We start from the raw sequence: 60,551 nt of genomic DNA, 5'->3' as shown, positions 1-60,551 counted from the left end.
GGGAGGAGTGAGGAATGACGGTCTATTAATAGGTGTGTTTGAGATGCCGTTGCGGCTCGCCTGGATGATCGGCGAGAGTAGCCGGCGCAACGGGGGCGGAGAAAAAAAGTCTGAAGCCAATCCGACCCTCCACATGCAGAGAACAACGAGACTGGCCTCAGATCACGCAGCGTCTCGTTCAGATATCGCGTTCATTTAAAGTTTATCCTAAATAAAAGTCATTCACCTCCTGCTCTGTTTCCTTTACTCCAGAGACATCATTCTTCATCAGAGGAAACTTTCCCATTCGTTTGTTTGTTCAAGTTTGTGAGATAAAACACGTCCTTTTAAATCATTAGTTTGTTCTGAAAAGAATCAAACATGAGCTCTATTTTAGGGGCGATGCATAACTTTAATAGTTTCAGTCATAGTTTATTTGTTCAGATCTAAAGAGGAGAAAGGAGGGGGCGAGGAGCACGTTTCTGATCACACAGACTCGTATCCAATCACCTGAGCGTGAGCCACGGACAGGTGGGAGTTTTCCCATCATGCACGCGGCCGTGGAGCCGCTGCAGTTGCCTCTGGAGAGATGCAGCGGCTGATCAAGTCGGCTGCTCTCGTTGGGGTCTCACGATCTTTCCGTGCCCCACGTGCCCGTGACATCAGAGCCCGTCTGGAGCAAGTCGGACAGAAATCTAACCGGCATGCACCGTGCGTCTGCAGTCGGCTGTCAAAACTGCGTCCGTCTGGCTCATCTCAAACACACCTAGTAATATGTCTGTGGAACCACTGCTCTGAATCATCTTGGGGGTCTGGATAATTTAGGCAAGGGTGAGGGAGGTGTGAGGAGGATTAGGAAAAGGTCCAAAGAAAAAGTTTTTTTGTGAATATTTTGATGCATGTGTGAAATTGGGGGCACTCTTGACTCCTGATGGAGCCACATCTCAAGGAGAACATCCACAATAAAAGAAAGAAATAAGATTAGTATTTAAATATGCAACTTCACATTTGATATTTACCTGATTGCAACTTGAATCGTGACGAACCGACACCGTTTTGTGCAGTTGTCCTTTTAAAATGATAAAACATAAGAAATAATCATAAATATAAACATATAAACAATAAACATAATACAATTCAGCAACTGTTATTGCTATTACAGAACGTATTTTGAAAGGTTTTTAATAATTCATTTTTCCAGAACGCCACATGATGGAAACTGGTTATGTGTAGTCGCCATTTTGGTTCTTCTCTGTGGTTCGTGTAGACGGAAAAGACGGATCCTTCTTAGAGCCAATATGGCGTCTTTTCCCTTTAAACCATCACCCAATCAGATCCAAAGAAAAGTACCCGCCATCCAATCAGCGCGCGGTTTGTGGGCGGAACCTTAAGTGCGGGCGGGTCTGTTTTGGCTGTTGTGATTTCGTGGGAGTTGTCGGTCCGATTTGTTGAAGGTTTTCTCCGTTTATTCGCACCGCGTAGCGCGCCTCCACGCCGCTGCCATGCCCGGGATAGAGAAGCTGCCGATAGAGGAGACCCTGGAGGACAGCCCGCAGGTGAGCCAGCCGCAGCGAGCCCGCGAAAGACTTGCCCGTTGGTTAGGCTAGCTAACTGTCAGCTAGCTGTCTTTGTAGCTGCCACGGTGCTAACAGCTAATCGGCTCTCCCTACTAGCTATGTGGCAACTTGATCTCTGCACTGTAGCCCTAAACATCACCCAGATTATCCCGTGATTATGTGAAAATATGCGGATTAAACCTCTTAAGCATCAGGTGCTCAAACACAACAACAACAACTGCTAGCCAGGGAGAGTTCCTTAGCATCTTGTTAGCACCTCCCCCTCCACTGAAGCTAACTGTTTTGGAGTCAGCTGTAAACTGATCCAGATGTGATCAAACTGAATGTCATTCGGGATTAAAGCTGTCAGGTGTTTTTATGGGCTCGACCAGCTGCTGTGACGTCTCTCAGTGAGCGTGGCTTTGAGAGAAGGGTTCACGTATTACTCACTGAGGGGATCGCCCTGTCGTCACGTCCGAGGCACTGATGGGCAACGCGAATGTATTAAATGGATGTGAATGATGTGGTGAGTCACAAACAGAGCATTGCATCTGTGAAAGATCTATGATTTAAATAAACAGCTCTTCAAGCTCAGTAAAAAAAAAACAGCTGTTTGCCCACCAGTCACCAAAACATCCGGTGAAAATCGCGGAAGTAAACAACAGCGATTCTCATCATAAGTAATCAATCAATCAATCAATCAACCTTTTATTTGTATAGCGCTTTACAACAGCACCCGCTGAACCAAAGTGCTTTCCATAAGTGCAATATAATAAAAACAATTTTAGCATAAAATATTTAAGAAAATACATATACATTACACATGTGCAATTAGCAGTCAAAAGCGGCTTTAAACAAGTGTGTTTTCAGCCTCGCTTTAAACAGTGTCAGGTCAGTGATGGCTCGTAACTCAACAGGCAGAGAGTTCCAGAGCCTCGGACCAGCCACTGAGAAGGAACGATCACCCACTGCTTACTTTAGGTCCTGGACCTCCAGCAGGTCCTGCAGACCACAGCCTCTACTAGGCTGATGTGCAACAAGCAGGTCACATAAATAAGAAGGTGCAAGTCCATACAGTGCTTTAAAAACAAACATTAACAGTTTAAAATTAACCCTCGCATGTACTGGGAGCCAGTGTAAGGAGTGCAGCACTGGAGTGATGTGACTGGACCGGCGAGTGTTGGTGAGCAGCCGAGCTGCAGCGTTTTGCACCAATTGCAGCCGGTTTAAAGTGCACTTGTTCACACCCACATAAAGTGCATTGCAATAGTCAATACGGGAGCTAATAACAGCGTGCACAGCCTTCTCTAAGTCATCCTGACCGAGGAAAGGTTTAACCTTGGCCAGGAGACGGAGCTGAAAAAAGCTTGTCCGGACAACAATGTTGATCTGCTTGTCGAATCTCAGATGGTCGTCAAACTGAACCCCTAAATTTCTCACCACTGTTTGAGAGAAAGGGGCGAGGGTTCCCAGGTCCAACACAGAGTCCATAAATTTGGGTCCAAACAAAATACACTCACTTTTACTCTGGTTAAGATGCAAAAAGTTCTGTGTGAGCCATTCCTTGATGTCAGCCAGGGCATTGTGGATGGACTGTAGCGCTGCTGTGCTGTTTGGCAAGATGGGCAGATAGACCTGTATATCATCCGCATAAAAATGAAACGACAAGTTGTGTTTTAAAATGACAGCGCTCAGTGGCAGCATATACAGCGAAAACAACTGTGGACCAAGGATGGAGCCTTGAGGTACACCAGTGGTCAGAAGGACAGTGGAGGATGTCAGATCATTCATCATGACCCTGAAGCTCCTGTCAGTCACGTATGAGTGAAACCACTGCAGCAAAGTCCCCCGCAGACCGATGTCACTGAGACGAGTGATGAGGAAGTAAGAGTTCCCTCACTTTAAGATAGTCAAATTGAGCAGAATTGAAACGTTATGACCCCCATTTGACCTTCGTGTGATCCTTCAATTTTGCACCCTTTCAAGGCCCTGATGTCAAAAAATGTTCACTCCGAAAATGAGCCATAAAATAACCATATTTTTTTCTGCTTCTTTTTACAAAAATCTTCGGTGGCTTTTGGGTCATTTTGATGGTTCTAAAGTAAAAAAATACGAGATGAAAATGCTATTTCAGTAGGCTGCATGGTGTTGTGGGACCAATAAACTGGACTGGTCCCACAACACCAACGCCCTGTACAAGAAGGGCCAAAGTCGCTCTCTCAGTGGCAGACTGAGACACCCTCAGTGCAGGACGGAGCGCTACCGCAAAGCCTTCATCCCCACTGCTGTCAGACTGTGCAATAAGACTGTGAAGTAACGTGCAATAATCTCTGGATCAGCTGCACTTTATTCACTCTGAGTGATCTTCTTGAACGCCGACTGTAACAAGTGAATTCCTCCTTTGTGAGATCAATAAAGGATCATCTTATCTTATCTTATAACATCAACTAGTGTCAATGTACAGCAGATTTACTACATTGGGAGGAGTAAAGTATTTTTCACTTTTTGATAAAACTACTCTTTGAAGTTGAACATTTACTCAAGCTCATGCAATTAATAAAAAGCTATGCATGCGGATGCTAACGGGTAAAAACAAACTGTCCACCACATTTTAAGGAGAACTTCTTCTTTCCTTTGCTCGTGATTCACTGAGACGTCCATTTGATTGACTCTATGAAAGCGTCAGCACGGTTCTTCCTTCCTCCTGACAGCTTCCTGTATTGCACTCATATAACAATCTCACAAGCTTCAAATTACCGTCATCACAGTCAGACGGGAGATTTAGTCCAATGCCTCTGACACAAGGCCGACAATCAGAGAGAGAGACAAGATGTATCTCCACATACACTCACACATACACTCCTGATTATATCAACAGGCAGCGTCTCATAGCAGGTTTATGTATCATAACAACTTCTCTGTGTCGTCAGACTCGTTCTCTGCTGGGCGTTTTCGAAGAGGACACTGCAGCCATCTCCAACTACTGCTCTCAGCTTTACCAGGCCATGCAGAGGATCTATGACGCGCAGGTGCTCTTACCCTTTCTTTGTTAGAGCTTCTTATAGACTTTGGCTCAGACTATGTGAGCGCAGGAGATCCTTATTCGATTACACGGCCATTCAGAACCTTTCCAAACAAGAAGACTGTGCATTTGGGATCATTATCGGCCCCGTAGCAGATTTCCAGAGGGACATATCGTAGCTAGAAGCAGTTAGCGGCAGTGTGTTTCCATTTATTTGCATAATTTACAACCTGCAAACTGTGAAAGCGGAGTTTTCCATCACCGCAGCGCCTGCACATCGGTTTGTGGGTTACATAATGATGAATAACATAGTGCCATAACGTGATATGGCACTTTAGGGCACTGGCCCCAGCCAGTCCCGCAAAATCGGGACCAAAACCGGTCCCGCAAAAATGTGACAAAAATGTGACAAAAATGTGACAAAAATGTGACAAAAATTCAACAGAAATTCAACAAAAATGTGACAAAAATTTGACAAAAATTCAACAAAAAAATGACAAAAAATCAACAATAATGTGACAAAAATGTGACGAAAATGTGACAAAAATGTGACGAAAATGTGACAAAAATTCAACAAAAATTCAACAAAAATTCAACAAAAATTCAACAAAAAAATAACAAAAAAATTACAAAAAATAACAAAATTCAACCAAAATTCAACCAAAATTCAACCAAAATGTGACAAAAAATTCAACAAAAATGTGACAAAAATTCAACAAAAAAATAACAAAAAAATTACAAAAAATAACAAAATTCAACCAAAATTCAACCAAAATTCAACCAAAATGTGACAAAAAATTCAACAAAAATGTGACAAAAATTTAACAAAAAATCAACAAAAAATCAACTAAAATTCAACAAAAATGTGGCAAAAATTCAACTAAAATATGACAAAAATTCAACAAAAAAATGACAAAAATTCAACAAAAATTCAACAAAAATTCAACAAAAATTCTACAAAAATTCAACAAAAATATTACAAAAATTCAACAAAAATATGACAAAAATTCAACAAAAATTCAACAAAAATTCAACAAAAATTCAACAAAAATAACGTGATATGAGCTGCTTGATCATTGCTTTTCTTCACAACGCCCATGTTATGATACACTGCATGAGGCTAAAAGGACTTTGCTTTACAAATGCTTTTCTTTTTCCAGAATGAGTTGAGCGCAGCGACTCACCTGACGTCCAGGCTGCTCAAAGAGTACGACAAACAGGTGAGTGCACTTTAAAGCTGAAAAGATCAACGTCTGCCGCAGAATCGTGAGGTACTCTGTGATTCCCAGCCTCGATTCTGGTCTCACTAACAAACTGTGTCGTCTGCAGCGCTTTCCTCTGGGGGGCGATGACGAGGTGATGAGCTCCACGCTGCAGCAGTTCGCTAAAGTCATAGACGAGGTAAAGAGGACGCCCAGCAGCTAGTTCTGTTCTGTCTGTGGAGGTCAGGGGCGGACCGGCCATGTGTCCATTCTGGAAGAGCACAGAGGGGCCACCGGTCCCGCCTCAACCGAGCTTTACCCAAATCTAAAAGCTAAAAAGAAAAGCATCAAAATAGCGAGAAAAGGAGGATGAAAACGTGAGAAAAACACGGACAAAAAAACACAACAAAAAATGAAAGAAAAAATGATTAAAAATGTGACAAAAATGTGACAAAAATGTGACGAAAATGTGACAAAAACAAACAAAAAATTCAACAAAAATGTGACAAAAATGTGACAAAAACAAACAAAAAATTCAACAAAAATGTGACAAAAATGTGACAAAAACTAAAAAAATTCAACAAAAATTCAACAAAAATTCAACAAAAATGTGACAAAAACAAACAAAAAATTCAACAAAAATGTGACGAAAATGTGACAAAAACTAAAAAAATTCAACAAAAATTCAACAAAAATTCAACAAAAATTCAACAAAAATTCAACCAAAAAATGACGACAAAGCAATGAAAAAGCAACTAAAACATGACAAAAATGCAGCGACAACGTGACAAAAAGTTACCGTCACTTTTCTAGATTTGAGCTTTCAAATGAGGCGTTACAGTGTTGCTCTCCAGTCAAGAAGCTTTTAGATTTGGGTAAAGCCGAACTGGAGAAAATGCTCTCGGTTAAGGCGGGGGGTCAGAGGTTAACACATGTCTTTGTGGAAGTGTCACAGTTACACTAATTTGGACCAGGCTGACCAGAGTCCAGGGCTGTTTTTCAGTCCCAGTCCGGCCCTGGTTGAGGTTCATTTCTCTCTTAAAGCATTGCATTGTTCCCTTATATGATACAATTAACACTTTATTACTTATTACTTATGTACTCTATGTGTGGGAAAGTGCGCTATTCCATCGTATTTATATATTAGTTTTAACTTTGTATAATTCACGAGCTGCTGCTTCTCAAGAACATTTTCATCCTCAGCCTAAGCTGGTTTTTGGATTTATTTCCAGTTGAGCTCGTGCCACGCTGTGTTGTCGACTCAACTGGCAGACGCCATGATGTTCCCCATATCTCAGTTCAAAGAGCGAGATCTTAAGGGTAAGAAACTAAAATATTTAAACTGTTCTGTTAATGTGAGGCTTTGTGTAACTGAAGTGCTGCTTTTATCTGCTTTGCTTTTACAGAAATTCTCACCTTGAAGGAGGTTTTCCAGATTTCTAGTGACGGTGAGTCAGAGTTTACTGTCGAAAGTTTTAACTGGAAGCTATGATTAAAACCTCTTAACCCCCACCTGAACCGAGCACATTTTCTCCTGTTCAGCTTTACCCAAATCTAAAAGCTCATTGACTGGAGCTTTTCCTCGTGTTGTCGTCACTGTTTTGACGTATTTTTGTATTTTTTTGTGACGTTTTTGTAGCTTTTCTTACGCTTTTTGTGACCGTTTTGTTTCTTAGTCATGTTTTTGTGACTTTTGTAATCTTTGTGGTTTTTGTTTTTCATCCTTGTTTATGTCTCATTTTCTTCGCTATTTTTACGCCTTTTTTCAAGAAGCTTTTAGATTTGGGTAAGACTGAACGATTATTTTTCCCCATATTGATCGATCTCGATTTTCAATTCTATTATTTTTGTTTAAAAGAAAAAACAATAAATGTGGCCTTTCCTGCACTGCAAAAAGTGCCCTCCTAAAAACAAGGAAAAAAACTTAAAATTAAACGTTTTGTTTTGTTTTAAGGAAAAAATTCTGCCAATGGGGTCAGCATTTTTTTCTTGCTAAGAATTCTTATTTCTAGAATATTTTTCTCATCATAAAACAAGAAAGAAACACTAAATTTAAGCAAATAAATAGCTGGAATTAAGCAAAATGTCCTCAGAAAATGGAATAATTTAATTCCATTTAATAATTTAATTTCTTTTTTAGTGAAAAATTGAGGTATTTGACTTAAATGTTGCTTGATTTAAGTCAAATGTTGTTAATAAATACTAATATTTAAGGAAAGTATTGCCCGGAGACCCGTCTCCATGAAGTGGAGCCAGGCTGATGGTCAGAATCACCTGCTGGAGGATTCACCTATTGTACATGTTTTTAGTGGCAGACACGGGGAGAACATGCTCCACACAGAAAGGCCCCGTCCTGGTGGGAATCGAACCCGGGACCTTCGAGCTGTGAAGCTGGGGCTCTAACCGCTGTGCCACCGAGCCGCCCACTTTAAAGAATGGAATGTTTTATCTCTCTGTGAGAAGCAGTTCTTACATTAAGAGTTGTTGATCTGAGTTTGTCTTAAAATAAGAAAAGATATTCTTTGTCTAAAACTGAAGAAGATTCAAAACGTTTTTCTTTCTTGTTACAAAAAAAAATGTCATGTTTTTAGCAAATTTATCTGAACAAGAAATGGCCAGATTTTATTTCCTAAAATAAGATTTTTTTTCTCAAGAAAACTTTGCTCAGTGAGACAAAAATAAGAACTTATTTCTTAAAGTAAGACATTTTTTACTTGCTTAGAATCCACTTTTTGCAGTGTGGATGAGCATGTAAACAGATGCTGCGGCAAAACTGAAAACTGCAGCAACTCGGCAGTAAAAACAAACTCCGCACTTGGAGCATCACAGATCATCCCCTCACAACAAAACACTTCACATCTGCAAAGGAGACGCACAAAATTGGAACGTTTGAAGAATGTCAGAAGCAGAAAACGAGCGCATGTTTTGTTAGAAGTTCAACAAATCCACACGGTCCAAATCGCACTCGCTCGTTTTCCTCTTAAACTCTTCATCCCGTCCTGGTCCTCGGAGGCTCCTCGTGGGTTTCTGTTTTGCTCTTTCGACAAGTTAGCGCCTACAATCACCAGGTCCTCTCCTCTGGCCGCCGCATGTGCCGTCCCGTCCCGTCCTGTGCCGTCCTGTGCCGTCCTGTGCCGTCCTGTGCCGTCCTGTGCCGTCCTGTGCCGTCCTGTGCTTCCGAGTGTTTCCCTGGGATTGACCTGACAGGCGCTGCAGCATTGCGACGTGCATGTTTTTTCCCAGAATGCGACAGGACCGGCCAATTCTCCTTGATTAAAACGCACCACGTGATTATTGTGACTGAAAATCCGATTAATTGCCCAGCCCTACGTTTGCGTTTTGTTACGCTTCTGTCAGGTTGTGTGACTTTTTCTGTAATATTTGTGTTTTTTGTTAAGTTTTTGTTGCGTTTTCATCCTTTGTTTACATCTCATCTTTGTAAGAACCTTTTTTCCAGAAGCTTTTAGATTTGGGTTTTACTGAACGGGAGAAAACGTGTTCAGGTGGGGGTTAAGAGGTTAAAGGCTCTGTTCCCGATGATTGAATATGAAGTGGTTTGTGAATTAAGACAAAGCATTTTCATTTCTCGCGTGCAGGACCGTGAGCTTTCAGGCTAGTTTTAATTAGCATTACAGTGACAGTGACCCTGAGGAGTCCCTGATAAGTACTTATGAATCCTTCCCTGTCAGTAATAGGCATGTGAGTAATGTGTTTGTGTTTGTTTTCAGACCATGACGTGGCCATAAACCGATACAGCCGCTTGTCTAAGAGAAGAGACAACGACAAGGTAAACAACCAAACTCAAATGAATCACAATTGTGTAAATAATTTGTGGCTGCCTGATGAAATAAACCCAAATGCAGCGAAGCCGTGGTACAGTGTTGACCTGTTTCGCCCGTGCTGCGTTCAGGCGCGCGCCGAGGCTGTGGAGGACGTGTACACGGCTCGTAAGAAGCAGCACCAGACCATGATGCACTACTTCTGCTCCTTAAACACGCTGCAGTACAAGAAGAAGACGGCTCTGCTCGAACCTCTGCTGGGATACATGCAGGCGCAGGTAACGCCACGCCGCCCTGAGGAGAATCACTGACCCGTTTATAAAAGGGATTTTAAAGGAACAGGCCGGTGTTTTTCCACACTGAGATATGTTCTTACCTGAGCTGTGACGAGTTCTTTAGGACCTGTCTGATCTTCAGTCACGTAAACACAGCGCAGACGGCGTTAGCATTTAGCCTCTCCCTCTCTCCTCTATAGCTCCAAAACAGGTCAAGATAGAAGCTACCAAGCTCTTCCACGTTTCCCCTATTTAAATATGGTTACGTGAAGTGTTCCTCTACAAAGTATAATTACACACAATTAAACAATGTGGATTTTCTAAGCGGATAAAAGGGGGAACTATATTGTAAGGCGTAATAATACCAGGAGTAATTTGGCATCCGCGCAGTAAAGTGAAGATTACTGCACGGATTTCGAACTTGTGTTTTTTGTCATTTTTTTGGTGTTTTTTGTCATTTTTTTCTGTTATTTTTGTCATTTTTTGTCAGTTTTTGTAATTTTGTTGTAAATTTTGTGTCATTTTTTGTCATTTTTTTTGTACATTTTTTGTCTTTTTAGTCGTTTTAGTAAATTTTTTGTAAATTTTTTGTCATTTTTTGTCATTTTTTTGTAGTTTTTTGTTGTAATTTTTTTGTCATTTTTGTTGTCATTTTTTTGTCATTTTTTTTGTAAATTTTTTGTCTTTTTTTGTCATTATTTTTTTGTTATTTTTTTGTTATTTTTTTGTCATTTTTTTGTCATTATTTTTTTGTTATTTTTTTGTTATTTTTTTGTTATTTTTTTGTCATTTTTTTGTCACTTTTTGTCATTTTTTTGTTATTTTTTTGTCATTATTTTTTGTCATTTTTTTGTCATTATTTTTTTGTTATTTTTTTGTTATTTTTTTGTCATTTTTTTGTCACTTTTTGTCATTTTTTTGTTATTTTTTTGTTATTTTTTTGTCATTATTTTTAGTCATTTTTTAGTCATTTTTTGGTAAATGTTTTTGGTAAATTTTTTGTCTTTTTTGTCATTTTTTTGTCATTTTTTGTCATTTTTTTGTTAATTTTTTGTCTTTTTTTGTAATTTTTTGTCTTTTTTTGTCATTTTTTTGTTAATTTTTTGTAATTTTTTTGTCATTTTTTTGTCACTTTTTGTCATTTTTTTGTTAATTTTTTTGTCATTTTTTTGTCATTTTTTTGTCATTTTTTTGTCATTTTTTTGTCATTTTTTGTCATTTTTTTGTTAATTTTTTGTAATTTTTTTGTAATTTTTTTGTAATTTTTTTGTAATTTTTTTGTAATTTTTTCTATTTTTTGTCAATTTTTGTCATTTTTTGTCATTTTTTTGTCTTTTTTTTGTCTTTTTTGTCTTTTTTTGTCATTTTTTGGGGTTTTTTTGTCTTTTTTTTGTTAATTTTTTTGTCATTTTTTGTGTCTTTTTTGTCATTTTTTTGTCTTTTTTTGTCAGAACATATCTCAGTATGGAAAAACACTGGCCTGTTCCTTTAAGACTTTTATTTCTTTGTGAGTTAAAGAACCACAGAGATCGGTCCCTTTAAGTCGTTTCCGCCTGGATCGGGTCTCGCTCCTTTGAAAACCCAGATTTTCTCCTTTTGAGTGAAACCGGTTCCTCTTCTCTCGCCGCTCTTTGATTTCACCGTTTTATGAAACTTGAGCCGCTTCTTTGTGTCGTTGCAGATCAGTTTCTTCAAACTGGGCTCAGAGAATCTCACTCAGCAATGGGAGGACTTCCTGGGAACTATCGGGGCCAGTGTCCAAAAGTAAGAAATCAAACACCCGTATGTCACTTTCTGCTGCTCAGTTGAGGATCTCTCACTGTTTGACGCTGGCAGCTATTGGTGTTTCCTTATTTAGACTGCTCCACTCCTCAGGGGGCCGGGGGGTCACTGCGCCCCCTGCTGGAGAAGGCGCTGTTAAGAATGCACAGGAAATAGAGCTGTGAAACTTCTTACTATCTACTCCTTTTCCCCCCAAACAGAAGCAGAAGAGACAGATTTTTCAGACAGTGGCCAATGTGGGGATTTTTTTAGCTAGTTTTCCCCTTTAACATCTTCGTTTTCATGTCAGAGTAAATGACCCTGCACTATTATGCCACAGGTTTCCTGGAAGTAGCTCTAACATTGTACTGCAAATCCCCCCATGTATTCATTCACAAATACTGACATATTTTATATCCACATGTCCTGAGTGCCCGAGATGAAGCTGTAATGCAAATATTAGTCCAAAATTAGGTTTTTGTTCCACTTATGCAACAAAATATCAACTTTAGTTGCTCCTGCAGACTCCAAACCTTACAGTCTAGGACTATACAATATTTTGAAGGTTTTTGGGGATTTTGTTATATCTAATTCCCAGCCTGATTTATTCAGCTTTGAACCTGTAATAGATCCAAAATCCCCACGGAAAAAAAATTCACTGATGTGTCAACAAAATAAAACCATACATTTAAATCTAGGGCTGCTCGATTATTGAAAAAATAATAATCACGATTATTTTTGTCATAATTGAAATCACGATTATTCAAACGATTATTTGTTGCCTTTAAAAAAATCCATCAAAAAAATGACAAAAATCCATCAAAAAAATGAAAAAAATCCATCAAAAAAAGACAAAAATCCAGCAAACAAGTGACAAAAATTCATCAAAAAAAAGACAAAAATCCATCAAAAAAATGACAAAAATCCAGCAAAAATAGTGACAAAAATCCATCAAAAAAGTGACAAAAATCCAGCAAAAAAAGTGACAAAAATCCATTAAAAAATGACAAAAATCCATCAAAAAAAGTGACAAAAATCCATTAAAAAATGACAAAAATCCAGCAAAAAAAGTGACAAAAATCCAGCAAAAAAGTGACAAAAATCCATCAAAAAAGTGACAAAAATCCATCAAAAAAAAAATGACAAAAATCCAGCAAAAAAGTGACAAAAATCCAGCAAAAAAAAGACAAAAATCCAGCAAAAAAGACAAAAATCCAGCAAAAATAGTGACAAAAATCCAGCAAAAATAGTGACAAAAATCCATCAAAAAAGTGACAAAAATCCATCAAACAACTGACAAAATTCCGTCAAAGAAATGACAAAAATCCATCAAAAAAGGACAAAAATCCATCAGAAAAAAAGACAAAAATCCATCAAAAAAGTGACAAAAATCCAGCAAAAAAATGACAAAAATCCATCAAAAAAGTGACAAAAATCCATCAAAAAAAGGACAAAAATCCAGCAGAAAAAAGACAAAAATCCAGCAAAAAAGTGCACAGCCCTATTTAAATCTGGGCCTGTCCATTATTTAGATTTTGTCGCTGAAACTATTTTTATGCAGGTTTGAGTAATCTTGTTATGGAGGTCTTTTACTCGCACCTTTTTGCTGTTTGTTAGAGATTGTTGAGTAATAGATTCCAATCCAGACGTCTCCTCCACGTTTTAAAGTCCATAAACCATCACTGGACAACTCCTGAGCATCTATACATAGATGGATAGAGCCCAATAATCATACACACTAATGTATTTTCTATATAATGTGATTCATATTATTTTAGTATATGATGAAAGAAGAACAAAAACATGAGCACAGCCTCTCCCTGTAATAAACTCTAACAAAGCCGTAAAAACGCCTGACTTTCTCCGTGTGAAACCTCCGCAGCGTTCGCAGAGAGATGGAGGAGGAGGTGGGGCAGATGCAACAGACCATTCAGGACATGGAGAGGTCATGTGACCCTCTGTATGCACCGTGTGACCCCGACCCCGCCCACTCACCCTTGTGCCGCAACCTGACCAGGAAACAGGGCTACCTCTACATTCGCAAGTAACTACTTTCAGACGCTTTTACCTCTGTCACTGCGATCATGTCCAATTCTTTATGTTCTTCTAGTTTATTTTCTGCTCTAGTTTGATTATTTGTATCTTTGCCCCCTTTTAAAGCAGTACTAAGTAACTCTTTTCACTCAAACTTGGCTGTAAATACTGTTTAAGTGGCGCTAGCCCGCAGTTAGCTTTGCCCGTTAGCCTGTTAGCCTCTTCTTCTTCTTCTAGTCTATGCCTTTTGTGGGAATAGGCAATAATGTGGACATTCAGACACAGCCCGTTGTGTTTTCTCTGGACATGTTTCGAATGTTTTCTCGTAATTGAAGTATTTCTCATAAAACCTTTGTACGTTTCCTAAGTGGATCAGAGCCTCTGTGGTTGACTCTCCTCGCTCTCTCCTTGTGCCTCAGTAAAACGGGGCTGGTGTCGTCCTCGTGGGAGCGTCAGTATTTCTTCACTCAGGGGGGTAACCTGATGCAGCAGGGCCGGGGCGAGGTGGCGGGGGGGCTGGTCATGGACCTGGACAACTGCTCCGTGATGGCGGTGGACTCGGACGACCGGAGGTTCTGCTTCCAGGTCACGGCCTTCGACGGGAAGAGGTGAGGAGTGTTATACTGAGTTTAGCCTGAGTTCGCCTTTAGTCGTCACTTAGTGGAAGGAAATACAGGTTTATTCTGTACATTACATTACTACAAAGGCCCCAAAGTAAGAAGTGCATTTGGCCGTGTGCTTTGTATGTTTCGAAAGCCTCGCAGACTCCAGAACAGTAGGTGGCGCTGTGCAGATGTTCTGTCCATGCCATTGTCTCGCAACATAGAAGGTTTGTCCCTACTGTGTTGCCGTACGAGCAGTGAATTCTTGGCCCCTTCCGAAACCAGCAGATTGGTGAGAGGTCTAAAGCCATGACAAGAAGCCTCCGAATTGGTCTGTCAGTTAGGATGGAGTTAGGGAAAGGGGCCTCAATGCTAACTAGCATAGCCACTTTAGCATAGGGACCTCTGGTGCTAACTAACCGGTGATTAGGAGCAGCGTTCATTTCGTCGACTAAAATATTGAGTCTTAATTTTAGTCAAAGTGATATTTTTGTGACTAAAATTGGACTAAAACTAAATTAAAAGTTTCTCATGAGACTAAAACTGTTACTAAAATGTCCAGATATTTGAGTCGACTAAAATCAGACTAAATAAAAATGAAAAGGAGAGACTAAAATCATCCAAACTTGTATTGAGCGTCTGAAAGAGCCTCAGATCATGTTTAAAGGATCAGCTCTGAGCTTTGTTCATGTGGAGCAGAAACATGAAGCAGAGGAACAACATTAAACATGATTAGAATCAATATTATCAATGCAAAGTCCACTAAATTCGTCTTACATTTAGTCGACTAAATTTACTTGCAAGTTTAGTCGACTAAAACTAGACTAAAATTGAATTACATTTTCGTCAAAAGACTAAAACTAAATTTAAATATGTTGTTAACACTGATTAGGAGCTATGTGCCATCCCATAAGCCTCTCCGGCAATCCCCCCACCCCCCTCGCCCCCACCCTGGAGTGATTCATGCGCAACCTGTTGATTGACAGGCGCACATTCAATAATAAAAAATATGGAATAAGATTCTGCACAAGCCAAACTTATACAAGTGACTAAATACATGTCGTCATCACAGCGCTGTAGTTTTATGAAACAGCTGATTATTAATAAGGCTAAAGGGAGATGTGAAGGCTCATATGGATTATTCTTTTTTTTTCTCCTTAAATCATATATATTTGTGTTTCCAGAGCGGTGACGTTGCAGGCTGAGAGCAGAAAGGACTGTGAGGAGGTGAAGTATTTTACGTACTGCCACTTTCAGCACCACTTTCTCGAGACGCTCTGTAACCAGGAGGAGCACAATAAGAAACAATAAAGTTCAGGTTTTCTCTTCACTTGTTGTTGAATGTTCGCTCTGTTGCAGTGGATCTCCACCATCAACAACATCTCCAGGAGGATTTACCTGAGCGAGAACGCGGAGGTCGGTGGCCGTGGCTTTTCTCTCACTGATCAATCTTCATTATTGTATTTTGTGTTTCTACAAATGTTTCAAGACTGAGTTTTTGTATAAACCTAAACTTAAACGATGAATCTATAATTGCCATCTTTAACAGACACACGGGTTTACAGCTGAAGGTGAGAGTGTTTGAGTTGTGTTTGTTTTGTTGAAGGAGCTGGCGGCGCGAGTGAATCAAACGGCTCTGGAGGCTGTGACGCCGTCGCCGTCGTTTCAGCAGAGACACGAGAGCATGAGGCCCAGGTAACACCGCCATGGGAGAGGAAGGGCTCTAAATAAGATACAACATGACTGCTATAGCTAATTTAACCTCTTAATCTCCACCGGAACCAAGCACGTTTTCTCCAGTTTGGCTTTACTCAAATGTAAAAGCTTCTTGAAAAAAAGCGTCAAAATGGCGACAAAAACCAGGATGAAAAGGCAAAGACAACAAAAAAAAATAAACAAGCAACTCAACAAAAAAGTTACCAAAAAAAGTGATGAAAATGTGAAAAAGCATAAAAAAGCAATGGAAAAACAACAACAAAAGACAAAAATATTACATGAAAACGGAACAGGTTTTGTAGGTCTTAGCTTTCAAATGAGGCGTTACACTGGGGCACTGTAGGCCCCCCTGTAGAACCTCTGGCCCCCAGGAGGATTTTGAAACACATTATTATGCAAATAAGAGATCAAATACCTATTAAAGTTCTGTAAAAATGTCAGTATTTTTTAATTTTCCAGGCAGAACATCCCAAACCGTCACATACAGGTGAAACTCGTTCAAAAGTTCATTTATTTCTGTAGTTCAACTTGAAATGTGAAACTAATGTGTGATATAGACTCATTAGCTGCAAAGTGACACATGTCAAGCCTTTGTTTGTTATAATTTTGATGATTATATTCTAATTTTCTTATTTGGGTTTTTTTACAAGCTGAGCCATAATAATCAAAATGAAAACAAATAAAGGCGACATTTCTCACTTTGCACATAATGAGTCCATCATATATTAGTTTCACAGTTCAAGCTGAATAACAGAAATGAATGCACCTGAGCTTCACCTGTAGAAGGTAAAAAACAAAGTAACTCCACAATGCTGCTGTAGGCTGTAAGCTCCAGTCGAGAAGCTTTTAGATTTGGGTAAAGCCGAAATGGAGAAAATGTGCTCAGTTAAGTTATGAATACATGTCTTAAATGTGGGCACTTGTCCCTTAGTGCCTTAATTCAAAGAGAAGTTTGTTTTTTTCACTCAAATTGTGTCAAAACAAGTGCACACAATATTTAATCAGGAACGAAGAAAAGAAAGAACTAAATCTGTATAATCACGACTAAAACAAAAAAAACAGTTTCAGGCTGTGTACAAAGATTGTCTGAATCTCAGTCGGACGGACGGCGGTGCAGATGTTTGCGTTCCTCTGGCGCTGCAGATGTTCCTCTGACGTTGTTCTTGTCCCGCAGTAAGGGCCGCTCCGCTCGGGCCAGCAGCATCAGCTCCGTGGGGTCCGAGCCTTCGCCGGCGCTGTCCGTGCTCTCGCTGGACGCTCTGGTCGCCCCGGAGACGCCCATCCAGTTCGACATCATCTCCCCGGTAACGGAGGAGAGCGAGGGACCACAGAAGACCTCGGCCCAGACCGGGGGCAGGAGGTCCAACCCGTTTGGAGAGTCTGCGGACGCGGCGGAGGACGGCGAAGGTACTGATGGTAGCGTCTGCCCCGTTTTTGTGTCGTGTTTTTGTTGTATTTTTCTAGTTTTTTGTGTGTTTTGTTGGTGTTTTTTTGTTTGTTTTTTTGTTGTGTTTTTATCATGTTTATTTTTTGGGTTTTTTTTTTTTTTTTTTTTGTTTTTTGTGTGTTTTTGTTGTTTTATGTCTTGTGTTTTCTGTGTTATTTTGTGACATTTCTGAAGTGTTTTTGTAGTTTTTTTGTGTTTTTTGTGTTTTTGTAGTTTTTTTTCTCAGTTTTGTGTTTTTGTAGTTTTTTCTCAGGTTTTTTGTGTTTTTGTAGTTTTTTCTCAGGTTTTTTGTGTTTTTGTAGTTTTTTCTCAGTTTTTTGTGTTTTTGTAGTTTTTTCTCAGTTTGTTGTGGTTTTGTAGTTTTTTCTCAGTTTTTTGTGGTTTTGTAGTTTTTTTCTCAGTTTTTTGTGTTTTTGTAGTTTTTTTCTCAGTTTTTTGTGTTTTTGTTTTTTTCTCAGGTTTTTTGTGGTTTTGTAGTTTTTCTCTTTTTTTTAATTTGTGTTTTTGTAGTTTTTTCTCAGTTTTTTGTGGTTTTGTAGTTTTTTCTCAGTTTTTTGTGTGTTTGTAGTTTTTTCTCAGTTTTTTGTGTTTTTGTAGTTTTTTTCTCAGTTTTTTTGCGTTTTGTAGTTTTTTTCTCAGTTTTTTGCGTTTTTGTAGTTTTTTTCTCAGTTTTTTGCGTTTTTGTAGTTTTTTTCTCAGTTTTTTGTGTTTTTGTAGTTTTTTTCTCAGTTTTTTGCGTTTTTGTAGTTTTTTTCTCAGTTTTTTGTGTTTTTGTAGTTTTTTTCTGTTTTTTTGCGTTTTTGTAGTTTTTTTTTCAGTTTTTTGTGGTTTTGTAGTTTTTTCTCAGTTTTTTGTGGTTTTGTAGTTTTTTCTCAGTTTTTTGTGTGTTTGTAGTTTTTTGTGTTTTTGTAGTTTTTTCTCAGGTTTTTTGTGTTTTTGTAGTTTTTTCTCAGGTTTTTTGTGTTTTTGTAGTTTTTTCTCAGTTTTTTGTGTTTTTGTAGTTTTTTCTCAGTTTGTTGTGGTTTTGTAGTTTTTTCTCAGTTTTTTGTGGTTTTGTAGTTTTTTTCTCAGTTTTTTGTGTTTTTGTAGTTTTTTTCTCAGTTTTTTGTGTTTTTGTTTTTTTCTCAGGTTTTTTGTGGTTTTGTAGTTTTTTCTCAGTTTTTTGTGGTTTTGTAGTTTTTTCTCAGTTTTTTGTGTGTTTGTAGTTTTTTCTCAGTTTTTTGTGTTTTTGTAGTTTTTTTCTCAGTTTTTTTGCGTTTTGTAGTTTTTTTCTCAGTTTTTTGCGTTTTTGTAGTTTTTTTCTCAGTTTTTTGCGTTTTTGTAGTTTTTTTCTCAGTTTTTTGTGTTTTTGTAGTTTTTTTCTCAGTTTTTTGCGTTTTTGTAGTTTTTTTCTCAGTTTTTTGTGTTTTTGTAGTTTTTTCTCAGTTTTTTTGCGTTTTTGTAGTTTTTTTTTCAGTTTTTTGTGGTTTTGTAGTTTTTTCTCAGTTTTTTGTGGTTTTGTAGTTTTTTCTCAGTTTTTTGTGTGTTTGTAGTTTTTTGTGTTTTTGTAGTTTTTTTCTCAGTTTTTTTGCGATTTTGTAGTTTTTTTCTCAGGTTTTTTGTGTTTTTTGTAGTTTTTTTCTCATTTTTTTGCGTTTTTGTAGTTTTTTCCTCAGTTTTTTGTGTTTTTGTAGTTTTTTCCTCAGTTTTTTGTGGTTTTGTAGTTTTTTCTCAGTTTTGTGTGTTTTTTTGTCGTTTTTGTGTCATGTTTTTTTCGCTCTTTTGATGCTTTTTTGTTGCGTTTTATCCTCGTTTTCGACGCCATTTTGACGTTTTTTGCCCCTGAGAAGCTTTTAGATTTGGGTAAAGCCAAACTGCTCGGGTCAGCAAGCAAAAAAACAAGCACATTTCCTCCAGTCATTCTCTAGATATCCAGGCATTACCCAAATCTAAAAGTTTCCTGATAAAAGTGACAAAAACTAGACTTGAATGATGAAAAAGCAACAAAAATGCACCATCATGGACTTTCAAAACCCAGGAAGTCCAGATTGGAGCTCTACAGCAGCAGTAGAAGAAGAAACCAAAATGAACAAGCGGCTGTGGTCTAACATCTCCCCCCCGTGTGTCCCTCCTGTGTCCGTCCAGACTCCATCCTGCACCAGCTCTTCATCGTTCGCTTCCTGGGCTCCATGGAGGTGAAGACGGACTCTGTGGACGTGATCTCCGAGACCATGAGGCAGATCCTCGCCGCCCGAGCCATTCACAACATCTTCAGGATGACGGAGTCTCACCTGCTGGTCACCTGCGACTGCCTCAAGTACGGCCTGATCTCAGACTCCAGGAGACAAGATCATAACATAATAACAGCACTAATGCTCCTCTCTCTGTTTCAGACTCATCGACCCACAAACGCAAGTGACTCGGCTCAGGGTGAGTTCAGTTCACTTCAAATATATCTGCAGTACATTTACATTAAAGAGGGGGTGTTCTGCTTTAAAGAGGGGGTGTTCTGCTTTTGTCAGTCCCACAGCACCAGTCTATATCACACTACAATGATGACAAACCTTCTGTTGGTCTGTAAATGCAGTAAATTAGAATAACTGCCTTGTATAAAATGTCTCTCTCAAAATGGCTGTAGTGAATGTCTTGAAATAGGCCTCTGTCTCTTTAAGAACCTCTGAGCCTTTAGACACGCCCCCTCCACACGCTGTCTGTGGCATCAGTGGGGAGGGGGTTCTGCTGAGGAGCAGTGGTCGGTTACTCGGCTGGTGACCAAAGCTCGGAGGAGTCTCCAGGAGGTGGGGGCGTTCCTAGGAGGACTCAGGCAAACCTATCCCTAAAATGGCCGCCATCAGCCAAAAACTCAACCAAAATGTGGCAAAAATTCAACAAAAAAATGACAAAAACATGACAAAAATTCAACAAAAAAATGACAAAAATTCAACATAAAAATGACAAAAAATGACAAAAATTCAACAAAAATGTGACGAAAATTCAACAAAAATTCAACAAAAAATGACAAAAATGTGACAAAAATGTGACAAAAATTCAACAAAAATTCAACAAAAATTCAACAAAAATGTGACAAAAATTCAACAAAAATGTGACGAAAATTCAACAAAAATTCAACAAAAAATGACAAAAATTCAACAAAAATGTGACGAAAACCTATCCCTAAAATGGCCGCCATCAGAGTTTTTACAGATTACTCAGAAATACGTGAATGTGCCAAGGCAACACTTCAGCCATGTTTTTAATGAGGGAGGGACAGAATAACAGGATGGAAAGCTGGGAAAAGTGCTCGGTTCAGGTGGGAGTTAAGGGGTTAACGATAAAACTATTAACCTCGTAACCCCCACCATAACCGAGCACACTTTCTCCAGTTTGGCTTTACCCCAATCCAAAAGCTTCTTGAAAAAAGCGTTAAGATGGCAACGGAAACACAATATAAAAGCAGTGAATAAAAAACAAAAACCTGCCATAAAAGAGACAATGTGACAAAAATGACACTCTCCAAGTTATCTCTGTGAATGTTTCTGCTGAAAGCCTTGACCTCTGACCTCCCGAAGCCTCGTGTCCCCTCAGTTCCCGCTGTCGTCGGTGCTGCAGTGTCAGCCTCATCAGGACAACAAGCGTCTGTTCGGCTTCGTGCTGCAGACGAGCCGAGACCCTCGCTCCATCTGCTACATCTTTGAGTCCAACAACGACGGAGAAAAGGTGAGGAGATACTGCTGTTTATACTTACTAAGAATACTTCTGTTACTGTGGTACTTACCGCTTCCCCAGATCAGCGACAGCATCGGCCTGGCCAAGCAGATCGCCTTCCACTCGGAGATGGTGAGAGCTGCTGCAGATACGCTTAGGAAAGTCAGAGGAATAAAGAAAGGGTTTTAATTCACGTGTTTGTTTTGTGCTGGTCCAGGATCGACAGGCGGTGGAGAAGAGGAAGGAGGAGGACAAGGCCAAAGAGAAGCAGCAGGAGGAGCTCAGCAAACAGAGGCAAATCGAGAAGGTACTTTTACTGTGATCTGAGACTTAAAGCCACACTGCGGAACTTTCCAGAGCAACTCCCGGGTTTATCCAGGGGGCGGCGAGTCACGTTTAATACTAGACAAACGTCTGAATAGTAGATTTTTTAAGATTTGCAAACATTCTATCAAACCGTGGACCATTGGGAAAGTCAAAAGCAAATATGGAAACAACTTTTTAGCAAAGAAAACAAAAAGAAAAGAAGAAATGTTGATTTAATGCCAGTTCTTTTTTATTTTTTTCAAGTTCATTTTAATGATTGCTACAGCCATTCCCAAACTCTGGGACATCACTGCCCCCTCATCAATTGGAAAATCCCTCCGTGCCTCCTATTATGAATAAGAAATAAGCATCAGTGCATATGGAAACCAAAAAAATGGTCTTAAAGCAGTGCAGTTTAACAAATATACATTTCCTTTCAAACTCTTGTAGAAAGGCTTTGGTGGCCCCCTTGCAGTGCCTCACTTTGGGAACCACTGAATTGCTTGATGCTTTCTGTACTGGCGAATTACCAGATCATACCAACGATATAAAGCACTTTACAGTTTGGCTAAAGTGTCGCAAAAAACAGAAACCAGATCAATAGGGTTGCGTTCATGTTCTAGAACACGGGTCACGGATTAAACTTCACCAAGGTACGAAATGCAAGAAAATGGTCGAGCAAAGGTCTGGAACATACGGCAGGGGGAGGCAACGTCAGGCCCGGAGACCAAAACCGGCCCTCCATCATCAAACTCTGGAACTCGAGATGATGTTGAGAAATATTATGACCCAAATCATAGGTCAAATGCCTGTTAAAGTGCTCTAGAAATGTGAAAAATACTGTCAATTCCTTATAAAGTCTTAGCAGAGCAGCTTTTAGGCCATAATCCTAAAAGACTACTCTAAGAATACTAAGAAATGACTTAAATCTACTTGAAATAAGAGATTAAATCTAAAGATTGAGTGGATTCGGTTTGGCCTTAAAGCAGATATAATCTATTCTTGCCAGTGGAACAAGCACAAGTTTTTTCTTAATTCAGATTATTTTGTATAATTTCAAGAGAAAAATAAATATTTTTTACAGAAAATTTAATTTGTTTGATTTCCAGTGGGATTTCTGTTTGTTCCATTGGCATTGGAGTTTTTATCTGATCTTAGATTAGTTCAAACCGACTCAAATTTAACATAAAAAACCCTTTATTCAAGCGATTTTAAGTCATTTATCTAATTTACGATGCACATTTTTCCAGTGTATATGATGTAAACACTGGCACATGTAGAAAGTGATGCTTTACTTCAATGGCTTCAATTGGAGGGTTCGGCCCTTGGTCTTTTGACGATGAAGAAAACCGGCTCCACCGAGAAAACGTGCCTCCCCCTGACATACTTTTACATGAGCCCTTATTAAATCTCTTCACTTGGATTTGATCATAATTAACTGAATCCTGATATTGAAATATGTGACTATATGTCCATTGTGAGATCATTAAAGGCCATCTTATCTTATCTTATTGTTTTTTGCTCTAAAAATAAGGTTTTGCTCCTAAATAGCAGAATGCATAGGCTTTGTTAAACACATAATATCTGACAGTGATGTGTTTCTCCTCACACTGAACCCTGCTTAGTCCAGGTTTAGTCCAGGCTTTCTTTGGGTTTAGTCCTGGTTAAGTCTTGGTTAAGTTCTGTTTCAGACCTGCTGCCGATCGGGAAACAGCCGTGCTAGTTTGTGCGTGCATGTTTTATTAGGGCGTCCTCTGCTTTTATTTTTAGCGAGCCGTGTTTCAGTCTTTCCAAAGCTGTTTCTAAATAAACATTGAAAGTATCATGGAGGTAAGATGTCGGACTTTCTCTTTGTGTTGATCTGGGCTGTGGTTTCCCGCTCTGCAGTCAGAGAGAGAGCGCGCAGCCGGATTCAGGGTCGGGTCCAAAGTTCGGGTCAGTGGGACAGTTTTTGAAAGAAATCCCCAAACAAACCAAATGCAGGGAGTCAATCTGATCATTATTTGTGAGGAATTGGGTCGTGCGGACGGGGAAGACGTTGAACTTTGTGTCAGTTTTTGTTTCATGCGGATACGCCCCGGAATTACAGAAACATTAACCAGAAACATCAGCATTTTTACGGTTGCCAGAGTTACCGATGAAGAGTCTGCAGCTCGCCTCTTCCATTTTGAACTCTAGGCTGTTTTGAATGTTTCCCCTTCAGGACCTGGAGGAGCAGAGTCGTCTCATCGCCGCCTCCAGCCGCTCCGCGACCACGCCCTCCTCCGCGGACGGACACTTCCTGGTTCTGAACAGCGGCCAGTCGGAGAACGGCGAGGGCGCTGAGGGGGAGGAGCCTAAACAAGAGTCCGACGCGTGAGCGAACGATGACCGGAAACGACGGCACAGACTTTTATCTAAAGACGCCGCTTTTTTTTAAAAACCTTCAGACGAGAAACTTCTGTCGAGATCGAGCCACTAAGCCCCGCCTCCAGTGCCTAAAAATAAGGACGTAGGAAGACGAGCTGAAGCGACGTCATCCTCCATCGATAAACACTTCCTACCGTCGCCATTATCGGGTAAAATGACACCAAACCAGGACGACATGATTAACCTGGATTTGGATGATCCGGGGCCGCAGTCGGGTCAGGTCTAGTTTCTTCTTCTTCTACAGAATCCAGATCTCAACCACGCTGAGAATCTTTGCCACGTGCTGGAGAAAGCTTTAGGAAGTGGTCACGCTCTCCCATCATTAAAGGGACTAGATGGTCTTTTACCCGTGACTGCCACCTCAGGGTCTTACGTGTAACTGCAGTCTCACATGCCAGTAGTGCTCGCAGACGTGATTTCAGCTGAGGGAGGAAAAGTTACCCGTGTTTTCCGGATTATAAAAGTATAAAACGCACGAGCCAGAAAATATCCTCTAGCGTACGGTGCTAGCGTAGCACATGGTTAGCGACATGAAGCATGAACAACGAACTAAACAGGCGTCTGGTGCAGATAACTGTAGCATAAAGAACAAACCAAACTCTCCATCTCGCTCCAAATCACGAAATCCATTGAAATCTTCATCCTCGGTGTCACTTCTAGGGCCTGGAACCGTTTGTTTTCGACACCACTACTTTAAAGATATACTGCGTTTCGGTACCGGTGCCTTAACGGTACTTTTTTCAATACCTATGTTATTTCAATTAAAGGAAGTATTTCCACACTGAGATATGTTCTTACCTGAGCTGTGACGAGTTCTTTAGGACCTGTCTGATCTTCAGTCACGTAAACACAGCGCAGACGGCGTTAGCATTTAGCCTCTCCCTCTCTCCTCTATAGCTCCAAAACAGGTCAAGATAGAAGCTACCAAGCTCTTCCACGTTTCCCCTATTTAAATATGGTTACGTGAAGTGTTCCACTACAAAGGATAATTACACAAAATTAAACAATGTGGATTTTCTAAGCGGATAAAAGGGGGGACTATATTGTAAGGCGTAATAATACCAGGAGTAGTTTGGCATCCGCGCAGTAATCTTCACTTTACTGTGCGGATGCCACGTGACTGAAGGCACGGGAGAAGATCAGACAGGTCCTAAAGAACTCGTCACAGCTCAGGTAAGAACATATCTTAGTGTGGAAAAATGGTGGCCTGTTCCTTTAAGATAAAATAATATGTATAAAAAAGTATGGTTCAGGAGCTGCGCCGCTGACCAGCCTCTCCCGGCAGCACCTTTTTCCAGCTCTCGTTCCTCCGGTCGTGGCCGTCGAGTTTTCAGCCCGAGATTAGTTTGTTTGTTTTCTTCATCGCGGTTTAAAAAGTAACCGCCTCTTTTCGCATATATTTGAATAAATTAGTCGTGCCGGGAGTATAAGACACACCCCCTGTTTGAGCGTCATGTCCATGTAGACAAAATACTAATATGTTTAGGCCACGATGCACGACAGGCTGTGCAAAGTGAGGGGGGCGATGTGGTGTTAAAGCTCATTCTAAACATTAGGGCATTGCTGGAGCAGGTGGGGGGTGGAAAATACAGATTATTTACTTTTTTAAACTCCGTCTAGTCCCTTTAATGCAAGATCTGAGTGAGAAATTAAAGCAACACTGTCTAGAAATAAATCTCATGACATCACAGAAGCTGCTGAAACAGTCGAAGCAATTCCTCTTTTTCTGGCAAAGTATGAGGAGAAGAAACGGACTGAACGCTCTGAAGCTTCGTTTTAAGTTCAGTTCGTAAAAAGCAGCAACATTTCTGAACAAACTCCAGCTGTTTTCCTGTTTTAAACATACAGTTCAATAATTGCCACATGTTTTCGGTGCCAACACAGTTTTGGAGGGAAACACTTTACCAACGATTGTAGCGTTAAACAACGAAGCCAAGTTACCGAGTTTTCACACCAAGTACCAGCTTAAAGGGATGTTTCAGGATTGGTAGAAGTGATTCGCCTCAGGTGCTCTGTGGAGCGGGGCAGGCTAGCTGATACCATAGACACGCACTAGCCTAGCACTAGCCTAGCGCCACGAAACTCTTCAAACAGCAGCACTCTGGATTGGTTAGTGCTAGATCGTCTGCTCCGGAGGGACGGTCTGCTGTGAGTTTGTATAGATCTATGAGTTGGTTTGTCTAAAAATACAAATAATCCTAATCCTAACCCTAATCCTTAAGGTTAACCCCTTAACTCCCACCTGAACCGAGCACATTTTCTCCAGTTTGGCTTTACCCCAGTCCAAAAGCTTCTGGAAAAAAGTGATGGGGAAAAAAAAAAACAATGATGGAAATGTGACAAAAAGGTGGGAAAACATTGACAAAAAAGTGATGAAAAATGTATGAAAAAGTGGCAAAAATGTCACAAAAATGCCACAATAAATTGACGAAAAAATTGACGAAAAAACGACGAAAAAATGACAAAAATGTGACAAAAAAATTACAAAAATGTGACAAAAAAGTGACAAAAAATTTATTAAAAATTGACGAAAAAATGGACAAAAAAATTACAAAAATTTGATTAAAAATTACAAAAAAGTTACAAAAAAGAGTTGAACACCCAATTAAAAAATGTTGGGGGAAAAATCTGATGACGTGAGGAAAAAGATCCTCTCGGTTCAGGCGGGAGTTAAGAGGTTAACCATTTCCCTGGCCCTAACCTTAATTTGTGTCATGATATCTCACGTTTTCACAGCAGACTGTCCCTCCGGAGCAGAACATCTAGCACTAACCCTCTGGATAACGAGGAAATGAGGCCCTGAAATATCCCTTTAAGACTGAATGAATACTCAAAGCTGTCCAGGACCATGACATCATTCAAATCATGACTCCAAGTAAAGTGACTCAATAACAAATGTAAAACCGCATCACATTCAGCGAGATTTTTAACTTGTACGTTTACATTTTCACTGGGAAAGAATCAGAAAGTTTGTTTACAAAGCCATGAAGTCCTGTCGCCGGGCGGACTTTGTCGAAATCAGCCAATAAGACGAAACGTTACTGATATAAAGCTGAGATTCATACGGTTTTAAGATCGTGAATCATGTTTTTTTTTTTTATTTCCACAATGTTTTTCCCTCATAAATCGAACCATTATTTTTGTGTTTTTTTATAGCGGCTGTTTTAGCTTCTGCACTAACACCAGGTGAATTATCTTACAATTGTAAATGGTTTCACTCTGGACGGTTTATGGCCACGTCTTAAAGGGTAAAGTTATGTTTTGTAGCTGATTAAAAAACATTGAATTGGCTTGTTGCGCGGTGTGGCTATGCTAGCTCCTCTGACCTGAAGGTGTGAGCGCCAGGACTTCCTGTCTGTTTTCTTTTCCTGGAATAATAATCATATTTTCTAAAGATTACGTTGTGGGCGGTGAGTTTCCGGTAGATGATCATTTATTGTGAGTTCAAATCATGAAGTTCAGAGGAGACGCCTGTGATCATGAAGGATTGAGAGTTTGTCTTGAAGCTAAAGGCTAACATGCTATAAAAATATATATAAAGGCACTGTTTCAAGTTGTGTAATGCATTAACCGCTTAGCTCCCACCTGAACCGAGCACATTTTCTCGACGAAAACAATGATGGAAAAGTGGCAAAAATGTCTCAAGAAATTGACAAAAAATTGACGAAAAATGACAAAAATGTGATAAAAATGTCACAAGAAAATGACGGAAAATGACAAAAATGTGATAAAAATGTGATGAAAATTTGACAAAAATGTGTTAAATTGACGAAAAAATGAAAAAAAAAAGTGACAAAAAATTGACAAAAAATGGACGAAAATGTGATAAAAAATGAACAAAAAAGGGACAAAAAATTGATGAAAAAGTGGCAAAAATGTCACAAAAATGTCACAAGAAAATGACGAAAAATGACGAAAAATGTGATAAAAATGTCACAAGAAAATGACGAAAAATGACAAAAATGTGATGAAAATGTGATGAAAATTTGACAAAAATGTGTTAAATTGACGAAAAAATGAAAAAAAAAAAAAAAAAAAAAAGTGACCAAAAAGTGACAAAAATGATGAGGAAAAAAGATCCTCTCGGTTCAGGCGGGAGTTAAGAGGTTAAATTAGCCTTTAGCTTCAAGACAAACTCCCTGATCCTCACAAACACAAACGTCTCCTCTATGGAAATATTTCTACCAGGAACTCACTGGTCTGAGCTCATCTTAATGGAAATGAATACGAACAGGAAGTACCACAGCTTCAGCTCAGAGGAACTAGCGTAGCCACATTGTGCAACAAGCCGATTGGCCGTAACTTGGATGAAGTGTAAGTGATCGATCGGTGCTTCTCTTTTGAAATGTTTAAGTCAAATGCACATTTTAAGAAAACACATTTTGTCCAGAAACTCCTGTGTGTTATATAGAAATCATGTCAGTCACTTTTAAATGATTTAACATCTTCTTCTTTTGTGAAGGTTCTTTGTCTCTTTCTGCTTTGGCAGCGTTGTCTTTGTAAAGGTGAACAGTGTTGCTGATGCGTTTAGGGGCGGCTCCGGTGATGGACTTTTGAGCACTTTAGATTAAAAAAAAAAGACAAAAAAATGCCATGATGGAAATGTGTGTAAATAACTCAGTGATTCACGTCCTGTGTGTTAATGTAAATGACGACGGGACGGACGGCTTTTCAATAAAGGACTAACTCCGCCCACTGTGTCTGATCAGGAAGTAATGAAGCTCCAAATGAAAACTCCATCAGGGAAATACACGAGCAGCAAGTCCAGATACTTACATACTTAGATACTTAGACACTTAGATACTTAGATACTTAGATACTTACATACTTACATACTTAGACACTTAGATACTTAGATACTTAGATACTTAGATACTTAGATACTTAGATACTTACATACTTAGATACTTACATACTTAGATACTTACATACTTACATACTTAGATACTTACATACTTACATACTTACATACTTACATACTTAGATACTTAGATACTTAGATACTTAGATACTTAGATAGATACTTACATAGATAGATACTTAGATAGATACTTACATAGATACTTAGATACTTAGATAGATACTTACATAGATACTTAGATACTTAGATAGATACTTACATAGATACTTACATAGATACTTAGATACTTAGATAGATACTTACATAGATACTTACATAGATACTTAGATAGATACTTACATAGATACTTACATAGATACTTACATAGATACTTAGATAGATACTTACATAGATACTTAGATACTTAGATAGATACTTACTTAGATACTTAGATACTTAGATAGATACTTACATAGATACTTACATAGATACTTAGATAGATACTTACATAGATACTTACATAGATACTTACATAGATACTTAGATAGATACTTACATAGATACTTAGATACTTAGATAGATACTTACTTAGATACTTAGATACTTAGATAGATACTTACATAGATAGATACTTAGATAGATACTTACATAGATGGATAGATACTTAGATACTTAGATAGATACTTAGATACTTACATAGATACTTACATAGATAGATACTTAGATAGATACTTACATAGATAGATAGATACTTACATAGATACTTACATAGATAGATACTTAGATAGATACTTACATAGATAGATAGATACTTACATAGATACTTACATAGATAGATACTTACATAGATGGATAGATACTTAGATACTTAGATACTTAGATAGATAGATAGATAGATAGATAGATAGATAGATAGATAGATAGATAGATAGATAGATAGATAGATAGATAGATAGATACTTTATACTAATAATAATATATATACAAAATTAAACAATGTGGATTTTCTAAGCGGATAAAAAGAGGAACTATATTGTAAGGCGTAATAATACCAGGAGTACTTCGACATCCATACAAAATTGATAAAAAATTGATTAAAAAATTGACAAAAAATGACAAAAAATGGACAAAAATGTGATAAAAATGTAACAAAAAATATATAAATATTTGACAAAAAATGACAAAAATTGGACCAAAAATTTGACAAGTTACAAAAATGAGTTGAACCCAACAAAAAAATGACGAAAAAAAAAAATCTGACGACGTGAGGAAAAAGATCCTCTCGGTTCAGGCGGGAGTTAAGAGGTTAAAGAGGGGGTGTTCTGCTTTAAAGAGGGGGTGTTCTGCTTTAAAGAGGGGGTGTTCTGCTTTAAAGAGGGGGTGTTCTGCTTTAAAGAGGGGGTGTTCTGCTTTAAAGAGGGGGTATTCTGCTTTTTTCAGCCCCACAGCACCAGTCTATATCTCACTACAATGATGACAAACCTTCTGCTGGTCTGTAAATGCAGTAAATTAGAATAACTGCCTTGTATAAAATGTCTCTCTCAAAATGGCTGTAGTGAATGTCTTGAAATAGGCCTCTGTCTCTTTAAGAACCTCTGAGCCTTTAGACACGCCCCCTCCACACGCTGTCTGTGGCATCAGTGGGGAGGGGGTTCTGAAAGCTCGGAGGCGTCTCCAGGAGGAGGGGGCGTTCCTAGGAGGACTCAGGCAAACCTATCCCTAAAATGGCCGCCATCAGAGTTTTTACAGATTACTCAGAAATACGTGAATGTGCCAAGGTAACACTTCAGCCATGTTTTTAATGAGGGAGTGACAGAATAACAGGATGGAAAGCTGGAAAAAGTCCATTTTGCAGAATACCCCCCCTTTAACAAGAGCACATGATGTATTTAAAGTAAACCTCATATGTAAAGCAGGGCGGCAGCGTTTCCATGGAGACGAGCTGGTGATGTCCCGCCCCCGGCAGAGTTTGAGGTATTTTTCACAGATAAAAGCTTTTATATTCTACTTATTGGGTGAAATGTCGCTCCGTGTGGCTCGGACCTGGTTTAGTTCTTTTACATTTGTGGATTTTGTGCCTGAATATTTATTTCAAAGACAATAAATCCATAAAGTTACACTATCGGCTGCTACAGATGAGTTTTTCTGTAAAATAACACACACATGTACTGGGTAGTTAAAGATAGATTTATTTCCAGAAACAAAATGAAACATAATAAAAGTATATACAGTATTTTACAATATAACAAAATAAATTCACTAAAACATTCAGACCCAGGTCATTTGAAACTATTTCAGTGCAAAAAGAGCAAATCTAAAACCTTCTTTCTTTGATTGGTGCCGAGGCCTTAATAAAGTGACGTGTTGCGTTTAAGGCTCCTGAGAAAGTGGGAGATCCGGGGTTTGTTATTGGTGGATGTGAGTGGAGAGCCAGTCCAGGCCCTCGGCGAGACCGGCCCCGGAGACGGCGCAGGACGCCTGAACCAGCCACTGCAGAGACACAGACTCAGTACTGGGACACTCGGACTGTACTCGAGTACTGGGACACTCGGACTGTACTCGAGTACTGTGGAGTTACTCGAGTACTGTGGAGTTACTCGAGTACTGTGGAGTTACTCACGGGGTTGGAGACGGCTGATAGGCCGAGGGCGGCGATGATGTCGGCCGTCGTCATGGCGCGGGGCAGGTCCTGTTTGTTCGCAAAGACCAGCAAAGCCACGCCCCTCAGCTCGTACTCCTGCAGCTGTCGGGGAATACAGATGTTTAAACTGCAGTTTGTATCAGAGGCCACGCCCCTCAGGAAATACAGATGTTTAAACTGCAGTTTGTATCAGAGGAGCTTTTAGCCATGTTGTTCTGCTATTTCCTTATCAAAAACACCCCCAGAGTGGTTTGTGGCTTCATTCACGCAGCTCTCAGTAATCCTCCTGAATCCTGCTCTCTGAGGCTCCGCCCTCCTGCTCTCTGAGGCTCCGCCCTCCTGCTCTCTGAGGCTCCGCCCTCCTGCTCTCTGAGGCTCCGCCCTCTCCTGGTCAACGACTGACCTGCTCAGTTGTGTCGTCACAGCGGAACGGAAGTGCTCGACGTCTGTAATGTAATGTCTTACAGCCGGATTTTAATTTGTAAAACAGCGTTTTCATTATTTCTGTCGTAAGAGAGAAACAAAGAAGAAAAAAATAAAATAAAAAGGATGTGCCCGAAGTGCTTCCAGGTCAGCTGAGGCCAAAACAAACACCTCCCCTGAGCGTCTGAACAGATGAAGATGGAGCTCGTTCTGGTTGTTTTTCTGTGACTGTCACTGATGGATGTTTGATGAACCTTCACCTGAATCAAAGTGGATTAACTTTTATAACCAACGAGTCCCATAATGTAAACAGCGATGGAGCAGAGGGTGAGTCAATCCAAACGCGTGTTAGCATATTAGCATGTGTGTTAGCATATTAGCATGTGTGTTAGCATATTAGCATGTGTGTTAGCATATTAGCTTGTGTGTTAGCCATTTATGAAGCTGTGTTGCAGATGTCAACTCCGTATAACTGCATCGTGAAGTAACTTATTGCTGTTTATTTATATTACGGTAAAGTATGAGCAGAGAGAGGGGGCGGAGTTAACTGAGAGAGGGGGCGGAGTTAACTGAGAGAGGGGGCGGAGTTAACTGAATTGAAGCGTTTTGTCTTCCGGGTTTGAAAAATACCTCCAGAAAACACTTATATTTATCACAAAAATGAGTGCTCCATAATGGTAGAGGTACAATATATCATATACATGCCTATACTTCACTTTGGAATGGCTAAAATTGCAGGATATAGCTCCTTTAAACTGCAGTTTGTATCAGAGGCCACGCCCCTCAGGGGGCGGAGTTTTGGAAATGTACCATAGTGTGCAGCTCCTCCGCCGCTTCTTTGATTCTCTCTGGGTCGTTACTGTCCACCACGAAGATCAGGCCCTGGAAACAAAGCAGGTCAGTTATTACATTATTAGTAGCACTGTAGCACTGGTGCAGTAGCAGTAGTAGCAGTAGCAGTAGTAGCAGTAGCAGTAGTAGTGGTAGTAGTAGTAGTAGTAGTATTACTGTACCTGTGTGTTAGTGAAGTAGTGTTTCCAAAGGCGTCTGATGATGTTCTGTCCACCCACGTCCCACACGGTGAAGCTGATGTTCTTGTACTCGACTGTCTCCACATTAAAACCTGTAAAACAGTTAAAAACAGTTAAAAACAGTTAAAACTGTTAAAAACAGTTAAAACAGTTAAAACAGTTAAAACAGTCAAAACAGTTAAAACAGTTAAAAACAGTTAAAAACAGTCAAAACAGTTAAAACAGTTAAAAACAGTTAAAAACAGTTAAAACAGTTAAAAACAGTAAAAACAGTTAAAACAGTTAAAACAGTCAAAACAGTTAAAAACAGTTAAAAACAGTTAAAAACAGTTAAAAACAGTTAAAATCAGTGAAATCAGAGCCGTGAGCTCCAGAGTCCGGCTGTTTCTCTGACTCATGAATGGCCCGAGGACTGACCGATGGTGGGGATGCTGGTCACCACTTCATTCAGCTTCATTTGGTACAAAATGGTGGTTTTCCCGGCGGCGTCCAGACCCACTGGACACAAGATTAAACACATTTAATCAGATTCAGTCATTAAAGCCTCCACATCTGTAATAATGATGAGAAAATACTGAGAGTTTCTCCAGTGACTTTAACAGTCACGGCCATCAGAGAAGAAGATTTACTACAGTACAAGTACAAGTACAAGTACTACAGAGTGGCCCAAATATTCACTCAGTCACATTTATGTTTCATTAGTGACGTTATGAGAAAGAAAACATGAAACACTTTGAAAACAAACAAAGACAAATGAATATGAAGAATTACAAACGCCTCTATTTTACGCTTCAAAGTGAAGGTTTGTCTCTTTAAGGTTTACGGCACAGTTAAAACATAACTGAAACATAACAGAATCTTCATCTACTAAACATGAAACGGTGACACTGACCCATGAGGAGGCGCACGGGGGTCCTGGAGACAAACCTGCTGAAGACCTGAGAGAGGATGGAGCCCATGGCGGATCGGTCCTTCACACAAAATCACAGAAGTCTGACAGATGTGGCTTCAAAGTCTCTGCTCCTCTGGGTCCGCGTGCGGCTCGTGCGGCTCGTGCTCGTGCTCGTGCGTGCTGTTGTGCTGCTGTGTGGTTGTGTGGTTGTGTTGTTGCCTTTTATAGCGCCAGGGTCAGAGCGCGCGTGTTTTTGCGCACGCGATTCGGAATCTGTCATTTCACTCCACGTGGAACAAAACGTAAACACACTGTGACCGGAAACCGCCGGGGAGACTTTCACAATAAAAGCCCCGCCCAGATCCCGGCTGGTCACGGTGTCATGTTAGTGGTTAAATATATAATTATAAATCAGCTGAATGTGAATGAATCTCTGCTCACAGGCTCTCACAGGCCGGTGCATCGCCTCATTTGAAAGCTAAGACCTACAAAACTGATTCCCCCTGGTTCTCACGGCTTTGTCACTTTTTGGATGATTTTTTTTTGCTTTTTTGTTAAGTTTGTCACATTTTCTGCTCTTTTGTCTCTTGTTTAGTCTTTTTTATATGTTTTTTTTCACACTGGAGGAAATGTGCTCAGGCTCGGTCGGTTTAGAGTAAAGTGAATGAATCATCATTGATGTTTTTTTAAATATATATTTTCTTTAATTGAATGGTTTGATTCGTGAGTGAGTTTGTCTGTACAGGTGAAGGCGTAAATCTGAGCCTCTTCCTGCACTTTGATCATTACATCCTGATGTTATAATGGAGTGTTTGCTTTGTGCAAAACTAACAAAGAAATGAATGAATGAATTAGATTCTGTTTTAGTTGCTCACGTTCAAATCCCTTAAAAGATCGTTGTTTTTACAACCTGTAAAACTCAACAAGAACATGAAACATAAAGCTCACATTATACTGTCCCCTCTGTAACTGATGGAAATGTTTTCAAAGTTGGGTTTTTCTTTAATAAAAACGTCCCTCTCGTGTTACATGAAACATGTTTATGTTATGTTTAAGCTGTTTACATTTTGCACTGATTGATTGATTTGTTAATGATTAAATCATAAAACCAAAGGATCTTTAAGCTGAACAGTTTTACGTCCCTGTCATTTCAATCCACGCTGGAACTTCCTGCCAAAAAACCACGCCCCCTCGGCTCATCGGCGCCATCTGGTGGTGAAGAGGCATTACAGCAGTGAGTCTGAAGTGAACTCAGCACTGACTGAGCTCATTTATTCTCATTCACAAATATGAACCAAATGGTCAGGATTGAACTGTTAAACAGCTGAGAGAGAGTTTAGAAAGAGGAAAAACTGCTCCGGAGAACGAGAACAGAAACAACTGAATGAGATTAATGAGAATCAGTGATTCAAGCGTCTGAAACTGACGTCACTGAGCAGGATTTAATAAAGGATCGAGTCTGTGAATAATATGACACAGAAGAAGAAGAAGATCTTTATTTATACAGCGCCTTTATAAATAAATAGTTAGCATCAGAGGTCCCTATGCTAAAGTGGCTATGATAGTTAGCATCAGAGGTCCCTATGTTAAAGTGGCTATGATAGTTAGCATCAGAGGTCACTATGCTAAAGTGGCTATGATAGTTAGCATCAGAGGTCCCTATGCTAAAGTGGCTATGATAGTTAGCATCAGAGGTCCCTATGTTAAAGTGGCTATGATAGTTAGCATCAGAGGTCCCTATGTTAAAGTGGCTATGATAGTTAGCATCAGAGGTCACTATGCTAAAGTGGCTATGATAGTTAGCACCAGAGGTCCCTATGCTAAAGTGGCTATGATAGTTAGCACCAGAGGTCCCTATGCTAAAGTGGCTATGATAGTTAGCATCAGAGGTCCCTATGCTAAAGTGGCTATGATAGTTAGCATCAGAGGTCCCTATGCTAAAGTGGCTATGCTAGTTAGCATCAGAGGTCCCTATGCTAAAGTGACTATGATAGTTAGCATCAGAGGTCCCTATGCTAAAGTGGCTATGATAGTTAGCATCAGAGGTCACTATGCTAAAGTGGCTATGATAGTTAGCATCAGAGGTCCCTATGCTAAAGTGGCTATGATAGTTAGCACCAGAGGTCCCTATGCTAAAGTGGCTATGATAGTTAGCATCAGAGGTCCCTATGCTAAAGTGGCTATGATAGTTAGCATCAGAGGTCCCTATGCTAAAGTGGCTATGCTAGTTAGCATCAGAGGTCCCTATGCTAAAGTGACTATGATAGTTAGCATCAGAGGTCCCTATGCTAAAGTGGCTATGATAGTTAGCACCAGAGGTCCCTATGCTAAAGTGGCTATGATAGTTAGCATCAGAGGTCCCTATGCTAAAGTGGCTATGATAGTTAGCACCAGAGGTCCCTATGCTAAAGTGGCTATGATAGTTAGCATCAGAGGTCCCTATGCTAAAGTGGCTATGATAGTTAGCATCAGAGGTCCCTATGCTAAAGTGGCTCGTTGGGGTCTGCGTCCGAAACGAGCAGATCGGTCAGAGCTCTTACGCCAAACCGGATGTGCGTCAGCGTCCGCCATGACAAGAAGCGTCCGAATTGGGCTGTCAGTTAGGAAGGAGTTAGGAAAAGGAGCCTCGATGCTAACTATCATAGCCACTTTAGCATAGGGACCTCTGATGCTAACTATCATAGCCACTTTAGCATAGGGACCTCTGATGCTAACTATCATAGCCACTTTAGCATAGGGACCTCTGATGCTACCTATCATAGCCACTTTAGCATAGGGACCTCTGATGCTAACTATCATAGCCACTTTAGCATAGGGACCTCTGATGCTAACTATCATAGCCACTTTAGCATAGGGACCTCTGATGCTAACTATCATAGCCACTTTAACATAGGGACCTCTGATGCTAACTATCATAGCCACTTTAGCATAGGGACCTCTGATGCTAACTATCATAGCCACTTTAGCATAGGGACCTCTGATGCTAACTATCATAGCCACTTTAGCATAGGGACCTCTGATGCTAACTATCATAGCCACTTTAGCATAGGGACCTCTGATGCTAACTATCATAGCCACTTTAGCATAGGGACCTCTGATGCTAACTATCATAGCCACTTTAGCATAGGGACCTCTGATGCTAACTATCATAGCCACTTTAGCATAGGGACCTCTGATGCTAACTATCATAGCCACTTTAGCATAGGGACCTCTGGTGCTAACTATCATAGCCACTTTAGCATAGGGACCTCTGATGCTAACTATCATAGCCACTTTAGCATAGGGACCTCTGATGCTAACTATCATAGCCACTTTAGCATAGGGACCTCTGGTGCTAACTATCATAGCCACTTTAGCATAGGGACCTCTGATGCTAACTATCATAGCCACTTTAGCATAGGGACCTGTGATGCTAACTATCATAGCCACTTTAGCATAGGGACCTCTGATGCTAACTATCATAGCCACTTTAGCATAGGGACCACTGATGCTAACTATCATAGCCACTTTAGCATAGGGACCTCTGATGCTAACTATCATAGCCACTTTAGCATAGGGACCTCTGATGCTAACTATCATAGCCACTTTAGCATAGGGACCTCTGGTGCTAACTATCATAGCCACTTTAGCATAGGGACCTCTGGTGCTAACTATCATAGCCACTTTAGCATAGGGACCTCTGGTGCTAACTATCATAGCCACTTTAGCATACGGACCTCTGATGCTAACTATCATAGCCACTTTAGCATACGGACCTCTGATGCTAACTATCATAGCCACTTTAGCATAGGGACCTCTGATGCTAACTATCATAGCCACTTTAGCATAGGGACCTCTGATGCTAACTATCATAGCCACTTTAGCATAGGGACCTCTGATGCTAACTATCATAGCCACTTTAGCATAGGGACCTCTGATGCTAACTATCATAGCCACTTTAGCATAGGGACCTCTGATGCTAACTATCATAGCCACTTTAGCATAGGGACCTCTGGTGCTAACTATCATAGCCACTTTAGCATAGGGACCTCTGATGCTAACTATCATAGCCACTTTAGCATAGGGACCTCTGATGCTAACTATCATAGCCACTTTAGCATAGGGACCTCTGGTGCTAACTATCATAGCCACTTTAGCATAGGGACCTCTGATGCTAACTATCATAGCCACTTTAGCATAGGGACCTGTGATGCTAACTATCATAGCCACTTTAGCATAGGGACCTCTGATGCTAACTATCATAGCCACTTTAGCATAGGGACCACTGATGCTAACTATCATAGCCACTTTAGCATAGGGACCTCTGATGCTAACTATCATAGCCACTTTAGCATAGGGACCTCTGATGCTAACTATCATAGCCACTTTAGCATAGGGACCTCTGGTGCTAACTATCATAGCCACTTTAGCATAGGGACCTCTGGTGCTAACTATCATAGCCACTTTAGCATAGGGACCTCTGGTGCTAACTATCATAGCCACTTTAGCATACGGACCTCTGATGCTAACTATCATAGCCACTTTAGCATACGGACCTCTGATGCTAACTATCATAGCCACTTTAGCATAGGGACCTCTGATGCTAACTATCATAGCCACTTTAGCATAGGGACCTCTGATGCTAACTATCATAGCCACTTTAGCATAGGGACCTCTGATGCTAACTATCATAGCCACTTTAGCATAGGGACCTCTGATGCTAACTATCATAGCCACTTTAGCATAGGGACCTCTGATGCTAACTATCATAGCCACTTTAGCATAGGGACCTCTGATGCTAACTATCATAGCCACTTTAGCATAGGGACCTCTGATGCTAACTATCATAGCCACTTTAGCACACGGACCTCTGATGCTAACTATCATAGCCACTTTAGCATAGGGACCTCTGATGCTAACTATCATAGCCACTTTAGCATAGGGACCTCTGATGCTAACTATCATAGCCACTTTAGCATAGGGACCTCTGATGCTAACTATCATAGCCACTTTAGCATAGGGACCTCTGATGCTAACTATCATAGCCACTTTAGCATAGGGACCTCTGATGCTAACTATCATAGCCACTTTAGCATAGGGACCTCTGATGCTAACTATCATAGCCACTTTAGCATAGGGACCTCTGATGCTAACTATCATAGCCACTTTAGCATAGGGACCTCTGATGCTAACTATCATAGCCACTTTAGCATAGGGACATGTTGTCGTCCCCACAGCTCAGTCACATGTCAGTGTTAAAGAGGAAACTCAGGAAACAGATTAAAAGCTTTTGTTTTCATTTAGTAGAAACTTAAGCCACATGGATCATTTGCTGCTGTCGCTTTAAGAAACAGCTGCTGAAATAAAATAAGTTGTTGTTGGACACTAGGGGGCGACATGCACTTTTGTTTGGCCTGCACTCCACCAATAACTTTAAAGAAGAAGAAAAACAGCTGTTGGTGATGTCACTTCCCTTTCCCCTGTTTAAGGACGGACGGATTGTTCAAATGCAGCTGAAGCTCTAGTTCCCGAACTGCACAGATCTAACAGTCGACCCATGAAAGGTCAGAGGTCAGTGTTAGAGCTCAGAGGATGAGATGTGATGGTTTCAGACGCAGACGGGGTCTCAGATCTTTCCGTGCCCCTCGTGCCCGTGACATCAGAGCCTCTGGAGCAGGTCAGACACAAATCTAACCGAGAGGAGAGAGTAGTTCGAAATCCGTGCAGTAATCTTCACTTTACTGCGCGGATGCCAAACTACCTTACAATATAGTTCCCCCTTTTATCCGCTTAGAAAATCCACATTGTTTAATTGTGTGTAATTATACTTTGTAGTGGAACACTTCACGTAACCATATTTAAATAGGGAAAACGTGGAAGAGCTTGGTAGCTTCTATCTTGACCTGTTTTGGAGCTATAGAGGAGAGAGGGAGAGGCTAAATGCTAACGCCGTCTGCGCTGTGTTTACGTGACTGAAAATTAAACAAAAAATGTGACAAAAATTCAACAAAAAATCAAAAAAAATTTGACAAAAAAAGACAAAAATTCAACAAAAATTCAATAAAAAAAGACAAAAAAAAGACAAAAAAAAGACAAAAAAAGACAAAAAAAGACAAAAATTCAATAAAAAAAGACAAAAAAAAGACAAAAAAAAGACCAAAAAAAGACAAAAAAAGACAAAAATTCAATAAAAATTCAACAAAAAAAAGACAAAAATGTGACAAAAATGTGACAAAAATTCAACAAAAAAATGATAAAAATTCAACAAAAATTCAACAAAAAATCAACAAAAAATTGACCAAAAAATGGACAAAAATGTGACAAAAATTCAACAAAAATTCAACAAAAATTCAACAAAAATTCAATAAAAAAAAGACAAAAATTCAACAAAAATGTGACAAAAATTCAACAAAAATTCAACAAAAAAAAGACAAAAATTCAACAAAAATGTGACAAAAATTCAACAAAAATTCAACAAAAAAATGACAAAAATGGCTAAATGCTAACGCCGTCTGCGCTGTGTTTACGTGACTGAAGATCAGACAGGTCCTAAAGAACTCGTCACAGCTCAGGTAAGAACATATCTCAGTCTGGCCTGTTCCTTTAAGTCAGATCTAAATGAACCCTGACCTGGCTGTGAGCCAAGTCAGAGCCAGACGAGCCGCGCTCTGATGAGGGCGGGGCTCATCGGGGCTGGTCAGGTTTCATATTTGTAAATGAATCACATTAAGTCACATGACCTGAGACTAAGCACACGTTTATAAACACGCAGCAGCTGCAGAGTCTCTTCAGTCTGAGCCTGTGATAGTACTGCAGTCTGGAGGTAGTAGTACTGCAGTCTGGAGGTAGTAGTACAGTCTGAAGGTAGTAGTAGTACAGTCTGAAGGTAGTAGTACAGTCTGAAGGTAGTAGTACTGCAGTCTGAAGGTAGTAGTACAGTCTGAAGGTAGTAGTAGTACAGTCTGAAGGTAGTAGTACAGTCTGAAGGTAGTAGTACTGCAGTCTGAAGGTAGTAGTACAGTCTGAAGGTAGTAGTACAGTCTGGAGGAAGTAGTAGCATCTGTAGTAAAAGTACAAAGATGAAGCTGGGGTTGTGTGTCTCCTTTTTGAGTGTTTTTCTCTGCGGGGGAAAGGCGTGGACCCCGACCACCAGGACCACCACCACCACCACCACCCCCACGCCGACCACCCCCACGCCGACCACCACCTCCCACTACCCTGTCACCTCAGGTAAGGCTTAGGATCAGGAGTTTAGACGTTATATACTTTCATTTATGTTAAGTTTATCTTTGTTGTGCTGGTCCTGATAAACTAGATGTAGTTCTGCTCTGTAATAATCTGTAATAACCTGTAATAACCTGTATCTATGGGTTAGATACACAAAGGAATCATACGTATGAACTCTTACCCTACGGTTCTCATGTCCTGTTACATTACGTGCCTCCAAAGTACTAATACTCATCGTGTATCTAACCCACACGTTATTACTGCTCAGAGTTTAAAATGTTCCTCCAGGTCCTCGTGTGCAGAATGAGCTCAAACCTGTTCGTAAGAAGTGCCTTTAAAATCCTGCCCCGTCACTCAGAGAGTCACACACGAGCTCATTACAGAAGCTGCAGTTACACGTACGGCCTGAGGTGGCAGTAGTGAGCATAACATGGCCAACTTGTATCTGGCCCCTTTAAGCCAGGTTTTAAAAAGACCTGCTCTGACCAGGCTGTGGCTCTGCTGTTATGGAAGAACACAAAGAGGTTCTTTTAACTTTGAGGACGAGGAACTTTGAGTCCACAAGAACATCGTCACCAAAGAAAAGGTTTGATCCTCATTCAAGTGCAGGAAATACAGTCTGTGAGGGTTTGAAGGATTCAAGCTGATCCTGATCATTTAGGACTGAATGATCCCCTTTAAAAGACAGTTCAGCTTCAACAGCAGGACAGGGTCACTCAGCACCTTCAGCACCTTCAGCACCTTCAGCACCTTCAGCACCTTCAGCACCTTCAGCACCTTCAGCACCTTCAGCACCTTCAGCACCTTCAGCACCTTCAGCACCTTCAGCACCTTCATCACCTTCAGCACCTTCAGCACCTTCAGCACCTTCAGCACCTTCATCACCTTCAGCACCTTCAGCACCTTCAGCACCTTCAGCAGAGCAGACTCAGGGCGGTGTTTGGATCTGAACCCAGACGGAAACTTCTTTCTTTCTGTCTTTTTTTTTTTCTGTCTTTCTTTTCCTTTTTTTTTTTTTTTTTTCCGTTCTTTCTTTTTTTTCATTCTTTCTTTTTTCTTCCTTTTTTTCTTTCTTTTTTCTTCCTTTTTTTCTTTCTTTTTTTCTTACTTTTTGTTTCCTACTTTTTTTTTCTGTTTCTTTTTCTTTTTTCTTTTTTTTCTTTTCTTTCTTTTTTTTTTCTTTCTTTCTTTTTTTTTTCTTCTTTTTTTTCTTTCTTTTTTTCTTTGTTCCTTTTTTTTCTTTCTTTCTTTTTTTCTTTCTTTCTTTTTTTCTTTCTTTTTTTTTCTTTCTTTTTTTTCTTTGTTCCTTTTTTTTCTTTCTTTCTTTTTTTTCTTTCTTTCTTTTTTTTCTTTTTTTCTTTTTTTTCTTATTTTCTTTTTTTCTTTTTTTTCTTTCTTTCTTTTTCTTTTTTTCTTTCTTTTCTTTTTTTTATTTCTTTTTTCTTTCTTTCTTTTTCTTTTCTTTCTTTCTTTTTCTTTTCTTTCTTTCTTTTCTTTTTTTCTTTTTTTTCTTTTTTTTCTTTTTTTTTTCTTTCTTTCTTTTTTTTCTTTTATTTCTTTCTTTCTTTTTTTCTTTCTTTTTTTTCTTTCTTTCTTTCTTTTTCTTTCTTTCTTCCTCTCTTTCTCTCAAGGGTCTTTTTATTGAACAACGTCATCTTGTACAATAAACCTGCTGAATTTTACATTGTTTCTTTTCACCCCACAAACATTAAACAGAAAGTCAGCGGCCGCCAGACAAAACAAAAAGGACACAGACAAAGGATCAATAATAATAATAATAATAAAAATAAAATAAATAACTAAACAAAGCCTTCAACAAAGTATGAATTAAATAAGTAAACAAGTATAAGGAGGGTTGGAGAGGGGGTGGGGGAGTCAGGGCGCCATCATTTATATCATTTTCCTTCAAATCTGCGAACTGTGAATCTAATTATCATCTAAATCAGTGCAGGACGTTCTATCTTGACTCCATTGTGAACGTGAAGGAGCCGTCTGGCCAGGGCTTCTTTTGTAAATGAGTATTTTCAGGAACACTTATGTCGGATGTGATGGAACTCTCTCATCAGACGACATTAGGTCAGATCTTTTTTTTGCCGGATCCTCCTAAATATTTCTCAGATCCTTTACCCTGAAGAGAATTGAACGGGGATGAAATCAAGCACATTTTTCACTCTGAGCTTGTTTTTTGACAAGTCCAGATCCCAGGTCGGACCCGGCCTGAGCTGATGATGCAGGACATCGGGGATTATGTGAAAAACTGAGTTCCAAAAATGTGCCAATGAAGAACAGTCGGTTTCTCAGAACAACTGCAATTTAGGAATAAAAGGCAAATTAGAAACAGGTCCTAAAATGGAGATTAAAGCCGTGTCAGGACAGAGCAGGATTTAACCCCTTAACTCCCGCCTGAACCGAGCACATTCTGGAAAAAAGCGGTCAAAATAGCAACAAAAGTGATGAAAAAATTATGGAAATGTGACAAAAAAGTGATGAAAAATGGATGAAAAAGTGGCAAAAATGGCACAAGAAATTGACAAAAATTTGACAAAAATTTGACAACAATTTGACAAAAAATTGACAAAAAATTGACAAAAAATTGACAAAAAATGACAAAAAAATGACAAAAAAATGACAAAAAATGACAAAAAAATGACAAAAAATTGACAAAAAATTGACAAAAAATTGACAAAAAATTGACAAAAATTTGACCAAAAATGGACAAAAAAATGACAAAAAAATTGACCAAAAATTCGACAAAAAAAATGACAAAAAAATGACAAAAAATTGACAAAAAAATGACCAAAATTTGACACAAAATTTACAAAAAAATTACAAAAAAATTGACAACAAAAGGACAAATGTGACAAAAAGTGACAACAAAAATTACTATTTGACAAAAAATGTACAAAAAATTTACAGAAATGAGTTGAAAACCCCCCAAAAAATGATGGGGAAAAAACCTGATGACGTGAGGAAAAAGACCCATTAGATGAGTTTTGTAGATCTTAGCTTTCAAATGAGGCGTTACTCTGGCCTACAGGATTTGGGTAAAGCTGAACTGGAGAAAATGCTCTCGGTTCAGGCGGGAGTTAAGAGGTTAAAACTGACTTTTCATTTAGAGACTTTTTGTCAAACCAGTTTTCATTTTTATCCCGTCGGCCCGGTCCTTTGTTCGTGGCCGTAAACATCAACACAAAGGTGCACTCGCTCAGAACAGGTTTATATTCAGCATCTCACATTATATATCATATCTCGATTTAAAGTGACAAACAAGAGTCATTTATTTGTGCCGCCGTTCTACAGTGTTGAGGACGAGATGTTCATGTTCGATGGTGTCGCCAACATTGTTTCTACGTGACAGTAAACGTGTCGTGAGACGGTGAAGCCGAGGAACAGGTTTGGAGACGAGGAGGCGCTGATTGTTTGGTTGATTTAGTGATTACAAAGAACTTTAATAACAACAGACGTCGTTCTCAGGGGCGGATCCACAAAACACAGCGTTAAATGTGATGTGTCATGTTCACGTTCTGCACATTGTTCATGAGACTGTTACCTCTTTGCATTTGCAGCTGATCCAGGAGGAAGTCTCAAAGGGAAGATGGTTTCTCTGTCCCAGACCTCGGGAGTGACGTTTTACCCACCGGACTACATCCTAATGGCATCGAAAACAACGACAACAGGTCTGATTAAAAACACTACAGCTGAAACGATCAGACTCAAACTGTGACAAAAAAAATTACAAAAATGTGACCAAAAAAAACACAAAAATCTGACAAAATGTGACAAAAACAAAACAAAAATGTGATAAAAATTTGACGAAAAAAATCACAAAAATTCGATAAAAAATTTACGATAAAAATGAGAAAAATGTGACAAAATGTGACAAAAAATTACAAAAAATTACTAAAAAAAGTGATAAAATTGTGACAAATTGACGAAAAAATGACAAAACGACAAAAATGGGACAAAATTTGACAAAAAAAATCACAAAAAAATTGTCAAAAATGTGATAAAAATGTTACCAAAAAATGACAGGTGACAAAAAAAATCACAAAAATTCGATAAAAAATTTATGATAAAAATGTGACAAATTGACAAAAAATGTGATAAAAAATTGACGAAAAATGACAAAAATTCTATAACAAAATGTACGAAAAAAAGTGATACAAATGTGACAAATTGACGAAAAAATGACAAAACGACAAAAAATGGGACAAAAAAAATGGATGAAAAATTGTCAAAAATGTGATAAAAATGTTACCAAAAAAATGACACGTGACAAAAAAAATCACAAAAATTAGATAAAAAATTTACGATAAAAATGATAAAAAATGTGACAAAAAATGTGATAAAAAATTGACGAAAAATGACAAAAATTCTATAACAAAATGTACGAAAAAAAGTGATACAAATGTGACAAATTGACGAAAAAATGACAAAACGACAAAAAATGGGACAAAAAAAATTGATGAAAAATTGTCAAAAATGTGATAAAAATGTTACCAAAAAATGACACGTGATAAAAAAAAATCACAAAACTTAGATAAAAAATTTACGATAAAAATGATAAAAATGTGACAAAAAATTTACGAAAAAAATTACAAAAATGTGACAAAAAATGACAAAAATTCTATAAAAAAATGTACGAAAAAAGTGATAAAAATGTGACAAATTGACAAAAAAAATTGATGAAAAAATGACGAAAATGTGACAAAAAAAATCACAAAAATTCGATAAAAAATTTATGATAAAAATGATAAAAATGTGACAAATTGACAAAAAATTTGATAAAAAATTGACAAAAAATGACAAAAATTCTATAAAAAAATGTACGAAAAAAAGTGATAAAAATGTGACAAATTGACAAAAAAAATTGATGAAAAAATGCCGAAAATGTGACAAAAAATCACAAAAAATTACAAAGTTACACAAATGAGTTGAATACCCACATTTCCTCCGCAACTAAAGGAATCAAGTCTTTGGTTTTTGATGTTGACCTCTGTCCAGTCTGTGTCTTATTCATACGAGGAGTTCACCAGTTTCTGAAATACATAAATAAACATATACGAGTGGTGGGATATTGGCCTTTGTAATTAAAGGAACAGTTCACCGTTTTCCAGACTGAGACGTGTTCTTACCTGAGCTTAGACGAGTTGATGTGTACCTGTCTGGTCTTTGTGCGTGCGCTCAGTCACGCGAAAAGACCAAAGATGTTGTTAGCATTTAGCGTCTCCTCCTCTCCTCTATGGGGCCAAACGGGGTGAAGTTTGAAGCGACCAAGCTCTTCCACGTTTCCCCTGTTTAAACCTGCTCACGTGAGGAGTTACCATTGTTAAAGGGGGGGTTTTATGCATCCTGTTATTCTGTCACTCCCTCATTAAAAACATGGCTGAAGTGTTGCCTTGGCACATTCACGTATTTCTGAGTAATCTGTAAAAACTCTGATGGCGGCCATTTTAGGGATAGGTTTGCCTGAGTCCTCCTAGGAACGCCCCCACCTCCTGGAGACGCCTCCGAGCTTTGGTCACCAGCCGAGTAACCAACCACTGCTCCTCAGCAGAACCCCCTCCCCACTGATGCCACAGACAGCGTGTGGAGGGGGCGTGTCTAAAGGCTCAGAGGTTCTTAAAGAGACAGAGGCCTATTTCAAGACATTCACTACAGCCATTTTGAGAGAGACATTTTATACAAGGCAGTTATTCTAATTTACTGCATTTACAGACCAACAGAAGGTTTGTCATCATTGTAGTGTGATATAGACTGGTGCTATGGGACTGACAAAAGCAGAACACCCCCTCTTTAAAGCAGAACACCCCCTCTTTAAAGCAGAACACGCCCTCTTTAAAGCAGAACACCCCCTCTTTAAAGCAGAACACCCCCTCTTTAAAGCAGAACACCCCCTCTTTAAAGCAGAACACCCCCTCTTTAAAGCAGAACACCCCCTCTTTAAAGCAGAACACCCCCTCTTTAAAGATGAGCGAGTCCCATTCAGTCCCATTCATTGTAAAGGTCCCGAGTCCTGTGTGAGCCTTAATGGCCGCTCTGTCTCCTCCTGCGCAGCCTGTTCCTTAAAAGGGATAAAAGGCGGGAAGCCCTGCCCTCGTGGGGCGGAGCCTCCACTGAGCTCCAGAGCTTGATTGACAGGCTCTGGAGCCAAAGTACAGAAAATGCTTCCAAATGTCGGGCTGAGAAACAAAAACCAACGTGGTTAAAAAATAGGTGTGTTTAAGATGCCGTTGTGTCTCGCCTGGATGATCGAGAGTAGCCGGCGCAACGGGGGCGGAGAAAAAAAGTCTGAAACCAATCTGACCCTCCACATGCAGAACAACGAGAGCCTCAGATCAGCAGCGTCTCGCTCAGATATCGTTCATTTAAAGTTTATCCTAAATAAAAGTCCTTCACCTCCTGCTCTGTTTCCTTTACTCCAGAGACGTCATTCTTCATCAGAGGAAACTTCCCCATTCGTTTGTTTGTTCAAGTTTGTGATAAAACACGTCCTTTTAAATCATGAGTTTGTTCTGAAAAGCATCAAACATGAGCTCTATTTTAGGGGCGATGCAGAACTTTAATAGTTTCAGTCATAGTTTATTTGTTCAGATCTAAAGAGGAGAGAGGAGGGGGCGGAGCATGTTTCTGATCACACAGACTCGTATCCAATCACCTGAGCCTGAGGACAGGTGGGTGTTTTCCCATCATGCACTGGGCCGTGGAGCCGCTGCAGTTCCTCTGGAGAGATGCAGCGGCTGATCCAGTCGGCTGCTCTCGTTGGGGTCTCACCATCTTTCCGAGCCCCACGTGCCCGTGACATCAGAGCCTCTGGAGCAAGAACAGAAATCTAACCGACACCGAGAGTCTGCAGTCGGCTGTCTAAACTGCGTCCGTCTGGCTCATCTCTAACACACCTAATATGTCACCTAGACCCGCGTGGTCACATGGGTCACACGGGTCACATGGGTCACATGGGTCATAGAGATTTTTAGAAAAAGGAAAACCGTTCTTGAGACTTTGAAGTCACATTAGAATCAATGTTCCCGAGTGTCTCTTGGAGTCGCCCCGGCCACCAGGGGGCGCTGTTACAGCACTGTCTGCTCCCCACTATAACAGAAGCCACCTTTACTCCACACACTGTGGTTTAGGATGAAGAAAGAACGATCTGATGAAGGCGATGCTGTTTCTTTGACTCACACAAAATGAAACATGTCGATTTTCTGATTATTCCTCACAATTCTACTTGTAAATAATAATATTACAAACACATTAGGAGCACTTTGAGCTGCGCAGACGTTTACGCGCTCAGAAGCTGGTGTTACGCATTATACAATTACAATACTTGGAACGTGTAACCGTGTTGAAACAGGGGAAACGTGGAGGAGCTGGTTCACGTCTAACTTCCCCCCGTTTGGCCCCATAGAGGAGGAGAGGCGTAATGCTAACAACATCTTTGGTCTTTTTGTGTGACTGAGCGTGTTGTGACAAGTTTAGTTAAAGTTAAGCTGGTAAAACGGGCACCTACTGCCTGACGACCGGTGACCAGACCGGTTTCTCCCTGTTCCCCAGACGGACGATACGCCAAGGTGACCCATCTTCTAAAGCATCACATAAGATCCCTCTCCCTCCACCGCCAGCCTGACTTCATTCTCATGCAAAGCACCTTCAGGCCACTCGCATTTACATCGCCATTAGACCGGGAGCCAGACCCCCTCCTCAGGCACATATTTGCTGCCTTTTCCAAACTAGTATCTTTCAGTCGAGTATATCCTGGGTCATTACCAGTGGGGACCCCCCATTGCAACTCGGCCCCGTTCGGCTGTGGGACCCCAAAAACCACTTTAACGGGACAGGCTTCAGACGGAACTTTGTGATTCTCTCCAAAGTACTGCTGTGGTCACAAACAGAGTCACAGATTAATGAAATTTAGAACAAAGAAAGCTGACATGACGAGGAACAAAGGAATATGACAGTTTTGAACGTTAGCTTTTTCTTTTTCCATATATTCAACCATATATCTGCAAAAATGAAAAATAAATGTCATATAGATAAGAAAAGCGCTTCACAAATGAGTGCATTATTGTTGTTTGTGTTTATCTTTACCTTTTCAAATGTAAATAGAAAACTGCCCCAACTCATTAGCTTCACATTAAGCCCAAGATGAGCTCAGTACCTCAAACGGATCAGCAGCTATAACAGAACATGTGTTCCATGTTCCCTCTCAGAGCTGTGGAATTCTCATGCATTTGTCCATATAGGCCTGTGAGAACATTCCATGGTGAAGTTACAGCTTTTAGGACAACAGTTCAACTTCACCTTTTTGGATTTGCTTCAAACTTGGCACAGTTGATGTTGATATACTAAATATTCTGTGAATACAATTTGAGCTGCATATCTTTTTAGATTTATGAGTTTTAGGGGATTTCAAAAGGGGGTAGGGTTCAAATCAGGCCTTGATGCAACTAACAAGTTTCACTAACTTTAGAGACTACGGACGTTTGGGACAAACTGTTGGGAATTTTAGTACTTATTATATTAATATACGTTACACATTATTTTATCGAAACATTGCATTGACAATATATAAGAACATGTTGCCAGTGTCATCACTAAGTATGATATATGACGGTTCAAACATATGTAACATTAACTTAACAACAACTAAGAACAGTTTGGGACCTGTTCATCAGCCTAATCCCACTTTACTTAAACTGCCCAGTGTTTACTGAAGCAGCATGTATTGCTTTGTGGTTTATCATCTTTCTATGCATTTTCATTGCACCTGCTGTGTGTTGGCTTTGAGTGTTGCGATGCTGCGTGTGCTCCCCCTGCAGGCGTGTCGGTGTGCCTGCGCTTCATGGCAGACTCCAGCTCCATAGACCTCTTCACTCTGGCTCCTGACTCGGCCGACGCCCTGTCCCTCTCCTTGACCAGCCGACGGTTCACCCTGACCTGGAACCGTTACTACCGTCACCAGGTGTCTCTGGCCCCCACGGTCCCGCTCTGGGCCTCGGCTCGGACTCAGCCCTGGACCAGCGTCTGTGTGGTCGCAGACTTCCTCAAAAACCTGGTTCAAGTCTTCCAGGACGGATCAATGAGCATCAGGAAGATCCCGAGGTCGAGGGTGAGTCAAAGGAGGCGATTTTTCAGTGTTGTTTCAATCGGTTTTTTTTAGGATTGTGGATGATCAGCAGTGACAGAAACATGTGTACAGAATGTATATCGTGCCGGGTCTCCCACAGAGGCCGGGTCTCCCACAGAGGCCGGGTCTCCGACAGGGGCCGGGTTCGTGAAAAACTGAGACGAAAACAATGAAGGAAATGTGACGAAAAAGCGAGAAAACATTGACAAAAAGTGACGAAAAATTGATGAAAAAGTGGCAAAAATGTGACAAAATGTGACAAAAAAAATACAAAAAATTGACAAAAAAATTAAAAAATGTGACAAAAATGTGATAAAAAAATGACAAAAAAATGACAAAAAAATGACAAAAAAAATGACAAAAAAATGACAAAAAAATGACAAAAAAATGACCAAAAAATGACAAAAAATGACAAAAAAATTAAAAAATGTGACAAAAAATGACAAAAAAATGACAAAAAAATGACAAAAAAATGACAAAAAAATGACAAAAAAATGACAAAAAATGTGACAAAAAATGTGACAAAAAATGTGACAAAAAATGTCAAAAAAATGACAAAAATTGACAAAAATTGACAAAAATTGACAAAAAATTGACAAAAAAATTAAAAAATGTGACAAAAATGTGATAAAATAATGACAAAAAAATGACAAAAAAATGACAAAAAAATGACAAAAAATTTGATAAAAATTTGATAAAAATTTGACAAAAAAATGTGACAAAAATAAATGACAAAAAATGACAAAAAAATGACAAAAAAATGACAAAAAAATGACAAAAAAATGACAAAAAATGTGATAAAAATAAATGACAAAAAAATGACAAAAAATGTGATAAAAATAAATGACAAAAAAATGACAAAAAATGTCAAAAAATGTCAAAAAAATGACAAAAATTGACAAAAATTGACAAAAAATTGTGACAAAAAATGTGACAAAAAATGACAAAAAATGTGACAAAAAGGACAAAAAATCCGTCTAAACTCGCCTTTTACACAAGATAACAACAAATAATCCGGTCCGGTAAAAACGAAACAGAAACCTGCAGTGACATTGATGTCAAAGCTCCGCTAACAGCAACAAAACACTTCCTGTTGTCCCGACAAAATAAAAGGCGTCAATGTTCCAGCCGCTGGGAGAGGGTTTGAAATGTTCAGTAATAAATGGAACAAATCTCCTTTTTCTTCATTTTCCTGGTCGTCCGTTTTGCTGAAATAGAAATAAAGGCCTGTCTCTAACTGTGGCCTGGTTCCAATAAAGGCCTGGTCCTGATGCCCCTGAGTAAATAAAGGCCCCGGCCTATATTACAGCATTTACGGTATATTATCAAATGGTGTCCCAGGATCTCTCTCCTCCTCCTGCAGATGGTTTGGTCCGGCCACCCAGCGCTGAAAGTGTCGGGGTTCGATGGTCAGCTGACAGACCTGGAGGTTTGGGACTTTCCCCTGGAGAACACAGAGATCTTCAGGTTCATGCAGAACTACGGGTGAGACGGGGCCAAAGGTGCTTCATGCTGTGGCTGGAAGATGGATTTTATTGTATATTTTTGTGAAATGAAGTGTTGTAATCGTCTCGTCTGGTTCTGGTGATCAACATGAAACTGCCTCATGGTGTTTACGGGTTTGTTATCAGGCCTGAGCAGCGTCTTCTCTCCCAGTTTGCTGCTCTGGGAGGTCGACAGAGGAAGTTTACACCAGCGCTGTGGGCAGCTGTTATAAACCCCACATGAACCGAGCACAGTTTCTCCTGTTTGGCTTTACCCCAATCCAAAAACTTCTGGAAAAAAGGTGAGAAAATAGCAACAGAACTGAGACGAAAACAATGAAGGAAATGTGACAAAAAAGCGAGAAAACATTGATGAAAAGTGATGAAAAATTGATGAAAAAGTGGCAAAAATGTGACAAAATGTGACAAAAAAAATACAAAAAATTGACCAAAAAAATGAAAAAAATGTGACAAGAATTTGATAAAAAATTGATAAAAAATTGACCAAAAAATGAAGAAAAAAATGACAAAAAATGTGACAAAAAATGTGACAAAAAATGACAAAAAAATGAAAAAATGTGACAGAAAATTTATAAAAAATTGACAAAAAAATGAAAAAAAAACGACAAAAATGTGACAAAAAAATGAAAAAATTTGATAAAAATTTGATTAAAAAATGACAAAAAAATGACAAAAAATTGACCAAAAAATGACAAAAAATGACAAAAAATGACAAAAAAATGACAAAAAATGACAAAAAATGACAAAAAATGACAAAAAAAATGACAAAAAATGACAAAAAATGACAAAAAATGAGAAAAAATGAGAAAAAAAATGACAAAAAAATGACAAAAAATGACAAAAAATGAGAAAAAAAATGAGAAAAAAATGACAAAAAAATGACAAAAAATGACAAAAAATGACAAAAAATGACAAAAATGTGACAAAAAAATACAAAAAATTGACAAAAAAAAATGAAAAAAATGTGACAAGAATTTGATAAAAAATTGATAAAAAATTGACCAAAAAATGAAGAAAAAAATGACAAAAAATGTGACAAAAAATGTGACAAAAAATGACAAAAAAATGAAAAAAATGTGACAGAAAATTTATAAAAAATTGACAAAAAAATGACAAAAAAACGACAAAAATGTGACAAAAAAATGAAAAAAATTGATAAAAATTTGATTAAAAAATGACAAAAAAATGACAAAAAATTTACCAAAAAATGACAAAAAATGACAAAAAAATGACAAAAAATGACAAAAAATGACAAAAAAATGACAAAAAATGAGAAAAAAAATGACAAAAAAATGACAAAAAATGACAAAAAAATGACAAAAAATGACAAAAAATGACAAAAAATGTGACAAAAAATGTGACAAAAAATGACAAAAATGTGACAAAAAATGACTAAAAACTTGAGTGAATGAGTTGAATGCCCGACAAAAAAATTATGGTAAAAAGATCTGATGACGTGAGGAAACAGATCCTCTGGGTTCAGGCGGGAGTTAAGAGGTTAAACTCTTAACCCCTCATGAACCGAGCACAGTTTCTCCTGTCCGGCTTTACCCAAGTCTAAAAGCAAAACATTTGCAACAGAGCGACAAAAACGTGGCGTAAACGCAACAATAACACAACACAAAGAGTGATGAAAAAGCAACAACAACAAAAAACCCACAATAGAGCCACAAAAGAGTGACAAAGAAAACAAAAAAGCAATTCAAAAAGACGAGAACACAACAAAGTAACTTACAAAATGTGACAAAAATGCAGCAAAAGAGCGACAAAAACGTTCTGGAAAATCAACAACAACACAACAAACAAACATGAATAAAGAGGGATGAAAAAATAACAAAAAAATCAACAAAAAAGCCATGAAAGAATGACAGAAATGTGACAAAAACGTGCCGACAATAAAGTGGCAACTAGTTTTGAAGGCCTTAGCTTTCAAATGAAGCATCACACTGCATCGGCTGTAAGCTCCAGTCCAGCTGTTAGATTTGGGTAAAGCCAAACAGGAGAAAATGCACTTGGTTAAAGCGGCTGTTTGGAAGTTCTCAGTTTTATACTCACTGCTGCCCCCTCAGGTCATACGTGTAACTGCAGCTTCTATATTAAGCTCGTGCATGACCTGAATTAACCCCTTTCTGAGTGACAGAGCAGGATCTTAAACAGGTCTGAGCTCATTCTACACATGAGGACATGGAGGAACATGAAGGGAGTGGAAGATACAGAATTTTAACATTTTTAAACTCTGTATAGTCCCTTTAAGGCGGGTGTTAAGAGGTTAATGAATAAAATACAACATAAAATAATACGACAAAAGACCAGCTTGTGTTGAAGGCCTGTGCAAAAAGATGAGTTAAAAACATTCAGAGACATTTAAAGGAACAGGCCGGTGTTTTTCCACACTGAGATATGTTCTTACCTGAGCTGTGACGAGTTCTTTAGGACCTGTCTGATCATCAGTCACGTAAACACAGCGCAGACGGCGTTAGCATTTAGCCTCTCCCTCTCTCCTCTATAGCTCCAAAACAGGTCAAGATAGAAGCTACCAAGCTCTTCCACGTTTTCCCTATTTAAATATTTAATAATATCAGGAGTAGTTCGAAATCCGCGCAGTAATCTTCACTTTACTGTGCGGATGCCAAATTACAAAAATACTGACAAAAAAATGAGAAAAAATGACAAAAAAATGACAAAAATGTGACAAAAAAATACAAAAAATTGACAAAAAAATGAAAAAATGTGACAAAAATTTGATAAAAAATGACACAAAATGTGACAAAAAATGACAAAAAATTTATTTAAAAAAATGACAAATTTGATAAAAAATTGATAAAAAATTGACCAAAAAATGACAAAAAATGTGACAAAAAATTACAAAAACATGACAAAAAAATGTGACAAAAAATACAAAAAATTGACAAAAAAATGAAAAAATGTGACAAAAATTTGATAAAAAATGGACCAAAAAATGACAAAAATGTGACAAAAATTGTATTAAAAAAAATGACAAATTTGATAAAAAATGGATAAAAAATTGACCAAAAAATGGTTTAATTGTGTGTAATTATACTTTGTAGTGGAACACTTCACGTAACCATATTTAAATAGGGGAAACGTGGAAGAGCTTGGTAGCTTCTATCTTGACCTGTTTTGGAGCTATAGAGGAGAGAGGGAGAGGCTAAATGCTAACGCCGTCTGCGCTGTGTTTACGTGACTGAAGATCAGACAGGTCCTAAAGAACTCGTCACAGCTCAGGTAAGAACATATCTCAGTGTGGAAAAACGCTGGCCTGTTGCTTTAAGATAAGGCTGCTCAGAGTTTCAGAGTCTGGTCTCCCCTGGTTTTCAGCACCTCTAAAGTCACAGTGTGATTGGAGGATCTCATTTTACTGTCTCTGTTCCCTCAGGTCCAGCGGCTCAGTTCTGACCTGGTCTAACGTCGCATACACGCCCAATGGAAACGTCCTGATCGAGGACACCTACGCCTTCAGACAGGGACGACCAATCAGCAGCAGCGAGGGAGAAGAGCAGCCAATCAGGAGCGGGCAGGGGCGGGACCAGCGACGCAGACAAGAGAAGAAGTTCAACGAGAGGAGACAGAGGAGGAGACAGATGTTCTGAGTCCGGCAGGAAACACAGACATTATTTTGAGTTTGTTTAGTCAAAGTAAAGTGTGGTTGGGGAGTGTGGGGGCCTTTTCAGTTCTGAGCCCCTGACCTTTTGTAGTTTTCTGCACAGCCCTGGATTTATCTATGTGCACATTTGTTGTTGCTCGGCACAGCCAGACACTTCTCCTTTCTGTTCAAACGGAGACGCGTCTGGAAAAGGAGAACGCTTCTCCTTTCTCTCCAAAAGCAGAAGCGTCTGCTCAGCCGATCATCCGCCTGAGTGACTGATCAGCCCACGCACGGAGCAGGGGGGGAAGGTCATCGCACCGAGAGATGGAAGCCTCAGACATGGCAACTGAGACTCTGTTTTCTTCTGCTCCTTCATCTGTTTAACGCCTTAACCCCCACCTGAACCCAGCACATTCTCTCCAGCTTTACCCCAATCCAAAAGCTTCTGGAAAAAAGCTGTGAAAATAACAGCAAAACTGAGACGAAAACAATGATGGAAATGTGACAAAAAATGGACGAAAAAATTACAAAAATGTGACAAAAAAAGAGATAAAAAAAATGAAAAAAAATTGATACAAATTTGACAAAAAATTACAATAAATTGACGAAAAAATGAAAAAAATGTGACCAAAAAATGATAAAAAATTGACCAAAAAAATACAAAAAAATGATGAAAAAGTGGCAAAAATGTCACAAAAATGTCACAAGAAAATGACAAAAAATTGACGAAAAAATAAAAAAAAATGTGACAAAAAAGAGATTAAAAAATGGCTAAAAATTGATGAAAAATTGACAAAAAATGAAAAAAATGGATAAAAATTTGACAAAAAATTACTATAAATTGATAAAAATTTGACAAAAAATTACTATAAATTGACGAAGAAATGAAAAAAATTTGACCAAAAAATTACAAAAATGTGACGAAAAAAGACATAAAAAAATTACAAAAAATGGACGAAAAAATGACAAAAATGTGACAAAAATTTGATAAAAATTGGACAAAAAAATTACAAAAATGTGATCAAAAAATGAGAAAACATTGACGAAAATGCGACGAAAAATTTATGAAAATTTTACAAAAAAATGACAAAAAAATGACAAAAAAATGATGGAAAAACAATGTGATGAAGAAAAAGATCCTCTGGGTTCAGGCGGGAGTTCAGAGGTTAAATAAGAACAGCGTTTTACTGGCAGACATGAACATTCCTGCTCCAGATCCGGCGTTTCTCTGATTGGCTGATGCCGTCGATGTTTGATATTTGAAAAAGCGTGTGGTTTGGTTGAGGTAACATTCGTTGGACATGGGACAAAGAGCCGCCAAAAGGTGAGACTGTCCCGGTAAAAAGGGCCAAATGATCACTCAGTTATGACCTGTCCAATGTCCATGACCAACTCTACTGTCAATGTTAATAAACTAAAGACAAAACACTGAGTCCAGCACGTTCTTGACCTGGAGCTTGATCGTTTCCTGATGTGAAAGGTTGGAGAAGATAATACATTTGTTTGGTGAAGTTAGTATCTTTAGTTTTTCTGACCCCTCACATATTTGAATCTGCCCGACCCGGTGAGGTGAGGGCACAGGGGCGGGTCCAGTGAGTCACATGACCTGAGAATTAGGAAGTGTCAGTGTTTATAAACAAAGCACAGACTCTCAGCTGTAAAGTGCAAACATGAAGCTGGTGATTTTCTTTGTGAGCGCTTTCCTTTCCACTACTACTACTACAAGGAGACCTACTACTACTACTACTACTAAGCCTACTACGACCACCCAGTACCCGACTACCACAGGTAAGGCTTAGGCTTTGGGTTTATATGGTATAATTACTACTTGATTTGGTCCGATTACTTTATTGTAACCAGTGTTAATGTCGTCGACTAAAATATTGAGTCTTAATTTTAGTCAAAGTGATATTTTTGTGACTAAAATTGGACTAAAACTAAATGAAAAGTTTCTCATGAGACTAAAACTGTGACTAAAATGTCCAGATATTTGAGTCGACTAAAATCAGACTAAATAAAAATGAAAAGGAGAGACTAAAATCATCCAAACTTGTATTGAGCGTCTGAAAGAGCCTCAGATCATGTTTAAAGGATCAGCTCTGAGCTTTGTTCATGTGGAGCAGAAACATGAAGCAGAGGAACAACATTAAACATGATTAGAATCAATATTATCAATGCAAAGTCCACTACATTAGTCTTAAATTTACTCGACTAAAACTAGACTAAAATTGAAAATATTTTTTTGACTAAATCTCGACTAAAATTAAACTACATTTTAGTCAAAAGACTAAAACTAAAATAAAAAATGTCGTCAAAATGAACACCGATTGTAACCAAGATCTTTGTTTTGCCTCTGGTTAGAGTCCATAATACTCCTGCTTTAGTCCCATTTAAGTCTTGAAAGAATTATGTTTCAGACCTAGTCCTGTTTATAGTTTAAAATAATGTTTTTGTTCTGTTTATCAGTGTCATATATTACATTTAAGTCTGGGCCATTTTTTTTTTTTTTTACTATTTTTTTTCTTATTTTTTCTTCTTCTTAACAATAAACAGAAAAAACAAAAACAAAAACAAAACAGAAACAAAAAAGGAGAAAACAGCGGCAAAACAGATAAATAGTTAAATCAATAGTATAAAATAAGAATAAATAAATAAAATAATAAGATAATAAAAGTCTTAATTTGTGTCAGCAGTGTGAGTTTTGCAGCCTCCTGTATAAGCAGATATTACACACATATAAGTTTCTACATATATATATACACACACATTCCCACTATTTTATGTTTTATACAACAAAACACAGGTACGGTATATCTGCACGTAGATTATTATTATTTTGTCAAGGTTTAACTTTAGCGCCCGATTCATTTAGATTAGTTTTACATGAAACTCCAGTTGATTTCATGATTTTTACTTTATTTCTTCATTTTATATATTAATTTAGCTTAAACTGCATCAATTATCTATATTATATTATATAGTATGAGTGAGTCTAAGTCTCAAGCATAATTATTTTTTTTTTTACCTGGGCCATTTTAAAGTGGCAGCAAAGTTAATTTTATTTTATTTTATGTTATTGATGGGATCCCCATTAGCAGAGCTGTCGCGATTCTTCCTGGGGTCGACATATAAAAACCAAAAAAAATACATTAAAGAAAAAGAAAAGTACATTAAGATACAAAATCCACGCAACAATGTACACAATATATTACTGTATCACTGTATTCATAATCACTACTTTCTTGGCATAATTTAACAATAATGTATCAAATCTCAAGAAATAGTTAGTATATTTTTAGTTCCGTTCAGTTGTAGAGAACATTTTTTTCAATGCCGATTTAAATGTTTTTATGTTTTCGAGCATAGTTAGAATTAGTCCATGGGCCAAACCCCAAAATCTGGCAAATCGGTACCGAAAAGGTGGCAAAGGCTATCATTGATTTTTCTGTTCCAACCTTAGAATGGCAGATACAGGCTTATTTCAATGGGAGAGGCTCATGTGAGGTGGACATTCTTTTACTTCATGGCTCACAGTGAGGCCATAAGCTGAGAAAGTACTGACATGTTATACATTTCCTGAATCCTCAGAGTCTAGAGAGTTCCCCAGTATCAAACATTTGTCTCTGTGATGTTCCGTGAAGAAACAGCGTTAAACATAGTAAAACTGTTTTTATGAAAATGGTGAAAAAACGTCCTCAGGTTTGTGTTTGAGGAGCTATGGTTACCATGGTAATAGTCACAGCGTAGTACATTTGGGCTCAAATGAAACATGAAAATGTCTTCTTTACAATGATACCAAATACAATGGTGTAAATCAGTATCTAATGGGCTGGAAATGGCCTAAATCAAAATATGGACCAGTGTCAAAGGCGACTTTTTTGACATGGGGGTGGTTCACTTCAACAGCTGAAAACTATGATAAAGCTGTAACTCTGAAAAGGCACAAAAATATAAACCTCAGACATGGACCTACCTAAAAATCAATGATAGCCTTTGCCACCTTTTCGGTACCGATATTTGGTCTGGCCCATGGACTACATGTCAGGTTGCATATTCCCAGCATGCATTGCTCTGCACATAAATGTTTTCTGAGCACTGGTTGAATGTACTTTTGGTAAAACAAATTTCCCCACTAAGGCGTGTCTAGTTGGATAGTCATGTTTATCTTTGCTAAATAAGAGTCTCTGGTGAAGAATTTTGAGCCGCTTTGATGCTGTTTTATTTTTGAAGAAAGACAATAATCAATACGATAATCGATCTTTTACTGACGACCACTCGAGTCGATTCAGCCTGACTTTGGTGTTGATGCGTCACAGTGTTTTAGTTCAAATTCAAAACTCCAGCACTAACGCCGGGGGATTTTTACCCGAGATAATGAGATAATCCACCCAATAAAAAGTACTTGTCACAAAATCTATCAAAGCGTGACAATACGTGACACATGTGAGTCGTGTTGTATTAAACTGTGTTCACGATCGAACATGAGCCTGTAGGAAAACGTGTGTTTAAAACTGTATTTAGTTACTAGCCTTAAAATGTATTTTGTAGCATATTCCGTTACTTTGTCCAATCAGAGTTCTCTATTCTGAATACTTAGAATACTTTCACATGTATTTGCATTATATTCAATGGGGCGTCTGGTTAAAAACATGCCTGTGATTCAGAATGCATGAAAAGCTCTTTGCAAACGCCCACAGAACTATGAATGCTTATATGATCATTTGACTGCAATGTATTGCTTTGATACAAGGAAAGTAGCTGTATTTAAATACCCTTAAAATATCAGAGTAACTTAACAGTACAGTACAGTATTCCAAATACATGTATTCATACTCCCAAACACTGATGAAAAATAATCCTACAGTTGTCTGCTACAGCAATTTAAAGCCGTTTAAAAACGATGCAAACGAGCATCAATTTCTGAAAATATTTTTTAAAGGGGGGTATTCTGCAAAATGGACTTTTTCCAGCTTTCCATCATGTTATTCTGTCACTCCCTCATTAAAAACATGGCTGAAGTGTTGCCTTGGCACATTCACGTATTTCTGAGTAATCTGTAAAAACTCTGATGGCGGCCATTTTAGGGATAGGTTTGCCTGAGTCCTCCTAGGAACGCCCCCACCTCCTGGAGACGCCTCCGAGCTTTGGTCACCAGCCGAGTAACCAACCACTGCTCCTCAGCAGAACCCCCTCCCCACTGATGCCACAGACAGCGTGTGGAGGGGGCGTGTCTAAAGGCTCAGAGGTTCTTAAAGAGACAGAGGCCTATTTCAAGACATTCACTACAGCCATTTTGAGAGAGACATTTTATACAAGGCAGTTATTCTAATTTACTGCATTTACAGACCAACAGAAGGTTTGTCATCATTGTAGTGAGATATAGACTGGTGCTATGGGACTGACAAAAGCAGAACACCCACTCTTTAAAGCAGAACACCCCCTCTTTAAAGCAGAACACCCCCTCTTTAAAGCAGAACACCCCCTCTTTAAAGCAGAACACCCCCTCT

At 38.9% G+C, this 60,551-nt stretch overlaps 3 protein-coding genes across 3 annotated transcripts; 2 read left to right on the top strand and 1 right to left on the bottom strand.

Moving 5' to 3' along the window:
* The first annotated feature begins 1,378 nt into the window (after positions 1-1,378).
* appl1 (adaptor protein, phosphotyrosine interaction, PH domain and leucine zipper containing 1) lies at positions 1,379-23,729 on the top strand. The gene is made up of 21 exons (XM_079556002.1): positions 1,379-1,535; positions 4,466-4,564; positions 5,718-5,777; positions 5,887-5,958; positions 6,992-7,079; positions 7,166-7,207; positions 9,488-9,546; positions 9,670-9,816; positions 11,495-11,577; positions 13,457-13,618; positions 14,028-14,216; positions 15,395-15,437; positions 15,570-15,626; positions 15,817-15,905; positions 17,101-17,333; positions 19,498-19,669; positions 19,746-19,782; positions 20,938-21,069; positions 21,139-21,189; positions 21,275-21,364; positions 23,567-23,729. Exons 1-21 carry the CDS (start codon positions 1,482-1,484, stop codon positions 23,720-23,722), a joined length of 2,115 nt encoding a protein of 704 aa, XP_079412128.1. The 5' UTR covers positions 1,379-1,481; the 3' UTR covers positions 23,723-23,729.
* A 7,249-nt stretch (positions 23,730-30,978) lies between these two features.
* LOC306963181 (uncharacterized protein) lies at positions 30,979-33,684 on the bottom strand. The gene is made up of 6 exons (XM_079556662.1): positions 33,600-33,684; positions 33,125-33,205; positions 32,690-32,799; positions 32,487-32,558; positions 31,233-31,355; positions 30,979-31,102 (listed from the first exon to the last, which is right to left on the bottom strand). Exons 1-6 carry the CDS (start codon positions 33,664-33,666, stop codon positions 31,019-31,021), a joined length of 537 nt encoding a protein of 178 aa, XP_079412788.1. The 5' UTR covers positions 33,667-33,684; the 3' UTR covers positions 30,979-31,018.
* A 5,496-nt stretch (positions 33,685-39,180) lies between these two features.
* On the top strand, positions 39,181-55,059 carry LOC306963093 (uncharacterized protein; the record flags this gene model as incomplete). The annotated part of the gene is made up of 7 exons (XM_079556547.1): positions 39,181-39,255; positions 40,690-40,808; positions 41,490-41,743; positions 44,372-44,482; positions 49,625-49,914; positions 51,296-51,417; positions 54,835-55,059. The coding sequence occupies 7 exons, from the start codon at positions 39,181-39,183 to the stop codon at positions 55,046-55,048; spliced, it is 1,185 nt and encodes a 394-aa protein (XP_079412673.1). The 3' UTR covers positions 55,049-55,059.
* Between the last annotated feature and the right edge of the window lie 5,492 nt (positions 55,060-60,551).

This window comes from Gobius niger, assembly GCF_951799975.1.
Source record: "Gobius niger genome assembly, chromosome: 5".
Taxonomy (NCBI): Eukaryota; Metazoa; Chordata; class Actinopteri; order Gobiiformes; family Gobiidae; genus Gobius; species Gobius niger.
The sequence above is the reverse complement of the archived record's forward strand: the minus strand, read 5'-3'. Positions and strand labels throughout refer to the sequence as shown.

Bases quoted from the DNA above. Each gene is read 5' to 3' on its own strand.
- LOC306963181 (XM_079556662.1), bottom strand. From the start codon at position 33,666: ATGGGCTCCATCCTCTCTCAGGTCTTCAGCAGGTTTGTCTCCAGGACC. The intron at 32,559-32,689 runs GTACAGTAATAC...CTTTGTTTCCAG, and splicing joins ACTACTTCACTAACACACAG to GGCCTGATCTTCGTGGTGGA. The intron at 31,103-31,232 runs GTGAGTAACTCC...GTGTCTCTGCAG, and splicing joins TATCAGCCGTCTCCAACCCC to TGGCTGGTTCAGGCGTCCTG.
- appl1 (XM_079556002.1), top strand. From the start codon at position 1,482: ATGCCCGGGATAGAGAAGCTGCCGATAGAGGAGACCCTGGAGGACAGC. The intron at 7,080-7,165 runs GTAAGAAACTAA...TTGCTTTTACAG, and splicing joins CAAAGAGCGAGATCTTAAGG to AAATTCTCACCTTGAAGGAG. The intron at 21,190-21,274 runs GTGAGAGCTGCT...GTGCTGGTCCAG, and splicing joins TCGCCTTCCACTCGGAGATG to GATCGACAGGCGGTGGAGAA.